A 60,948-nucleotide genomic window follows, 5' to 3' on the forward strand; every position below is an offset into this window, starting at 1 on the left:
TTATTTATTAATTAATTTTGTCTTTGTTAGCGCGATTAATAATAAATCATCGAGACTATGAGTATGCTTTTCGTGGCATGGTCACGATACATAAATCTCAACTCAAGTGCGTGTTTCACGCGACTTGACCACAATTTTAAATAATTAAAATAAACATGTTGTGAATCACGGGTACATTTCACGTGGCGTGATTTGCAATATGTATAAAAACAATGAGTGCGTGATATCACGACTTGTTCAAAATAACTCCATAAATACTAAAAAGCGGTTTAAATACATAATTAAAAGCGGTCAAATGTAAAATGCACAATAAGTTTAAAACGGGTAATAAATAAGATAATTAGGCCAAGTATTAATTGTTAAGTGACCGTGCTAAAACCACGGAACTCGGGAGTGCCTCATACCTTCTCTCGGGTTAACAAAATTTCTTACCCGGTCTTCTGTGTTCGCGGAGCATAAATAGAGTCAAATTTTCTCGGTTTGGGATTTAAAATAAACCGGTGACTTGGGACACCATAACTTATTCCAAGTAGCGACTCTGAATTAAATAAATAATATCATTTCGATTAATGTCACTTTAGTTGAAAAAACTCCCTTATCCCCTCGGAAAAAAAAAGTGTGACATTGATATGGTAAAATAAGGGAGGATTGTGTTTGTACGGTGGGATCGGGTTGCGAGTTGTAACAGATTGTGTGTGTTGTGCTCATTGTCGTATTGTGTTAATTTTCAGTATTTTCATATTAGATTCTGAGGAATGACATTTCTAGTTTCACTGATTTCAAGAATTGAGTTTGTTTCGGCTTGCATGTTGATCGGCTTCTAGAATAGGAAAAAAAAAATATGAATGTGAGGTAGGTATTGAAATCCGAAACTCCGCCGAAATTTTTCAAAAAAAAAAAGAAAGAAAATAAACCAATGTTTTCAATAGTCATGTTTCCTTTGTTCCGTCAAAACTGAACGAACTACGCGGGTCTGATTCACATTAAATGTGAGATACGTAGGCAAATCTCATCGGTTCCGGCCCACAATTTTCAAAAAAATCCAAAAAATATTTTCCTTTACTTCCTGCTTTAGAAAGTCTTTCTTTTAGACCACAATTTTTAAAAATCCAAAAATATTTTCTTTTACTTCTTTCTTTAGAAAAGTCTTTCTTTGAGACCCAATTTTTAAAAAAACAAAAATATTTTCTTTTAATTTCTTCTAAAAATCTAAAAATATTTTCATTCTTCTTCATAAGTTTTTCTTTCTAAAATTGAAAAAAAAATCAAGATTAAAAAATATTTTCTTTTTTCTTTAGAAGTCTTTCTTTCATAAATTCAAAATAAAATTCTAAAAATCCAAAAAATATTTCCTTTCTTCTTTAGAAGGTTTTCTTTCGAAATTCCCAAAAAAAAAAATATTTTCTTTCTACTGTAGAAGTCTTTCTTTTCAAAAATTCTCAACAAAAAAAGGCAAACAAATCGAAATCTAGAATATTTTATTTCTTCTTTATAAGTCTTTCTTTCGGAAATTAAAAAAAATATCAAAATCCAAAAAAAAAAGTGTGAGTTTATGTACTTTATTCATGATCTTCCCGATCTACGCAAAGATCTAATTCATTTTCCCACATGATACGTAGGCAACCCACATCAGGTTCGATCGACCATTTTAAAAAAAAATTGATAATAACAAGGACCAACTGAGTCCATTCTAAAGTGTCTCTTGTTTTGATTTGTAAAGAAAGTTTGAGGTGGTCAGTTTGTGGTAAGCTGGCAACACAAGATCCAAGGGGAAAATGCCATTGACAACTGACATCGAAGCTGTTACAAGTGCTCAAGAGACTTAGGGTGAGAGGGTTCAATGAAAGTTTACTGTGGATGAGGAAAATAGAGTATTGAAGCAGCAAATGACTGAAATGTGTCAAGCATGGGTCAATGGCCAAGAACCGCCTTTTTCTATTCATGGTTTCCCAGAGTTCACATCCATCTCGACTACTACCATTCCGGTCTCATTGTCTGATCAATCTTATCCACTTAGGTTCAGTCTTTATCCCAACTATATGACTACAACTGGAACTTCTGTTGCGTGCTCCCAAAATATTCCATTGACAACCAATCAGACAACCACTAATGTTATGCCCGTCTTCACCATCCCACAGCCGACGGAGGTGCAGAGGAAAACTCATGAGTCACAATTTGCTACCCTGCAAGAATAGTACCACTCATACCTATTTGATCTTCCTTCAAAGATTGAGAAGCTTGTCCGAAAGATGGTACAGGAAAAAATGATCCAAAGAATGAAAAGCTTAGAATAATAGTTGAAAAACATGCAAGGGTTGGCAGGTCCAAAAAGTATTGCCTTCAAGGATCTATGTATGTTCCTTGATTTTAGTTTGTCACTTGGTTTCAAGACTTCCAAATTTGAAAAGTATGATGGACATGGAGACCCCATAGCCCACCTGAAAAGGTATTGCAATCAACTAAGAGGTGCGGGAGGAAAGGAAGAATTACTGATGGCTTATTTTGGGGAAAGCCTTACGGGAGTAGCCTCCGAATGGTTTATGGATCAAGACACCTCTCACTGGCATGTTTGGGATGACATGGCCCGGGCCTTTGTCAAACAGTTCCAATACAACATCGACATCGCCCTAGACCGTAATTCCCTTTCAAACCTGAAGAAGAAATCAACTGAAAGTTTTAGGCAATATGCCATTAAATGGAGAGAGCAAGCGGCTAGAATTAAGCCACCCATGAATGACCACGAGCTAATCATTGTTTTCCTTCAGGCTCAAGAGTTAGATTATTTTCAAAACATGATGTTTGCAGTTGGCAAATCCTTCTCGGAAGCAATCAAAATTGGGAAAATGGTTGAGAATGGCCTTATGACAGGCAGAATTATAAGTCAAGCAGTTTTCAAAGTCTCAGCTCAGGCTGTCCAGATTGAATATGTTGATTTTAGTGACACGAATGAGAATGATGAAGAAACCATGATGACATCAGGTCGAGAAGAGGTCCTAGGAGAACATCTCGAAGGTATGAACAGCCTCGTCTGGTTTCCGACGATTCCCCTGAGCACTACTATCCACCTCAGAACCCACATAACTCTGTTGCTCCACCTCAGAACCCACAATACTATGTTGCTCCACCTCAGTATGTTGTTCAGCCACCAAGACACCCCAGAAGGCGAGCACCAGCACAGCAAAATCTCCACCAGCCTACACAAAATTTTCAAGTGTCCCATAACCCACATCCAAGACAGGGGTATAGAGGGGAACAAAGGTTGAAAGATAATTTTACACCAATAGAAGAGTCCTATGCAAGCTTGTTTGAGAAGTTAAGGCATTATGACATGATTGCACCTATTCCTCCAAATCATTTGGACTCGCGTGCAAGAAGCTTTGACCTTTCTAAAAGGTGTGAATACCATTCTAATGCCCAGGGGCACAATGTCGAAAGCTGTCGGGATTTGAAAAGAGATATTGAAAGCATGATCCAGGAAAAATTGATTGTGATCCAAGACAGTGACACCCAGAATATCGCGCAGAATCCTTTACATGTACATGATGATGCACACTTTATGGGGATGAAACGTGGTGACATGGAACATGAATATCCTCTCGGGAACTTGCCGATTGAAGTTAATGATAATGATATTGGAAAAGGCCCTGGTGATTCTGATGAGCACTTTTATGGCTAAATGTCAGGCTTAGTAATTGAAAAGTCATTCCCTCCTCACTAGGAAGGAATCTTGGTAGCTTGTTTTGATTTTTTTCTATTATCTGGGTTATTTCAGGGTTGTGGTCCAGATTTTATTTGTTTTATTGAGTCAAACTCTTCTATCCATTTATTTTATTTGTGTGAGTCTTGTCTGTCTGTTCTGTTGTTATTTTCATTATCCGGGTTATTTTAGGGTCGCAACTCGAATTTTAGGTTATTTGTCTTGTTGTTAAACCTTTCCATCATTTACTCAATGAAATACAGTTTGTCCTTTTGTGTCATTCTGTGCTTAATCCTTTTTCTGCTAGTTCTAGTGACATGACATGCATGCGGAGTTTTTTGCCAGATCTTAAAAAACTGATTTAGTCTTGAATTGGATAACTGAGAACAAGACACTTTTGATGATGAATAAAGAATCGAAAACACTTTGGAATTAAGCTTGAGAAAAATTCACGTGGAACTAGAATAGTCATACCCGTGGGGTTAATGATCTTTACCTTCAAATCATTATGAAGATCGGGTTTGAGGAAGAATTAATTGAAGTTTGGTGGAAAGTTTGACATTAATGGATAGAAAGTGTCTTTAGATCGTGACACACCAAGAAGATAGACATGTTCATCAATGCTGTGATCACGAAAGGATACTATGATTGGCATTCTCGAGGCTAGAAGGCCTTTTTTTTGCTATCCAAACACTTTATACCCTTCTCTACCCCTTTTGAGCTTGTGTTATTTTCTTTGACCACCCTCTTTTGGAATCAAGTTTAGAGTCAAAAGTTTAAAAATGAATTGGAAAAAATGAAAAGGAAAGTCCATGCCACAAAAGTACAAACTTGGGCAAATGTTAGAAAGTTCTAGTGAAAAAAAAAAAGAAGACAAGAATAGTCAAAGGTCCATGCCCCCATAAAATGGGCAACTTATTTTGAAAAAAAAAAAAGAAAAAGAAAAAAGAAAAACAAACGGAAAGAAAGAAAAAAAATAGCTAGGTCAGATGTTTGAACTACGTTTGACCCGATTCCTTTAAAATAGGATACGTAGGCATCCTTACATGGTTCGGTCCAACCAAATAAGAATTCAAACAAAAAAAATCCAAAAAATCCCGGTATCTGAAATTGGGGAAAAGATTTTATTTCACTTTTGAAAGAGTCGATTCCAAGAGTTGTAAGTCTACAACCCCCTCATTTTGAGTCTACTTTGAGCCTTATGTCGTCCCTTCTTTCCAACCTTATCCAAAAACTTTCCAAATAAAGACCTCTCAATCAGCCTTCAAGAATGCCAAGAGACGCATGTTATGAGCAATAGTTGTCACGAGACATAGAACACTGTCAAGTTGCTCACACAAGAAAGCAAAAGAAAAAGAAAAATGAGAGTCTTACTAGTGAAAACCTTCACGGATACTGTAAGACGACGGTAAGAAGAGATAAATAAATGAGAGAGGCTTGTTGGTGAAAATACCTCGGGGTAACACTATTCGAAAGTGAGTCATGAAGCTGATGCAAAGGATTGGCACGAGTAAGCCCGAGTTCAAAGGTCATAAGAATAGTAAAAGGAAAGATTGGATTAGTTTGATAGATCAGCCATTAAGTCTAAAATGCATGTCATAATTCATTAAGGCTAGCTACTGAAGAAAAAAAAAACTCTTCCTTATGTCCTTCTCTACAGGGGCATTTCTTGTTAATATTGTTTCTTTACACCATTGTGTCCCTTCACTCTAAGTCAGTCATTGTCAAAATAAGTAAGAAAAGATTTCAAAATCTGCTATTAGCTTTTCAGTTGCATAAGTTAAATTTGGCCAGCACACTCAGTTGTTACTGTCAACATGCCTTGAGGGTTCATGAAAATGGTTCCCCCCAAAAGATTCTTGTCAACCTACTGGGCGCAAGCAAAGATAACTGGTGATTCTCTCTGACAGATAAATTGCTCAAAAAGTAAAAAGTCATTCAAGACATTGAAAAGGTCACCTAAGCAAAGATCTCCAGTTGGGATAAGGTTGATTGAGACACAAATACAAATAGTACTGGGTGTGAAACGATCAGTGTTGATGTAGAGCAAAAGTCTCTTAAAACCGACTCAAGCTGATAGAGCAAAAGCCAAGCTGACCAGGACTAAGGCCACAAACCGACCACCACTTTTAAAACTGATAAATTTTTCTTCGTTTGATACAGGAACAAAGCAGTGCAAGGAAAGTGGTTCAAAAAAAAATGAAAAGAAGAGAAGAGTCGACAAAGGGAAGTTTCTCAAATCTTTGCCTTTATCTGTTTTGCTAGTGTGCATAAAATTTTGCCATTTCTCTTCACATTTTTCCTCCTAGGATAAAAAGTCCTAGTCTGATGAATTTTCCTCCCAATAGAAATCTTATTCTGATTAATCTTTCTCCTAAGATAGAAAACCTAGTTTGATGAATTTTCTCCTATGATAGAAATCTTAGTCTGATGAATCTTTCTCCTAAGATAACCAAAAAATAAAGAGACCTAGTCTGATAAACTTTCTCCTAGGATCGAAGTCTTAGTCTGATGAATTTTCTCCTAAGATAAGAAAACCTAGTCTGATGAATTTTTTCCTAGGATAGAAATCTTAGTGTGATGAATCTTTCTCCTAAGATAATAAAACAAAAAAAAAACTAGTCTGATGAACTTTCTCCTAGGATAAAAGTCTTAGTCTAATAAATTTTTCTCCTAAGATAAGAAAATCTAGTCTGATGAATCTTTCTCCTAGGATAAAAATCTTAGTCTGATGAATCTTTCTCCTAAGATAACAAAAAAAATCTAGTCTGATGATTTTTCTCCTAGGATAAACGTCTTAATGTGATGAATCTTTCTCCTAAGATTAAAAAAAAAAAAAAAAAAAAAACTAGTCTGGTGAATCTTTCTCTTAGGATAAACGTCTTAGTCTGATGAATCTTTCTCCTAAGATAAGAAAACCTAGTCTGATAAATTTTCTCCTAGGATAATTTTTTTTAAAAGAGAAGAAGTCTGGTTTGAAAAAAAATCGTTTGTTCATGCCCTCAAAAAATAAGCGTTGGGGCAATTTATTTTTAAAAAAATAAATGTTTTTGCTTAAAAAAAATCAAAAAAAAAAAAATCAATTGCTTGTTAGCATAGGATACATCTTTCCCTAGCTGCATTTTCCAACATAGGGTCTCCATCCCCTAGTTGAGTTTATTTTAGACATAGGATCTCTACTCCTTCGTCTCTTTTCCAACATAGGGTCTCCACTCCCTAGTCTCTTTTCCAGCATAGGGTCCACTCCCTAGTTGATTTTATTTTAGACATAAGGTCTCCACTCCCTAGTCTCTTTTTCCAACATAGGGTCTCCACTCCCTAGTTGATTTGATCTTAAATGCAGGGTACACCACTCCCTGATATCATTGCCAATATAAGGTATACCATTCCCTAGCTACATTTTCCCAACATAAGGTACACCAATCCTTAGTTGAGACATCATTTTAACAATAAAGGAATACGATGGAAAAAAAATTTATCATGATCTTCAGGGTACACCATTCCCGACCTTTTATTGCTTTCAATAAAGAAGTAGTTTAGAATTTTGTTATAATAACTCACGAAATTTTTCTAGTAAAAACTGGGGCAAACATTTTTGTTCGTTTGTTTGTTTTGGTGCCTGAGCAGGTTATACCTCGAAGCATAGGGTTCAAGACTACCAAAAGAAGAAGTCTCAATCCAGAATAAAAGGAAAAAAAAAAGTGAACCCAAAATGCAGAAGCAGATGAAAAGACGTGGACTGCTCCAGACATGACTGAAATCACGAGCATCGCATCTCCCGTATAGATCAGAAAAGTCGTGGAAGAATGAACTAGCACCTGCAGCTAGCAAGCAACAAGGTTCAAATCAAAAGTTTGCACGAAGAACCATTCAAGACTCAAGATCAAGCTTCAGAAGACTTATAGATAGGAATCTTGTAACTCATAGCTGAAAGGCTTGTTTAGTTCCTTTAGATTTTGATTTTGATGTAATAACAGAACCACGGACAGGAGCCTCGATGGAACCTCACTCGACTCCTCAACCCATCACTCCATCACTCTCCTTGAACTACACACAACTTGATTCCCTTATGACCCAGGATATGTAGGTTGTCCAAAACCAGGACTCGGTTGCACCCTTTTCTTTGTATGTTTTCCCTTTTGAATAAAGAGTTAGTCAAAAATTAGTCACACGGCTCACTTTGTCTTTGCCTGAAAACTCTTCATGTTTTCAAGTAAAGAAGGGCAGCTGTGAGCACCTAATTTTTTACTATACTTGTAATTTTTCAATACTTTTTAGTATGTAAATAATTTTAAGTTTAATCTACATATTTTAAACTTTATTTCATTTTTAATAGGTTGTATTTAAGAAAATTAAAAATCACAAAAAAATTATATGATCTTGATTTTAAAATATTTAGCCAGTATTTTTATTTTACACTTTTAAAAGAAAAAAAAATTAATTAAAACAAGAGCCAATAAGTTATTTTTATGTGTCAAGATTTTTTATTTATCTTTTGTAATAAACTCACGTGCTCTCCCTAAAAACTCTCACCTATACACACTCTTTTTTCTTGGCCACCAATTAATCTCTATACCTGCACCTATATAACTTCCAATCACACACTCACAAGAGGACGGAATTCAGAGAGCAAAGAACAGGGAGGGATCGAGAACATGCCCCAACACCCATCTTCTCCATTTGGATTTTTCATAAAAATAACACCCATCTTCTTCATTTGAATTTTTGACAAAAATTAACCAGTAGATAGTACCCAAAATAGTAGTTAAGCAAGAAAAGCTTTTGTTTCCATCACTCATAAGCAACATCCGTTTTCTACCATTAAAAGGATCTTTCTTCTTCAGCCAAAATTAACCATGAAAGAGCCTCGAAAGCTCCATGTTCTTCACCCAAAAATCAGCAATAAAACCACCCGAAACATCTCCATACTTCTCCATTAAAATCAGCAGTTTTCTAGCCATGAAACCCACCCGAAAGCGACCTTGAAAAAGTCACAAAACCAACTCTAAATTCACCAAAATGCAGGTCCAAAACCACCCAAAACAGCCTTCTTCCTCAACCAAAAATACCCCAAAATCAGCACCAAATCCCAGCTAAGCACACCCCCTGAACAACCCCGTTTCGAACGTAAACAATGGCATCAAAGTGGAGGTCGAGGTTGCCGTTGAGGTCTCGAGTCGCCGGTTCTGTTCAAGTTTTTTCCGATGTGGTTGTGGCTGTTGTTTAAGTTTGATTGCCGATTCGATTTCAAGCTTTGTACGCAGTTGGAATTTCTTTCAAGTAAATAGTATATAGTTTCAATCCTTAAGGTTAGTCTCCATTTTGTTTCGACTGTTTTTGAATAGCTTGAAATCTATGTATTTGTTATTATGTTGCCTTCATTAATTGTTAAGTCAATACCTGATTCGAGTGTTTGCCAATTTCTGATGTTGGTTAGATACTATTGTGCTTAAGAGCTTCTGTGCATATAACTTGGTTAAGAAATTTAGGAGATGATGTTGTCTTTTGATAAATTTGGACCTTTACGTCTTTACATTGGGCCATGAGTATTGATCTTGTAGAGAAAAGTTGAATAAGCTACTGATTTAGTTTAGTCCAAATTTTGTTGGGGGTTCAAAACGAGCTTTCATATCCATTTTGTTAATGTCCTTTAGTTTGGGATTCAATGGACCTTTCATTATATGATAATAAGTAAAAATGATTAGAAGAATTAGGTAAATATGGGCCAATGTTCATGGGGATTATTGGATGAGATGCTATTTTATTATGCTTCTAGTTTGTCCTATTAGCTTTATTTATTGAGATTTTTACATAGTTGCTCACTTTTTAAAAACTATTCTCTAGTAGACTTTGTTTATTCCAAAAAAGGCATATGTTTTTACTTTTTTAGCACTTTTACATTGACAACTCCATTAACTAAGGGATCCCTCTATATTAATACACTTTTTACTACATTTTCTTTTCCCTCACTCTTCCATAATTTCTTTTTTCTCTTCCATAAATAACATTTAGCAAAATATATTAAAGATTCTGAAAGAAGAATATCTCAAAAATAATTCCATATGCACAATAAGAATTTTAGTATTTGTTTACGGATAATTTATACAAATATGCACGTTATATTAGTGCAAAATATAAATGGTATATTAATAATATCTATTTAAATATAAATAAGTGTATAAATAACATATGCATATATACATGATTTTTCCTAAAAAAAACACATGATTTATAATATACCACAAACATACATTATATGTTTTTCACGAAATATATGTATTTTACTTCATTAGAATATACAGATATATAATTTTGCACAGATTAAGTTGAATAAAAAGGTCCATGTATGAAAAGGAAAAAATCTGTTATGGAATGGATCGATGATATATTATTAAATATAAAGACGTATATAAACAACATATGCATATATACATGAAATTTTCTAAAAAATACATGATTTATAATGTATATATACCACAAACATACATTATATTTTTTTCATGAAATATATATATTTTATTTTATTAGAATATAAAGATGTATAATTTTGCTATATTACATTGTATAAAAAGGTCTATGTATGGAAAGGAAAAAATCTATTATGGAATTGATTGATTTCCAACGAAAACATAAAACATGTTATGGAATGAAGAGAAGAAATAAGGAAAGATATTAAATTATAGGAGTGCCTTTTTAAGAAGCTTGATTCTTGCTTATTTGAATTGAATGAAATCTGTTATATGTATAAATATTTTACTGCCATATTTGTTAATTATTAATTAATGCTAATCTTTTGTATTATGTTTTTAATAGTCTGCTATTAATGAAAGTAGCCCTTATTTATTTATTAATTAATTTTATCTTATTAGCGCGATTAATAATAAATCATCGTGACTATGGGTATGCTTCTCGTGGCATGGTCACGATACATAAATCCCAACTCAAGTGTGTGTTTCACGTGACTTGACCACAACTTCAAATAATTAAAATAAACATGTTGTGAATCACGGGTATGTTTCATGTAGCGTGATTTGCAATATGTACAAAAACAACGAGTGTGCGATATCGCGACTTGTTCAAAATAACTCCATAAATATTAAAAAGCGGTTTAAATACATAATTAAAAACGGTCAAATATAAAATACACAATAAGTTTAAAACGGGTAATAAATAAGATAATTAGGCCAAGTATTAATTGTTAAGCGACCGTGCTAAAACCACGAAACTCGGGAGTGCCTCATACCTTCTCCCGGGTTAACATAATTCCTTATACGGTCTTTTGTATTCGTGGACCATAAATAGAGTCAAATGTCCTTGATTTGGGATTTAAAATAAACCAGTGACTTGGGACACCATAACTTATTCCAAGTAGCGACTCTGAATTAAATAAATAATCTCATTTCGATTAATGTCACTTTAGTTGGAAAAACTCTCCTATCCCCTTGGAAAAAAAGAGGTGTGCCATTGATATGGTGAAATAAGGGGGATTGTGTCTGTACGGTGGGATCGGGTTGCGAGTTACGACAAATTGTGTATGTTGTGCTCATTGTCGTATTGTGTTAACTTTCAGTATTTTCATATGAGATTTTGAGGAATGACATTTCTAGTTTTACTGATTTCAAGAATTGAGTTTGTTTTCGTCAATTAACTGCTTCATCGTTATTTCCTGTGTTATTTTCCTATTGTAATTATTATTATTATACTGCGTATAAGTTATTGTAAGTGACTCGTCTTAGCTTTGTCATTACTTCGTCGAGGTTAGGCTCGACACTTACAGAGTACATGGGGTCGAGTACATACTATACTCTACACTTCTTGTGCAGATTTGGAGTCGGTCCTAACGGCGGTCCGTAGATTGCTCAGATTGATTGCCTGACAGAGACTTGAGGTATAATTGCTTGACGTTCGCAACCCTAAAGACCCATTCTACCTTATTCTAGCTGTTTATTTCATTTCAAACAGTTATGTTTTCATTTAGACCATTATTTGTATTACTCTAGTTGCTCGTGTACTTGTGACACCAGTTCTGGAATTGCATCTAGCTATCGTTGTCATTATGGTTTACTCACTCTATTTCAGCTTTATTCAGTTTCTTGGTATCGTTTAATCAGATTTGTTAAAATGGTGAAAAACTATTCTAATGTTGGCTTGCCTAGTAAGTGAAATGTTATGTGTCATCACGGTCCTAGGGTAAAAATTTCGGGTCATGACACCGTGCCATTTTCATATCATTGATTTGACTGATTTTCGATTTTGGTGATTTACTTGGTTATTTCGTGTCTTCATACTTGTCGTATTTATTATATCTTCCCCTTTTAGCATGTCCCTTCCCAGTTAGTATTTGATCATTCTTCTTGTTATTTTGCCGCTTTATATACCCTTGTTCATGTTTAATTACGTAGGTATCTTATCATAGTCTCGTCACTATCTCGTCAAGGTTAGGCTCGACATTTACGGAGTACATTGTGTTGGTTGTACTCGTACTATTCTTCTGCACTTCTTATGCATATACTGGTATTGGTCCTACCGGTGCTTGAGGTACGTCGGCTTAGATCCCTTTCACACGGAGACTCGAGGTAGATCTACTGGCGTTCGCATACCTTGAAGTCCCCCTCTATTTCTCACTTTTACTGTTTATCTCTTTCAAACAACCATATTTATTTCAGAATATGTTTGTAGGCTTCTAGTTACTTGTGTACTCGTGACTCCGAATTTCTAGGAGTAAATATTACCACATGGTTTATATTAGTACTATGTTAGATTTGGCATATTTCTCCTTGAATATCATTTTCTTATTTTTAACCGTTAAAATTGGTTAATTAATTATTTTACGTCGGCTTGCTTAGCAAGTGGATGTTAAGTGCCATCACGACCCCGAGGTTGAGATTTCGGGTCGTAACAACAAAAAAATCTCATGCATTTTATATTAAGATCTCCTATATTTTACTATATAAGAATCTCCTGCATTTGTTACTAAGATCTCATACGTTTTACTATATAAATCTCCTGCTTATACTGTCAAATCTCTTTTCTGGGTCACCTTTTACTTCGAAATACAAATCTCCTGCATTTTATACTATTATCTCCTAAGTGTTAATATACAAAACTCCTGCTTCAGCAATCAAATCTCTTTTCTGGTTCATCTTCTTCTTTGAGTCCTCCTTCTCAAAAAAAATCATAAAACAATTTCTTTTAAAAAACAAAAGTTTGAAATAGTGTACTATTACTTACCAAAACATCTATGAACTCAATGAAACTATTGTTTCACGCAATGGAAGATTTAGGAGGCTTGGACTGATCACGGATGAAGGAAATTTGTTGGGTTCTTTTTCATCGTTTTCCTAGGTATATGATTTAATAATATTTTAATTGCAACGAGGCTCTTCAATTTGTATCAATTTTCCAACACAATCACAAATGTCGGATGGCTTATAGGTCCCACAAGGGTCCTAAACCAAAATGACAATTTGAAACAGCCTCTACCTCAGCGTAGGGGTAAGGTCTGCGTACATACTATCCTCCCCAAACCCTGCTAGTGAAATTATATTGGGTTGTTATAGAAATATCCTAAAGCAAAATGACATTTTGTAAAAGACCAAATAATGAATTGACACTTAGACGTAACAACCTCAAAGTTAGTTAATAAAGCGAGGCACAAAGGCGAACCTACGTTGTGAGTTGAGGGGTCACGTGACCCCGTTAGCCTCGGTAAAAAGTCTGTATATACATATTATATATATCTACATATTTATATGGGGCCCCTTAAATATTTTAAGTGTGCCCCAAAAATAAAGAGGTATATAAGAGAACTAGTTGCTTTGGGCACTTAAATTCCCAACTTTGCTGGTGACGCAGGTTCGAAACCCATGTTCAGCTTTTTTCTCATCCTTTCTATTTTTATTCTTTGAGTACAATGTAATTTATATTTAATAGAAAATTGCTTTATCTTTTACTTTTTCTTTTTTTTTTTTAAATTCAATTATAATTTAGTACTAATATATAATAGTCAACTTAATTAATATTTTAGTTCTTTGAATACAATGTAATTTATATTTAATAGCAAATTGATTTATTTTTTACTTTTATCTTCTTTTTTTTTTAATTTATTTATAGTTTAGTACTAATACACAATAGTCAACTTAATTAATTTTATTCCTTCTCTTCCCATAGCACCATTTTGCGAAGAAATCTCTCTTTCTCCCCCTCCCCCCTCCCTCTCTTTATGTGTGTGTGTGTGTGTGTGTGTGTTCGGTATTCTTTTTTTCTTTAGAACTTTTTTTAATAATACTTGGATGATAAGTTATCATAATCGTTAAGTTTTCAAAGAGTTGCACGCCGAATTTTATCGCTAGTGATTAGCATACAATGGTGCCCCGTCGTGCTCAAATCCTGGGTCCGCTTCTGGCGAGGCACCATCTCATTCCTTCAAACGATACTGACTTGTTTGGTCTGAAGAATAGATGAAATAATTATGATATAAAAATTTGGTATAACTTTATTCAAAGCTTGATTTGTAATTTAAATCACTTATAATTAATTCTTATATAACTTAATACACCAATTGCTATATTATTTTATGTCACCAGTAACGTGAAATAACTTATCCATATATAAAGCACCAAATGGATAAAACTACCATTGTCTTTCTCCTAGAAGCTAATAATGGTCAAGCACTGATTGCCTTTTAATTTAATTTAAGAGTTCGATCTTTAGTTTGCGTCCTAAGTCCTAATATCCTTCAAGCAAGAATAAAATAATTAAATATTTTACATGATATGTTGTATTAATTTTAGTGCGATGAACCAAATACTTAATAAAAAATAATTTTTTATTACTAATTCTTGCATTGTAATTCCCGTATAATTTATATTCGGCACAAAAAATCCTTGAGTGTAAGTTATACATACCATAAGTGTAAATTTCTTTTTACACTATCAAAATAAAAGTTTAATAAAAGAAGTTTTGCAGTTCAAGTAGGATTTAATTTAAATCAAAATCTTCATTCTAAAACATTGTCACTTGTATTTCTCTCCACTTCTTTCATAATCAAACACATAAAAACACTAAAATTTTAACTTTAAGGGATGTGTTGGTATGAAGGAAAATATTTTCCGGGTTTGGTTGGCTTAAATGTTTTGGAAAATATTTTCCTCATGAACTCATTTTTCTCAAATTGGAGGAAAATATTTTCCCTATCAAGAGAAGGGAAAATATTTTCCAAAACTCCTTCTCAACCTTCCCCACCCTCACCCACCCATCCACCCCTGTCATGACCCAAAATCCACCTAGTCGTGATGGCACCTAACTATGTTATAGATAGATTTTTTTTTTTTCATTTCAACAAATGAGTATTTTTTTTTTCATGATATAAAAAAAGTATTTTTTTATTTTAACAAAAAAATACTTTGTTTTCATGATGTAAAAAAAAGTTTTTTTTTATTTCAACAAAATAAGTATTCTCTTTTCATGATGTAAAAAAAAATATTTTCTTTTATTTCAATAAAATGAGTACTTTATTTTCATGTTGTAGAAATAGTACTTTCTTTCAACTAAAAAAAAGTATTTTTTTTTTAGTTATGGAGCACAAATTTCAACGTTATTTTTGCATAAAAAAGTAAAGCAGCACATTAGTTCCTTTGAGTTTATATGAGTTTTTAAAAGAATAATTAAATTCTTAAAGAAAATAAAGTTCTGAAAATATTGGGTATTTGGGGGAGCAAGGAAACATGGGGACTTGGAGGAGGGGTGGGGGATGGGGGAGGAGGATAGCATAAAAAAATATTTTCTACTCTCTAATCAAATACTAGAAAATATTTTTCGAAAAAAGTTTTTCACTCACCAATCAAACAAGGAAAAAAAGTGATAAAACTAAGAAAATATTTTCTAGAAAAATATTTTCCTTCGTACCAAACACCCTAAATTTGAAGGAAATTCATATACTTCATCTATACTATATTAAAAGCACGAAGGCCCTTAGAGAAATACCGTTCGCCTTTTTTATCCTTTAAAAATAGATTTTATAGTGGATAAAATTATAATTTAAGTTACTCTCCTAATATTTAGGAATTTAAAATTAATTAATATTTTACTTTCTAAAAATTCTTTATTTCCTTATTTGAAGCAAAACGGATTAAGAAAACAAAATTTTTGTTCTTTTTTCGTTTCAAGCGCTTTGCCGACTTTGCTCAAAGTCTTTAGCTAGCAAATTGTTGTTGCAACCTATTTGCCATATTTTTCTATCGAGATCAAAAAATATTTTCCCAACCGATGCAACTCAATTCTTATTACTTTATTATTTTTTGTTTTTTATTTTTTATTACTGAAAAGTTAACAATATAAAGAATTTTTTTTATTTTCCTTAGCAAGTACACTTAAACAATTTAAAATAGATGAGCTATTATAAGAATCTGAAAAAGTAAAGAATTATTCTTAAAGCGCTAAGACCAAATAGTTAAATTTTTTAATTAACTAATTAGCAAAAGAATTCAATTCAATTGAACTGTGTGATAAATCCTAATATTTAGGGGTTTATAATTATTTAAGATTAAAAGATTCATTATGATATATCCATAAATGCAATAACAACTTATTTATGTATGACTTTTAGATATATTTCAATATATGAGGTGTTTGATATTAACAATAATAAACATGAGTAGTAATATAACACTCTTTGAAGCTACAAGATACTAGGTTGATTGCGAGTTGCGATAATACAAAATATATAGAGTTAATCTCTCAAGTTTCATCTAATTTTTACAATATAATAAATATATATAGTCCATACTTTTATCTAACCTGCTATTTTTTTTAACAGAAATAGTTTTTGTCGTAAAATGGTCCTAAGTATGGGTAAAAAATATCTATCTTTCTTTTCAAAATATATACAATAAATTGAGGGTATCATGTTAGAAGATGCTTAATTATATTGGAGTTACACGAAATTGTAAAAATTGATGCAATAAAAATTAAAGATGAAAAGATAGAAGGCAAAAGCATATCAAGAAGACCAACAAAAAAAAGAAGAGGAAACAATGAAGACCCATAACTTCTAAAAAATTAAAATTGAAAAAGATTAGTAAAATACCATTTTTTAAATAGTATAACCTCTAACTATCTTTTTACCAAAATTATAATTTTGTTCAAATACAGAGCAACTTGTGCTAGCACATTATTTAATATTTAGTTCAAAATTTCTAATTGAAATTATTTTAATTCGATTAAAACACGATATTAATATTTATTTGTATGATGAAGAATATAGTTTATCAATAGTTTTTTGTTATTGACTCAACAAACACGTGCTATATTAAAAGCACGAAGACCCTTAGCGAAATGTCGTTTGCCTTTTTTGCCCCTTAAAAATAGTGTTCACATTGGACAAGATTGTAATTAATTATTTTTTTAATATTTAGGATTTTAAAATCAAATAAATTTTTTCTTATTAAATTTTTCCTTATTTGATCTATGTAAAACTCCTAATATTTAAGAGTTTGAGATTGGGTAAGATTTTACCTCAAAATTTTCTACAAATTAGGCCAAGTAATAACATCTCACTTTTAAGTTCCTTTCACGTTAAGTTATGGATTCCAACAAGTAAATAGGACCGAAATCTATAGTTATTTCTTTAAAGAAATACTTTTATAAGGTAAAATTTTAATGAACTTTAAAATTCTAAATATTATGAATTTCTACCCAATTCAAATAAGAAAAGATTTAATAATTTTTAATTTAATTTTAAAGTTACAAATATTAGAAAATATCTAATGTGAAATTAATTTATAAAGGGTAAAAAAGATGAACGATATTTTGCTAAAAATAAAAAATTTAAAATAAAATAATATTATTTAAAATATGTGTTTGCATTATAATATAAAACTTAACGAAAAATGCAAGTTCTAAAATGATAGATGTGTTCATCATGAATAATGTACAAACTCAAATATTTAGGTACTTAAATTATATCATAAAAAATATCTAACTAAATTTATTTAGGTAAACTAATATTAATTAAAACTTCAAAAGGTAAAAGGAACTTTCCACGTTATAAATGTTTGGATAAAATTATTGTTAAATTTAAATATTTAAAGCTTAGATGAGCTAATATGAATTTGAGTCAACAAAAAAATTATTTCCTTTAAGGTGGAGAGCAAATAATTAATGTCCAAATTAATTAACTAATTAGCAATTAAAAGTATCCAATTCAATTTCTTTCCAAATTAATTATATATGTAAAAATTATTTTTCAAGTTGAAAAACTACTAGGCTACATAAAATTGTTTTTATAAGAAGAGCATTGGCAGTTAACGATATAAAAAATAAAGCGAAATAGTTATTCTATAATATTAAAAGTCAAATTGGTAAAAATATAAACTTAAAGCAATAATAATAAAACAGTAGTAGATAAAATGCATTCTAAAATGAATGAATTGGTATTAATATTTTTGTTTCTTTTCACATCCATTTCAACACATGATAGCTCCCTATATTTTTTTTATATTGAATTATTTTGGTAAAATATTAATGAAACATTAGTAATTATTTTCAAATCTCTAAAATACCAAATGATTTAACTTTTTAATTTATTTTATTTGAAAAGATTTTTGCAATTTATTTGTTTTTAGTATTAGGTAAAAGAAAATAAGTTTAAAATCACAATAAGGCATCTAAGGACTTCTGTGGAGCAAACTTTTTTCTATTGAGTTAGCTAAATGAGATTAACATTCACAATTTTCAAGAACTTACCCTTTTTAAAATTTTATTTTTATATTACCTAATTTTTTAAAATTGTGTACCCTTAATATAAATACACGCGCAAAGCTCCCCAAAACTAGTAAAAATAAAATACTAGAGTAGTAGAGTACCAATTAGCAAGGAGCTGATGGTCAAAGTATTCCCGCGAAGTTGGGGATGTTTTAAAAATCGGACGATAAGCAATTAACCTCAGGACTCATTTGCAATCCAACGGCTTCGAAGCGATCCCACCGCCAAACCCTATAAATAAGAAACCCTAAACTCAAGTTTCCTCCTCTTTTCTCCTCCTGCAGCTTAACTGCCACACCATTTGCAGCAGGACCGCCATCTCCTACCTTTCCTCTCTTACTCCAAGCTTAACAAAAGCTTTTTCATGCCTGCACTTGTTGTAAGTGAAACAATGGGGTCTGAAGAGTCGCAGGAGCTGAAGAAGAAGATGAAAAAGAGCGAAAAAGGATCATCCGCCGACACCCTTAAAAAGTCGAAAAAGACCAAGATTGATTCTGGGTCTGATTCAGAAGAGCTTAAGAAGAGTAAGAAGAAAGATAAGAAGCGAAAAGTCTTAAACTTGGATGATGATGATGAGGATGGAAGTTCGGAGATAGTGGAGCCGAGTAATTTGATTGGGGATGACAAGAAGAAAAAGAAGAAAAAGGCTAAATTGGTGGAGAATGATGATGATGAGGAGAAAGAGGAAGAGAAAGAGAAAGAGAAAGAGAAAGAGGAGGATCCTAATGCTTTGTCTAATTTTAGGATTTCGGTGCCTTTAAGAGAGGCTTTGATTGCCAAGGGGATTCAAGCGCTCTTTCCTATTCAAGCTATGACTTTTGATACTGTCTTTGATGGGAATGACTTAGTTGGTCGAGCTCGCACTGGTCAGGTATATTATACTCTTCGAAATAACAATTCTTCTTTTGTGTTCAGTTAATAATTTTAAGTTGCATGCTGATATTTCAAAAATCTCGCTGTCATAGCAACTTGTCATGTAAAATTTGAAGGTCTCTTGATGTTTACTGGTTTGACTACGGGCTGTTTAGTTTGTGGCGTTTGGAAATTCTAACCCCGAATGCAATAACCTATGTCCATGCTTTCCTTGGAAATTAAGATTAGGCAAGTCATCTATAACCATCTACACATGCATTTGGCTCTTAAGGGGGAGAGATGGAACCTTAGTTCTTTATGTTATTCTCATTCCTGTGCTGTTCACTGAATACCTGACCTACTAAAAAATAGCTCGATTTTTTGGTGTTGTGGTTTCATGTCCCACATTTTGTCGCTCCATTTGTTAGAGGCTTACTGCAAGCTACACAAGTTGCTCTTTTGATGTGAATTATATATCTAAAATGAGTTTTCTGAGAACACGAGAGTTGATAAGAACTTTGTTCATTACTTGGCCATTATGATAAATGAACAATGCCCACTTTTGTTATATTATCATAAGAAAAATAATGAACCGAATTTGCCAGTATTACAAGACATATTTGTAAATATTTCGCTGCGTAAGTAGTCACTAACAAGCATTTATTACTTCAATTTGTGCTCCCACATTTGCAGGGTAAAACATTGGCCTTTGTGTTGCCCATATTGGAGTCCCTGACAAATGGTCCTACTAAAGCATCTCGGAAAACAGGGTATGGGAGAGCTCCTAGTGTTTTGGTGCTTTTACCTACTAGGGAATTGGCACTTCAGGTATTATTTTAGAGGCCCTGCCCAAGTTGACTGCTTCATTGAATGCGTAACCTATGAGTTTTGTTTTCTCACTTCATGTTAACTATAGGTGTTTGCTGACTTTGAAGTTTATGGTCGGGCTGTGGGGCTCACTTCATGTTGTTTGTATGGAAATTCTCCTATGGGACAACAACAAGTTCAGTTGAAAAGAGGAGTTGATATTGTTGTGGGTACTCCTGGAAGAGTTAAGGTAGTGTATTCACTGGTCTTATGTTAGGTGACTCTGGAATATTTGCTGTAGGTTTATGTTTTCATGCTTCAGAGAGTTTAGATTCACTCCTTACAAATTTTGCTGCAGGACCACATTGAAAGAGGAAATATTGATTTCAGGTCTCTAAAGTTCCGTGTTCTTGATGAAGTTGATGAAATGCTGAAAATTGGTTTTGTTGATGATGTGGAATTTATATTAGGTATGATACTATTCATCGGTATCTTACCCTTATTGTCTGATCTTTTCCCCTCTCCTTTATTCGGTGCTGTCACTTACGTGAGTGATATTCTCTGGGAGCTGAAATTTGCGTGTGCATTAAATGTCATTTCCAGGGATTTCCCATCTTATGGTTAATGATTTTGTTATGTTTATTCTTCTCCTTTTCTCTTTTGAATTTTGAAGGCAAGGTTGAAGATGCAAGCCAAGTTCAAACACTTCTTTTCAGTGCCACTTTGCCAAGCTGGGTGAAGCATGTTAGTTCATTATCTCTCCCTTTTTATAAGTACAAATCAGTGTTTTCTCCTCCTGGGAATATTTCTTGCCCCTTCGTTTATTTAGTTAAACAAATTGCTTTTTCCGGGGATTGGAAAATAGATGTACAACCTGTGTGTCCTAAGCTTGCCTTTTTCCCCCTCTCTTGAATAGTGATCTGTTTTCATGGCAGATATCTTCTAAGTTTCTCAAACCTGATAAGAAAACAGCTGATCTTGTTGGTGATGAGAAAATGAAGGCCAGTAAGAATGTGAGACATATTATTATACCATGCTCTAGTTCAGCCAGAACTCGGCTGATTCCTGATATTATTCGCTGCTACAGCAGGTTGGTTGTATCTCTTTTTTTAGTATCTGTCCTTTGTAATTCTTAGAATGACAATCAACGTATGAATTCATTCTCCAACATTCTTTGTTGCCATGAAATATCAGTGGTGGCCGCACTATTATTTTCACTGAAACAAGGGGTTATGCTTCGGAGCTAGCTGGCTTATTGCCGGGAGCACATGCTTTGCATGGAGAGATTCAACAGTCCCAGCGTGAGGTATAGTTTTGTTTAAAATAGCTTTATTCTGGTGTGCTCTCTTTTGCCATTCTTCTCGCTCTCCTTTTGATGACTTTCCACTTTAAGAGGATGAGAGTTTCTCCAGAAGCAATCACCATCTGTTGTTGATGTATAAGAATATAAAAACCAAACAGGACTTTGCATAAGTTGTCTGTTTGTCACTTTCCTTGACTCCTTCGACAAATTTTATATTTATGGTATGGGGTACATCCCTTCAATTCTCAACTAACAACTCTTTCCCTGATTGTTGTATGCTGTTACAGGTTACACTATCTGGATTCAGATCAGGAAAATTCCTGACATTAGTGGCCACAAATGTAGCAGCCCGTGGATTGGATATTGACGACGTTCAATTAATTATTCAGGTTTGATATGACTAAATTCATATTCGACTTTGATGCTCAAACCCTATTGGTGTTTGAATGCTGAATTTAACATGTATGGTCAGTGTGAGCCTCCACGCGATGTCGAAGCATATATTCATCGATCTGGAAGGACAGGACGGGCAGGTGACTGCTGATGTTGGAATTGCTTTCATTAGATCATTGAACTTCAGGAACATTCTTACTTATATTTGTTTGTTATGCCATTCAGGAAATACTGGTGTTGCTGTAATGCTTTATGATCCTAAGAAGTCCAACATTTCTAGGATTGAAAGAGAATCTGGTGTGAAGTTCGAGCATCTATCTGCTCCACAGCCAGCTGATGTTGCTAAAGCGGCTGGGAAAGAAGCAGCAGAAGCAGTTGCTGAAATTTCTGATAGGTAAGTTTTTTCATTTGTGCTTTTTATGGATTTTTAATGTACCATCGCTTTATCATAACATTTATTTGCAAATATATGTAGTGTAATACCTGCTTTCAAGGCTGCCGCGGAGGAACTTCTACACACCTCTGAACTATCACCAGCAGAATTGCTTGCCAAGGCACTTGCCAAGGCAGCTGTAAGTATTTCTCTTCATTACTTGTCTGGTGTTGGAACTAAAGGGCCTTATGGTTGACTAGACTGGTCTCTTGCTTTCTAGGGTTACTCTGAGATCAAGACTCGGTCGCTTCTTTCTTCCATGGAGAACTGTGTTACTCTACTTCTTGAGTGTGGGAGGCCCATATTTGCACCTTCGTGAGTATTTAAGCCAATGTTCACAAATGTTTTTCTTGCTTTCTCCGATTAACAAGTCATACCATGATGATGAAGCTCAGTGAGAGCTGCTATGGCCAGACCGAGCCTGCTCTGTTGATCTTTTCTACTTTGTCAATATGGCAGATTTGCATATAATGTTTTGCGGAGGTTCCTACCTGAGGATAAGGTTGAATCAATCAAAGGTCTTACTTTGACAGCTGATGGGAAGGGCGCTGTTTTTGATGTATCTGCTGATGACCTGGATATGTTTCTAGCAGGTATGTTTCTTCATTTCCGTTATTGAAATAGATGAGAATCATCCAGACAAAATTCTATTCTAGAGCCTTCCTTCATCATAGTTTGCTTCTTATACCCATGATCAGTGATAAACTGTTGCAGCTTGTCTAATCTCTTTCTCACTGTATCTCATTGATTTTGCTTACCCCGGTGGGGCTTTGCAGGGAAGAATACCCAAGGTGTAAACTTAGAGGTAGTAAAAGAACTGCCTCGGTTGCAAGAGAAAGACCAGGCAAGAGGTGGAAGATTTGGTGGTGGTCGTGGTGGCTTCTCTGACAGGAGAGGTGGTGGTCGCTTTTCCGGAGGCAGAGGTGGAAGAGGTCGCGGAAACTTCGGCCGTAGATGGTGAAGAAGACAAACAGTTTATCCGAACAGTTGACTGTACAGGAATATTTTTTGCCCCTGCGGGTTCAAAATTTTGCGATGATGAAAAATGTATATTGCGGCTGCTGTTTATGGAACATGATTATTATATTTTCCACATATAGGTTCATGTTATAAGAAATATCAAATTATGGTGTATGTTTGCTCTTCCTCCATGATCTTCATCTCAATTGCTTAATGACATATTCAATGACATATTTTCTATGTTTAATGACATATTCAATAACATATTTTCTTCACTTTTCATGCCTATATAAAGGCCTTGTAATAGATGGAAAAATACACACAATTGAAGAAGAAATAACAATCTCTTCTCACTTTCTCCATATATCTCTTACCTTGTTTTTCCTTGTTCCATATTGTTACTTTGAGTTATATTTTATAACACGTTATCAGCACGAGACTACGTCTCAAGAAGCTCTTTGAGAAGGCTAAGGTATAACTTTTCTCCTCTTTTAATTATGATTGATATTATGAAAAGAAAGTTCGCTGCCCTTGAAATTTCGGGCAAGAACTATATGACATGGGTGTTGGATGTTGAAATCCATTTAGATGCAATGGGTCTTGGAGACGCTATTAAAGATAAAAATAAAGCAACTACTCAAGACTGTGCTAATGCCTTGATTTTCTTGCGCCATCACCTTGATTGAAAGGTTGAAGATAGAATATCTTACGGTCAAAGATCCACTTATTTTGTGGAATGACTTAAAGGAAAGATATGACAACTTAAAGTTGGTCACTCTTCCACAAGCACGATATGATTGGGCTCATCTGAGGCTCCAAGACTTTAAGTCTGTTTCTGAATATAATTCTGCGATGTTCAGAATTACTTCTAAATTGAAACTCTGTGGAGATACTATCATTGGTTATGATATGCTTGAAAAAACGTTCACAACGTTTCATGCCTCTAATATGGTCTTGCAACAGCAGTACCGAGAGAAAGGTTTCAAGAAGTATTCTGAGTTGATTTCTCTTCTTCTTGTGGCTGAACAAAACAATGACTTGCTCATGAGAAATCACGAAAATCGACCCACTGGGTCTACACTATTGCTTGGAGTGAATGAGGTGTATTCCCATTATTCTAAGCGTGGAAAAGGTTGTGGCCCTGTTCGTGGTCGTAGTCGTGGCCGTGGCAAAGGAAGAAATTTTTCTGGTGTTAATCACCCCCAAAGAAAAATAACCACCAAAAGTGAAAAGGGCCAAGGGCAAATGGTTCAGAAATTGAATGTTATCGTTGCGGTGGAAAAGAGCATTGGGCAAATATTTGTCGCATATCAAAATATTTGGTTGAGCTTTATCAAGCATCTCTAAAGGATAAAGCTCCTGAATCTAATTTTGTTTATGACAATGAATTTGATATCACCCACTTGAATGTAACACATTTTTTTGAGCACCCTGATGGAAAAATAAACCACTCGATCGGTGATAGATCTATGGTTAAAGATGATTGAGCATTTTGATTTTTATGTTTTCTTATTCGTAGTATCTAATGAATAAACATCTTGTAATATTTATTGCACTTAATAATACTTCTTATGTAGTTTTTAAAAATATATACATTTCCTAAATTTCATAAATTTCACAAACAAGGAGTAATATCTAAGTAATTAGTGTCCTAGTCTCACTGATCTTTTAATTCCTTTTGATTTTCCTTTACGTTACTTTAATTCTCTTTAAGAAGAGGTTTACAAGCACCCTGGAACAACTTTTATTTAATTTTTTTTTCATGTACTTATAATTGTATTATTTTTGCTGCGTAATTATTTGTATAATAATTAGAATTTGCTAGAAAATGTATTAAAAGGTCACTATTGAATTATTGGTTTAACTTTATTTCTTTTCCTTTTCTCTAAATATACTAATATTTATTCATATACTTCTTTTGTATGTCAAACCATGGGAAGCAAATACGGATATCTTTCAAAGCAAACTTGGATCAAAGTTTAATTGTAAAAATATTTGTTTAATTGATTCATGTACAACACATACATTATTCAAAGAGAAGAAATATTTCTCTCATTTAAGTATGTATAAGGCAGATGTTACTACAATTTCTGGTAGTAGTAATCTAATTGAAGACTCTGGAAGAGCTAATATAACTCTGCCTAAGGGAACAATACTTATCATAAAGAATGCAATGTTCTCCTCCCAATCTAAGAGGAACTTATTGAGTTTTAAAGATATCCATCGAAATAGATTTCATATTGAGATAATAGATGAGAATAATCTCGAATATCTCACCGTTACCAAAAATATCTCTGGCCAGAAAAGAGTTATTGAGAAGTTCCCATCTTTATCTTGTGGCCTGTATTGGACAAGAATTAGTGCAATTGAGACACATTCTATCGTAAACCAAAAGGTTTCTAATTCCAATACTTTTGTACTTTGGCATGATCGATTGGGACATCCTGAATCAATTATGATGAGACGAATTATAGAGAACTCAAATGGGCATCCATTAAAGAATTTAAAGATTCTTTTAAATAATGAGTTTTCTTGCACTTCTTGTTATCAAGGCAAGTTGATTATTAAACCATCACCAACAAAGGTTGAGATTGAGTCCCCTGCGTTTTTGGAACGTATATAAGGGGATATTTGTGAACCTATTCACCTACCTAGTGGGTAGTTTAGATATTTTATGGTCTTAATATATGCATCTTCTAGATGGTCCCATGTGTGCCTATTGTCATCTCGCAACCTAATGTTTGCAAAATTAATGGCACAAATAATTTGATTACGGGCATAGTTTTCCGATAATCCAATTAAGTCTATTCGACTTGATAATGCTGCTGAGTTTTCATCCATTTAATGATTATTGCTTATCAACTGGGATAAAAGTGGAACATCCTGTAGCTCATGTTCACACTCAAAATGGCCTTGCAGAGTCTTTGATTACACGTCTGCAATTGATAGCAAGACCGTTACTCATGAAAACGAAATTACTCACTTCTATTTGGGGTCATGCCATTTTACATGCAACAATGCTAATTCGTCTCAGATCGATAAATTATTATAAATATTCCCCGTTGTAAATAGTTTTGGGTAATGAACCTAATATATCCCATCTAAGAATTTTTGGATGCGCTGTATATGTGCTTGTAGCACTGCCATATCGCACTAAGATGGGTCCCCAAAGAAGGTTAGGAATATATGTTGGGTTTGAATCGCCCTCCATTATTCGCTACCTCGAAAGATTAACGGGAGATTTGTTCACTGCTCGATTTACAGATTGTCGATTCGATGAGGCATTTCCCCCAAAATTAGGGGGAGAAATTGGTGAAATCAAACAGAAAATTTTGTGAAAAAATCCATCATTATATTATCTTGATCCACGTGCCTCTATTTGTGAAAAGGAGATGCAAAAGATTATCCATTTACATAAAATAGCAAATCAAATGCCAGATGCATTTACGGATCTGAAAAGGATAACGAAATCACATATCCCTATAGATAATATTCCAATCTGTATTGATGTCCCTGTTGGAAAATCTTCTAGTGTCATAGCTAATGAGTCAAAAGCACGCCTAAAGCGTGACAGACCATTGGGTTCTAAGGATCGAAATCCTAGAAAAAGGAAAACAAATGATTAAGATGACACTACGAAAGAGTCTCATAAAGAAACCCATGATTTAACCAATCCTGAAATTAATGAGGATATCGATGAGCCTGAGACTCAAGAAAATAAGGAACTATCAATAAATCCAATCGATATTGAGACAAATTTGAATCGATTGAATATAGTGATGGATTATGTCTTTGCATACAATGTTGCATCTAGCATTATGCAAGATAATGAAGATCTTGAACCTCAATCTGTTAGAGAATATCGACAAAGACGTGATTGGCCAAAGTGGCAAGAAACAATCCAATCTGAGTTGGATTCACTTGCGAAACGTGAAGTTTTTGGGTCTATAGTCCAAACACCTAATGGTGTTAAACCTGTTGGCTATAAATGGGTCTTTGTACGTAAAAGAAGTGAGAAAAATGAGGTACAAAGATATAAGGCACGCCTTGTTGCACAAGAATTTTCACAAAAGCCTGGTGTCGATTATGAAGAGACGTATTCTCCTGTTATGGATGCTATAACGTTCCGTTATCTCATTAGTCTTGCTGTCCATGAAAATCTTGCAGTCTACCTATACGGCTCACTTGATAATGAGATATACATGAAAATTTTCGAGGGATTTAAATGCCTGACGTACATAATTCAAAGTCCAGGGAAATATTTTCAATCAAATTGCAAAGATCTTTGTATGGTATAAAGCAATCAGGAAGAATGTGGTATAACCGCATTAGTGAATATTTATTAAAGGAAGGTTATATAAATGATTTCATTTGTCCATGTGTTTTTATAAAGAAAACAACATCGGAGTTTATTGTATTTGCCGTATATGTTGATGACATAAACCTTATTGGAACTCCTACAGAACTCCAAAAGGCAATTGATTATTTAAAGAAGGAATTCGAGATAAAAGATCTCGGAAAGACAAAATTATGTATCGGTTTGCAAATTGAACATTTGGCAAACGAGATTTTTGTTCATCAATCTGCCTACGTAGAAAAGGTATTGAAACGGTTTTACATGGATAGAGCATATCCATTAAGTACTCCGATGGTTGTTCGATCACTTGATGTGAATAAGGACCCGTTCCGACCTCAAGAAAAGAATGAAGAGCTTCTTGGTCCTGAAGTACCATATCTTAGTGCAATTGGTGCACTAATGTATCTTTCTAACACTACAAGGCCTGACATAACTTTTTCAGTTAATGTCTTAGCAAGATATAGCTCTGCTTTTACAAGGAGACATTGGAATGGAATCAAACACATATTGCGGTATCTAAAAAGGACTACCGATATGGGCTTATTTTATGGCAATGATTGCAGTCCCGATCTAGTTGGTTATGTCGATGCTGGGTATTTATCTGACCTATACAAGGCTCAATCTCAAATCGGCTATGTGTTTACATATGGAGGCACTACAATATCTTGGCGATCGACTAAGCAATCAATCGTGGCTATTTCATTTAATCATACTGAGATAATTGCTATTCATGAAGTAAGTCGAGAATGTGTATGGTTGAGGTATGTAATACACCTAATTCAAGATAAATGTGGTTTGAAGTGTGACAAACTACCCATAATTTTGTATGAAGACAATGCAGCATGCATAGCTCAATTGAAGGGAGGATTCATAAAAGGAGATAGAACAAAACACATTTCACCAAAGTTATTTTTCACATATGATCTTCAAAAGAATGGTGATATCAGTGTGCAACAGATCCGTTCAAGTGATAATATGGTTGATTTGTTCACCAAATCTCTACCGACATCAATCTTCAAGAAACTAGTGTACAAGATTGGGATGCGAAGGCTCAAGGATGTAAATTGATACTCTCATCAGGGGGAGTTAATACGCAGTGTACTCCTTTTCCCTTACAAGATTTTGTCCCAGTGGGTTTTCCTTGCAAGGTTTTTAATGAGGCAACCAAAAAGCATATTCCTAAACATGTGTACTCTTTTTCCTTCACTAGGAATTTTTTTTTTCTAATAAGGTTTTAACGAGACACATTATCTATGGACATCCAAGGGGGAGTGTTATAAGAAATATCAAATTATGGTGGATGTCTACTCTTCCTCCATGATCTTCATCTCAAATGCTTAATGACATATTCAATGACATATTTTCTATGTTTAATGACATATTCAATGACATATTTTTTTCACTTTTCATGCTTATATAAAAACCTTGTAATAAATAAAAAAATATACACAATTGAAATTTCTTCCCTCTTTTTTCATATATCTCTTAGCTTATTTTTCCTTATTCCATATTGTTACTTTGAATTATATTTTATAACAGTTCAATTGTACTCGATTCTTATTTATTTTTTGCTTGGCCTCTTCACAGGAGGCAATTTTCTTTCAGCTTCGATTTTTAACTTAACAGCTTTGCTGAATCCTAGTCAAACGATATCATAAATGTAATACTTCTTTCCATAGTACGGGAGTTTAGAGATCGCGTTTCTTGTTACTGTTATCAAGCAAAATGCAATCAATGCAAATGTAATTCATTTTTTTGACTGAAAAGAAGTGGACTGGTGATCAATGATCATGCATTTTTTTGTTTGGGTAGGTTCAAGTAGCAGAGAATGAGATTCGGTATGGCATGCAATAAGCAATACTAATCGCTCATGTCCAGAAGATAAGGTAGCAGAGATGAGTATGTTGAGATGGATGTGCGGGCACACTAGGTTAGATAGGATCAGAAATAAGGCTATTCGCGACAAGGTGGGTGTGGCCCCTATTGAGGACAAGATGCGGGAAGCACGACTTAGGTGGTTTGGTCATGTGAGGACGAGGAGCACAGATACCCCGGTGAGGAGGTGGGAAAGATTGACATTGGAGAGCCTACAAAGAGATAAAGTTAGGCCAAAGAAGAGGTGGGGAGAGGTGATTGGGCAAGACATGTCGCAACTTCAGCTAACTGAGGACATGACCTTTAATAAGAATGTATGCAGGTCGAGGATTAAGGTAGTAGAGTCGGTAGTTTAGAATGTTCATAACAGTAGTATTGGCACGCAATCTCGCTTTCTGTTGGTAATAATTTTTTATGACTAGTCGTTGTTTTTATTTTTATTCTGTTTTTATATGACGTTTTGGTACTGTCCCTTCTTGTCTATATTTTTATTAATGGGATGCTTATAATTTCTTGAGCCGAGAGTGTATTGAAAATAACTCCTTTATCCTTATAAGATATGGGTAACGTCTGCATATATACTATTCTTTTCGGATCTCACGATGTGGGATAATAATAAGTATGTTGTTGTTGTTGATATATGCAATAAGCAATACTAGCAAGTTCGTTTCGCCTTTACCATTAACTTATTTACTACTCTTTTTGTCAGAAAAAGAAAAGATGTAGCACTTCAAAATGTAAGCATTTAATTACGAGGCTTGTGCTTTTAAAGAACTGAACACTAAAGTTAGAAATGAAAAAAGAAAGAAGTGAAAATAGTATGGACCAGTCAGTTTCTGGATTGATAATTAAAATATAATTAGGGTTTATAAAGTCATTGAAAAATACTCACTATTTTGTTGAAACACGAAAAGTTCTAGCATAATATGCGGGATAATGGAGTCTCTATTTATAAACTTCCAGCATATTATGTTGAAACTCTAACATAGAGATTATGAAGCTTTTGCATGTAAACTTCCCGCATATTATATTGGAACTCTAACACATTATGAAATCCCAGCACATTATGCTGGAAGCTCATATGTAAAAAATTTGAACTTCAGCATATTATGCTAGAATATTTCCGGATTTTTAGGGTGTTTTTGTTCAGATTTTATCTTTATATGAAAAGGTGGCTAAATTTCGATTACTTTTGAAATTGTGGCTATTTTTCAATTACCAGTTGTAAATCTGTCTATTTTTTATTTTTTTCAAAAAAAAAAATGTATTTGAAGTTAAAGTTAATAAAATAAAATAGAAGTTGAAAAAGCCATCCTATTTTTAGTAGTTTTTCTTTATAATTTACTATATATTTTTGGGTGTTGGTAATTACAACAGTAGTTCCAGAGTCTAACAACTACTATAACGTCATGTTTAGATCATTGTTACCCATTGTTTTATAATATATTATATTATACAATATCGTATTGTATCGTATTATTTTTGAATATAATATTTGGATAGATTGGATCGTTTACAAATAACACTTTGTTGTTTGGTTTGATAGTATCCTATTACTAAAATGCACTCAATTAAATATTAATTCATCAAGAATTACACATAAAAATAATTTTAAGAAACCTCTTTTTACTAATTTATTGCCAATTATGTAGCTTGGAAACAAGAGTAAAAACTTGAAGAAAAAGGTTAACTATCATTAGCCAAAAAAAAAAGAAAAGAAATGAACAATGAAAAGAGACAAAGAGACGAACGGAGATTTAGATGAAAAGGCCAGCATTCTGGAAGATGGATAAAGAAAGAGTAAGTCAATAGGTTAGAGATTTGGAGTTAAAATAAAAAAGTAAAGGGTAAAATATAATTATGGAGTAATAAGTAAGGGTATAATTAAAATAAAGAAATAATTCTACAACATCAAATACGTTGTTTCATAAAATGGATCTTTTTATTATTTCAGAATAAGATATTTAATAATACAATATAACTAATATTAAATAAACAATCAAAACAAATATTATTTTAAATAATAATACAATATAATACAATACAATGGGTAACAACCATGCAAATAAACTGTAAGTAGTAGATTCATTTTTACTTCTCCACTATTGACTTTGCACACCCTTTAAGAAATAATAAATAAAATATATAATTTATCATGATACCAATATTAATTAGTTTATAGTCTGAATAAATTTGAAAAATAATTTAGAATGAGTAACTAATACAAAAGGTAAAACAGGAAAAATATCTGGATATAGAGGGTGTTTGGCTAAGTTTATAAGCTGGTCAAATTAGTTTATAAGCACTTTTCGGCTTATCTACGCGTTTGGTAAAGTTAAAAGCGCTTATAAGCCAAAAATAAGCAAAAAGCCATAAGCTGGTCACTCCTAACTTATGAATTTTTAGCTTATAAACACTTTAAGTTTGACCAAGATTTTTACTATTTTATCTCTAAAATATTCCTTTTCAAACCAAAACTCCTACATCGATATCACTGTCTCACGTATTTTTTCAACCTAAACCCCACATCTCTTCAAGTCTGCAATTCTTATTGACTATTTGAGGTAAACAAATTCTTTATTCCTTTGCATATTTGTATCTATGTGATTTTGTATTAATCTTTGAACTGTATGTAATAAACGAGGACATATCAAATTTTTGGTGTATTGGTTTCAAAGTGTTGTGGTGATGAAGACATTGTTTCTCTTCAAATATATTGCCCTATTTAGGTTTATTTTTTTACCGAGAAACTTTTGTCAATTTATTAATTATTATAACTTATGATTATATGCTTATCATAAAATAAATTATATTTATCATAAGAATTATCTTATTTAATTACAGTTGTATTTAAAATAAAATAATAAATAGAATATTTTATATTTGAATCCATCTAGAATCTAAAATTTTAAAGAAATTACGTGCTTATAAGTGTAAATAGTTCTAAGGTTATTCAAGTCATTTTAACAGAAAAAGAGCTTATCGATACTTTTTTATCAAATAATACAACTGTTTATTATCAATTTCAGTACTTGTATCCAAACACGTAACTGTTTATTTATTAAATCAATTTCAATATTTAAAAATAATTTTTAACATCTAATGCTTATCAGTTATTTTAAATCAGCTAATTCAAATGGGCTCGTGGACATATAAAATTGAAAATTTATTTTTAAAATCATTAACAAGTAAAAGTGGATGGAGGAGTACTTGATCCAGAAGAAAATAAGATAGAAGAAGAATTACTTCTAGGGTTCCACCGCTGTCCACTTCATTGCTTGCGCTTTTGCAAATTTCCAGACACGTCCAGACCCTCCTCCATTCATCTAATCACTCTGATTCCCCTTTTCTATATTTCTTCCATCCATTTTCTCTCTCTTTACCTCTTTTGGCCCTTATATTTAGGTTTAATTTCAGATTTAATTTCTGCTCCAAGAAATTGACGTCTGAATGATTTTTGTTCTTACTGCTAATCCTTCTTCTTTGATTTTGAGGTCCTCGCAGCAATCATGGGATGGTACAGAAGATCAAAATTCGGTCTTGACGCGTTTCGCCATTTCGCATCTAAGTTTTCACTCAAAAATTCCATTCAAGAAACCATTCCAAGACCCAACAAATTCAATTCTGCATCTGGGTTTTCCACCTCGTCCTCAAAGATTTTGAGAAACTCGTGTTTTCAATATGGCATCAAGCAAAATAAGTATACTACTGGCCCTTTTTTGGGTGGGGGTAGAAGATATTACTATGTTGATAGACACCAAGTTCATCACTTTCGTCCAAGAGGTCCACAGAGATGGTTTCAGAATCCAAGAACGGTTCTTACTGTTGTCTTGGTTGGTTCCGGATTAGTGATAACTGTTTACATGGGTAATTTGGAGACTATACCTTATACCAAGAGAACCCATTTTGTGCTTTTGTCTAAAGATCTTGAGAAAAGGCTGGGTGACACTCAGTTTCAACAGATGAAAGGGACATTCAAAGGGAAAATATTGCCAGCTATACATCCGGAAAGTGTTAGGGTGAGACTTATAGCTACAGATATAATTGAAGCTTTACAAAGAGGATTGAGAAAAGAACAAGTATGGACTGATCTTCACTATGCTTCAGGTGACATGGCATCTCATGGGACTACTAGTGGGCAGCATGAAACTTTAATGGCATTGAGTGATAGTAACCCCGAGGCGAAGTGGAGTAAAGAGGATGAGATTCTTGATGACAGTTGGGTTCAGAAAAGTAGGAAGAAGGGACAGGAAAAGGGGTCAGAATCCGCTACTGGGCATTTGGAGGGATTGAAGTGGGAGGTTTTGGTTGTAAATGAGCCTGTTGTTAATGCATTCTGTTTGCCTGGTGGCAAGATTGTAGTCTTCACAGGGTTGCTCGAACATTTTAGGACGGATGCTGAAATTGCAACCATAATTGGGCATGAGGTGTATTTTGTTGATCACTTGGTGCATTGTATACAGTTATATCACTGCCTTTTGTTTTAGTATGGTCTTATTCACACCTTTGCTTATCTGCTTGATAGGTTGGGCATGCAGTGGCTCGCCATGCTGCTGAGGGAATTACGAAAAACTTGTGGTTTGCGATCATTCAAATGATTCTTTATCAGTTTGTTATGCCTGATGTTGTTAACACCATGTCAGCCCTGTTCCTAAGGCTTCCATTCTCACGCAGGTATGTATATTGCCTTTTATTGTCTGGATTTTTAGTTTCTCTTGCTTGTGTGTTTTATATGATATCTTTCTCTTTTAGGATTTAGTTAACATTGTTGTGTATTATCGCACGATTCTCTCGGTTAGTCAATTACATTAAAGTTTATAAATAGTCATAGAAATGTCACGTCACATACACGTTCAATACGTTTCCAAGAAGCAGGAACTACTCTCCTGAAATGCTTGCATCATAGATTATGTCATTCTGGTATTTGTGTTAAATTACATTATATTTCGCTCAAATGGTTCCCACTGCACACATGTGGGCCCTTCTAAGCGGCTGTCCCCTCATGTGAGACACATATATAATAGTACAACAGAATAGGAGACATTTGAATCGTTGGTAGTTAGGAATTCAATGTTTTATTCAAAAGTGTAGTTGCTTCTATACAAAGTGAATAAAGCTTGTACAGCAACCAAAGAAAAAGAAAGAGACACGAGACTTGTTTCTGCCCCTTTGGACCAGCAGAACAGGGTGTATGGGAACTTGATAACCTAACTCTGGCTCGGCGTGGGAAGCATTTATAAGGTTTTTGTTTCGGAAGGTATTAGAAAAAAGTAGAGCAAGTTGGTAATGCAGACGACTTGGTTTTCAGGGCTTGTAAGGATGCTCATCTACATGCTTTCTGCATTGAATGGTAGGAGTGAAAGAGGGGATCTTCCCTTGAGTGCTTAATGTGAGGGTTTTATTGATTTAGACATCTCAAGATACTGGAAAAGACCATGTTCCCATTTTATCCATGTTAACATGATGATGGCTGGCGGGGTGCAATTGAGTGCACATTGCATTCATCTTCTGATGTTGTTCGTTCCTCCTTTCTAGAGATGCTTTTCGCTTCTTCTCTCTTTTCCCCATTTCATTCTTTTATTCAACCTGGATTCATCTCTCTTTTTCCGGATCAGTGATATAACAACAACAACAACATACCCAATGTATCCTCACAAGTGGGGTCTGGGGAGGGTAGTATATACGCAGACCTTACCCCTACCTTGTGAAGTTACAAAGACTGTTTTGTTTTAGTGATATAAGTTCGTCAATTTCATTAACGAGCGAGTTTGCCTGAAACATAGCAAGAACAAAAAAGGATATTTAATGAGCGTCAGCTATCTAGCACATGCAAGACACAAGTACGATATGAAAATCAAGATACGGGGGGCTGTATATAAATGTTTGGTTATATGCTGTTTGATAGTTTTCCTTAAGATGCTGTAAACTTAAAGAATGTTGTAAAAATCATTAGTAACAATGAAAAACAAAAGCCATAAGACATATTCCGTCAATTCCTCTGATTTTGACAGTACAAAAATGTGAATTTAAGTCAAATTGCAATATAGATATTTATTATCCGAAAGCTTCTCAATATTAACCGGAAAAAATGGGGGTACAAACTAAAGTTGATTGTTTGGAATAAAAGACAATGAAGCAGTGTTCTTAACTGCGAGGATAGATTGCAACCAGTTCTTTGCAAAGCAAATTTGGCAATTTCTGTTTTGACAAATATTCCTTTTCTTATTCATAAAAAGGCAATCCAAAGTTCCAAACTACCAGAAATCTAAAGAGTCTTCAACCAGAAGACACGAACTCCTAGCAGCCCTCCAAATTTTACCCAAGAAGTATTGGCTTAAATTGAGTCCTGGTTTTTCTTATTTGAATTAGCCCGCCCTGTTTCCTCTTCTCAGAATTGCATGGTGTCCAAAAAATTGGCCACTGAATTCCAATTGTAGGTGGATATTTGAATCTTAAAATCAGGGTGCTCTATCCAAAATTGAAACAAGAAATAGGTGACGTTGTGAGTAGCAAAAGAAACTATGTTAAAAATGATTGGATAATAGGTGACAAGCTTCTGTCTCCAAAGAGATTAGAAACCTCAACATTCAAAATGAATGGGAGCAGCAATATCTGTCGTGTAATCCACCTTTCCCTCCCACAGGTCCCACACAAAAAATTGAATAAAAACGGGGATGAAGTCACTGATTCCAGATGCTCAAATGTTTTAATTTGTGCCTGTTGTCTGGTGCATTTTATTAAATGTATTTAATGGTGGTCTTGTAAGTTTTTTCTTCTATTTATCTGTTTGTAATCACTATGCATCCATAGTTTTACTGTGATCCTGGAGTTCATATTTAATGAGATATGCTACAGTAAGTATATTTAGGTTTATTCTTGTTCTGGTTTTGTTGGTCAAAATCTGTAGTTTATTGCTCGATGAGCTTGTTCCGGTTGAAGAGGTTGGTGATATCACTAATCACTGATCATTGAGAGTTTGGAACCGAAACTCTTGGCTTCAAATCTTATTGGCATCACCTACTTGTTATACGGGTTTTTGTTAAATTCTGTTGAGGCTCACTGTTAATATCTCAAATGTTTTATCTGTGTGCGCTTCACCTTTCTTCTTAGCGAGCATGCGTATATAATGCAAGAAATAAGCTCATGGTGCTAGATAGGATGAACATTTGCCGGGTGTAATTCCTGTTGCGTAGACATCTCATGCATGCATTTTATGTGTTACCAGGATGGAGATGGAAGCAGATTACATAGGGCTGTTGTTGATGGCTTCTGCTGGATATAACCCTCGAATAGCTCCGTCAGTCTATGAGAAGCTGGGCAAGATTTCTGGTGAATCAGCCTTGAGAGATTATCTATCAACTCATCCTTCTGGAAAGAAGAGAGCACAATTGTTGGCTCAGGCTAAAGTAATGGATGAAGCCCTTTCGATATACAGGGAAGTGCAGGCGGGAAAGGGGATTGAGGGTTTCCTATAGAGGATACAAGTGCATACGCCATGTGAGTAACCGAAGGTTGATTTTTGTCTTTTACAAAAATTGTGGTTTTTGGACAACTCCAATTTCCTTTCGTGGCTGCACAAGTTGATTCTTCTCAAATGCTATTCCCAATGTGTTATTTAGTGGATAAGTGTATTTTTTGAAGAATAAAAAGATATCACATAGCTCCCAGTTACGGAGCTGTAGGTTGGTAAGCCCTTCTTTTCTATTTTGGCAAAACGATCAGTCATCGGAAGCAACTGCCAAGTCTTTAAGCCAAAGAGAAATGGCATCTTCTTTGCAAGATGAAAAAACTTACAGCTTTGTGAAGACATACACTTCAAATAAGCTTTATGAACTCGAGAACAGGGTATCTCTTTCAAGTCCTGTGCCGTCAAGTTTCTAAGAAATCCGAGGAATGCAACTTGTAATGCAACTTCCCGTCATTTCAAGTAAAGTTTGTTGTTTATCAACTACCAATCTTTTCAAGTAGTCGTCATCTGATTAGCTTTCCAATAGCAATATGTATAAGGCAATTTTCTATCTTCTCCTAGTTTTTTGATTTTTCTTCCAGAATTTGGCAGGAAATGTCAGATCACCTGGGTTTTTAGCGAACTTTAGCAATGCTTCAGTATTTTTGATTTGAATGAGCGCTTTGTTTTTACTTCTGAAAACCATAATATTCCATCACTCTACTAGTCTTTAATTTGAAAGACTAGTCGTCATTTTGTAACCGAGTAAGTGACGTTCTAATGAAAGCAGAAGTGAAACACAGTAAGCAACCCACCGTGGGCAGAAATGAAACAAGTACAATTCTCAAATCTATTTATTATTCTCCCATTGAAATTCTAAATCGTGAAGCTGCAATGTCGAAGCCTACTTATAAAACATACTCCAGCAACAAAGAATATTTCAACAGAAGCAGATTAACGTCAGAAAAGCCCAACAGTGTGTTGGCTTAAAATGAACTGTTCCCAATCTTCTTATTGCCTTCTATTTTAAACTCTGAACAAGATATTGAGATTGTCAAACGTTGGAGCTACGAAACCAATGATGGAGCTCCAACGGTTAAATTTGAAGAATAAACTGACATGCCTGCTTGAGAATTGCAAGAGCATGAGAGAGCTGAAGCAGATACATGCCCACATCACAACATCCCCTCACCTCTTTACAACCGACCGTTGCTTCCTAATCTCTCGCCTTATTTTCTTCTGCACAGTTTCTCAATCAGGGTCTCTCACCTATGCCAACACCATATTCAGATTCGTCCCTCGCAAAACTCTCTTCATTTACAACTCCATGATCAGAGTTTACGCTTCAAGAATCCATGACCCCACTTCATTTCAGCCCTTAATTTTGTACAAACGAATGCTGAATGATGGTATTACACCTGACTGTATTACATTACCCTTCGTGTTAAAACATTGCGTCAACAGAGTTAATGAATTTGTAGGAACAAGTGTTCATGCCCATGTTGTTAAGTTTGGGTTTCATAGTGATGTTTTTGTGCAGAATTCTTTGATAAGTTTGTATTCACAATGCGGGTCAGTGGGGATTGCAAGGAAGGTATTTGATGAAATGTCAAATCGGGATATTGTTTCGTGGAATTCTATGGTAATTGGGTGTCTGAGAAACGGAGAGTTGGATATGGCCTTAGAGTTGTTTAGGAGAATGAAGAAGAGGAATATTATTACTTGGAATTCAATTATCACAGGGTTTGTACAAGGAGGTAGGCCAAAAGAAGCTTTAGAATTCTTCTATGAAATGCAAATTTCAGGTGATGATATGGTTAGTCCAGATAAAATGACAATTGCTAGTGTAATCTCAGCTTGTGCTTCTCTTGGAGCAGTTGATCAAGGTAAGTGGGTGCATGATTACTTGAACAGGAGTGGAGTGGAGTGTGATATGGTAATTTCCACCGCATTAGTAGACATGTATGGCAAATGTGGGAGTGTTTCTCGAGCACTTGATGTTTTTAAGGCAATGAAAAATAAGGATGTTTTGGCATGGACAGCTATGGTTTCTGCTTTTGCACTTAATGGGAATGGTAGAGAAGCATTTGAGCTGTTCTTGGACATGGAAGCGGCTGGAGTGAGGCCTAATGCTGTGACTTTTACTGCTTTGTTGTCTGCTTGTGCACATTCTGGCCTTATAGAGATAGGCCGAAGGTGTTTTGATGTGATGAGGCGTGCTTATCACATAGAGACACAAGTTCAACACTATGCTTGCATGGTTGACATTCTTGGTCGAGCTGGTCTCTTTGATGAGGCAGAAGGGCTAATCAGAAGTATGCCAATGGAGCCAGATGTTTTCGTTTGGGGTGCACTACTTGGTGGGTGCCAAATGCACCGAAATTTTCAGTTAGGAGAAAAGGTTTCTCGGTATTTGATTGCTTTGGAGCCTCTGAACCATGCTTTTTATGTTAATCTTTGCGATATATATGCCAAAGCTGGTAGGTTTGACCATGTTAAGGAGATTAGAGCCCTTATGAAGGAGAAAGGGATTGAGAAGACAGTTCCTGGATGCAGCATGATTGAAGTTGATGGAGTTGTCCACGAATTTTCTGTAAGAGGATCTCCTCAAGTTTTGATGACAGAAATAAAGTCTGTATTAACCAGTTTGAGTGATGAGATGGGAAGGAGAGTTAATATGAGCCCTTCTCTGGAATGATGGAGAGAGAATTTTATTAATATGTGAAAATACTTACTGGTTTTTCAACAATATGTGCTCATAGCATGGTATTCCATCCGAAGACATTAACAGTCGCACTTTGGCTATCCCCCACTTATGGTCCATCCCGTTGAGGTTTGATGACCTCTGCATTGATATTGCTTCTCTGGTTTTACAGTCAACACCAGGTATCACCAGATCAGAAAACGTTTTTGGCACCAGACCGAATTGGCTAAGGATCTTACAGCCGGCTTTAACTTCTAAGTCTTTCATGCCCCAAAAAGAAAACAAAAGGTATTCTTTGTCTTGAAATGTGATTTTTATTGGTTTACATTGTGAGAACTAATCTACACCTTGTAAAAGAACTAGGATATAAAACAGAAAAACAATCTTGAGTTCGGATTGGAAAAATACAGTTCCAACTCCAAAATGTTGGAACCATTTTCACACTTCAATTTTATCCATCAAGAAAAGGGAGATTTTTAAGGGGTAGTCCTCGAAAACTTGAGGCGTAGATAATTGGTAATTGATGGTCCAATAATCTTTGAAATTAGCTAATCAATTGCATCTATTACAAGTCTGTCAGTCTGATTATGGACCAAATCGCATATTTTAATTCAGCTGTATCTCTTTGTTTGGAGTATGGTGCATGGGAAATTCATGTATATGGATGACCAAAGTGTTCAATCTTTCTGAACATTAAGTCAGATGCTAGCATATCTCTGAGTGAGTGTGTTGAAGAACCAACATGAGCCACATTTTAAGCAGAATGTGATTGACGTCTGACATGATCAACCATGGCTTAGCAGTTTTGGGAGGAATGCTCTCTATAATTTGTGTTTACTGCAATGAAACTACTTTTTTTGATTTATGGGTAATGAAGGACTACGGCGTAAAAGAATCTTGGATTAAATTATTTACCATGGCAGATGCCAGGATTCCTTCAATTATACCAATCATACCCAAGTATATGTTTGCTAATGGTGAAGTCCTATTCAGCTGTGGAAGAAGAACTGAATTTATGACATCTAAATGACCACATGGATTTAGCAATCTAATATGGTCTGGCTTACAGCCATAATCACCAGAAAGCAAAAAAGGGACTTGTGTATGGAAGTCTAATGATACCAGAATTATCCATAGTGACTGCTTTAATTCTAGGAAGGCTAACGATACCAGAATTAGCTTACTGTTGATTTCTTGAGCCTAATTTGAATGGTAGGGATGGTGATGGAAGTGTTGTTGGCCTAACACCAGGTTCTTAAGCAACCTTATGTCTACCCATAAAGGGTGTTCAGCTTCAGTGCTGCCACTTCTCCACTTTTTGTGAAACCATGAATGCAGGTCTTGTAATTTACTTACAAGTGTTTGTCTGTCGTCTAAATTTCATTTCTTGGTTCTTAATCTCCCGTTTCAATCCTTTTTTTATTCTTGTCATATTAATTTGACTTAAATATCCTACTTGTCTATTGTGCATGAGGTTGCCGTATCATATGGAGTAAAAAAGATAATCACATCCAATGCCTTGTATTTGTGCTTTGTGGAGTCGTGTTACACGCAAGTGACTGGGGATAACAATGAAAGAGATTCGATGACATCAAATAAGGTTCATAATAGAGCAAAAGAAAATACTATTAATATAACAAGAAATCCAACAATATAGTCTGTGTCAGCGTCACAAGGGGTTATGCTTCGGAGCTAGCCGGCTTATTGGCGGGAGCACGTGCTTTGCATGGAGAGATACAACATGTGCTCTCTTTCGCCATTCTTCTCGCTCTCCTTTTGATGACTTTGCACTTGAAGAGGATGAGAGTTTCTCCAGAAATCACCTTCTGTTGTTGATGTATAGGAAATATAAAAACCAAACAGGACTTTGCATAAGTTGACTGTTAGTCACTTTCCTCGACTCCTTCAACAAATTTTATATTTATGGTATGGGGTACATCCCTTCAATTGTCAACTAAAAACTCTTTCCCTGATTGTTGTATGCTGTTCCAGGTTACACTTTCTGGATTCCGATCAGGAAAATTCCTGACATTAGTGGCCACAAATGTAGCAGCCCGTGGATTGGATATTTACGACGTTCAATTAATTATTCAGGTTTGATATGACTAAATTCATATTCGACTTTGTTGCTCAGACTTTATTTGTATTTGAATGCTGAATTTAACATGTATGATCAGTGTGAGCTTCCACGCGATGTCGAAGCGTATATTCATCGATCTGGAAGGACAGGACGGGCAGGTGACTGCTGATGTTGGAATTGCTTTCATTAGATCATTGAACTTCAGGAACATTCTTACTTATATTTGTTTGTTATGCCATTCAGGAAATACTGGTGTTGCTGTAATGATTTATGATCCTAAGTAGTCCAACATTTCTAGGATTGAAAGAGAATCTGGTGTGAAGTTGGAGCATCTATCTGCTCCACAGCCAGCTGATGTTGCTAAAGCGGCTGGGAAAGAAGCAGCAGAAGCAGTTGCTGAAATTTCTGACAGGTAAGTTTTTCATTTGTGCTCTTTATGGATTTTAATGTACCATCGCTTTATCATTTCATTTATTTGCAAATACTAGATGAGAATTGCCCGTGCAAGGCACAGGCCCAACATTGTAGATTTAAACCGGCTATCATTCTCTAATGATGCTTTGGAGAATTCATTTAGAATCCAACTGGAATGGTCAAAGAAGCCGTAGGAAGTAACCAATATTTCATTACCCAATATGAAAGGACTAATCCCAATATTCATTACCCAAATATGGAATATTCAAGGTTCATTATTCTCAAATTCTGCAGAGTAGTATCCATCGCAAATACCACGACAAAACTTGCATCTTAGCTATCATCATTAGTTTTTTAACAAAATAAATGAATCCTCATTTAATTATTAAGTTGCAAAGTCGAAACAGTTGGTGCACATTGGTGAATGATGTCTAATACCTAACCTACTGACTTTCATTACTATTCTTTTCCTCCAAACCTTAGGAGCTTGACCTTTCACGTAGCCTATAGGCTGAGTCACTTAGTTTCGATTACATGAACACAAGTCCTGAATTGTCGTATAAGCTTCTTTAAAAAAGCTGGTCAAAAATCTTGATTTGGTCGATCATAAGTTTTAGGATATCATCTGAATGTGCTCGTGGATCAACCTCAACACCACTTCCAAGATGGCATTGATGTATTCCTTATAATTTCTCGAAACCTTGTACATGGACTGATTATTAACCAAAGCTAAAAAATAATTTCATAAGCAAGCAGAAGTGTAGAACATAAACATTTGTATCTATCATACATTACATTAATTAATTTTATGTGTCAAGGATATCGAAAGTAAATACTTTTAGAAGTATATATGATCTTATTCCGTAAGACATAAAACTGGCACAAAATATAGACATAAAACCCCATCAGAAGAACTGAACAATACTATGGATGTGCGCTAGTATTTCTAGGGAGGGAAAAAGGGAGGGAGGGAGGAAAAAAGATAAGTTATACCTGCACATGTGGCTACAGAACATAGGAAACAAATAAGACAAAATGGTACACTAATCCACAAACAGCAAAAATATAAGCTCTGAATATACAGAAAAATAATGATAAATCTAAAAGTAAAAGAAGGAAAGGCATTTACAAATATTCCAGATGTTATGCGTGTCAGAAAAAAAGTAAATGTAAGTAACAACAAAATATGTCTAGAGGACTCAAAATACAACTTGAAAAGATTATAACTTCAGTAATCGAGAAGGAGAACTATCAAAAGAGAGATGTTGTACTTATAAGGTAAGGTAGAGAAGATTTCAGAGGATGATAACTTCAATAATTGAGATGATATAAGGAAAACTATCAAGAGAGAAGTGGTATTCATAAGATGAGCTAGATAAGTATTTTACTCACGGAAGGTGATCCCACTAAGTTCAAGTTATAGCAGTACACATGCCAACTTTTAGTTTACTTTTAATGATTTCAAATGGATGAGAAAGAAGTATTCATACATTATTCTAAACTCAATCACTGAAATAGCAAGTGGATGTTTTTAGCCCAAAAAAAAAAAAAAGAACAGGGAGACCAATTAATGAGTTGACTCTAAGTCATATGGACTTCGTATTTAGTTCGTATTCAACAGTTGAGCGCAATAGGAAATTACCTTTTCTCTAAATGTTTGAAAATTTTGAGCTGATTGTGTTCTTCTCCGCCATATGTGGTTCCTGTAATCGAGAATAGCAAATCATTAGACATGTAGTTACAACTTGAACATCAATTAAAAAAGAAATAACAAGTAAATAGTCAATCCAATATAAACCAAAGTGCTATTGTAATCATTCGCGACATTATCTCTTCCTAGATCTTTTTGCTATATTAAAAGAATAACAATCTTAACTCCATAAGTTATTATTCTGTATTTTTAACGAAAATCATGAACTTGAATTACAACTTGTTGTAGTACCCAATGTAGCAACATGTTATTCTTTTGCATAACTGATTGTTCAATTATAACCAGTAGGACTTGAGTATATTGTCATAGACAAATGTCAATAAAAAGAAAAGAGAGAACAAGGCATAAAACTATTTATTCTACTTTTTAATATCTTATGTGAGCATTGGTTATGTCCGCTGATAAGCTAAATTATAGTTGAAATGCACATCCTGCAAGTTCAAATAGGTAGACACCGTACCGCTGAATCCATGATTTTTGTTTGGTAAGAATGAATATTCTGAGGTGTGAATTGAAAATAAGTACTCAAATTGAAATGCAGTATAGAGTTCTTAATTTAACAACAATCATGATAGGTAAGATAACTGATCCATAATGACTTATTCTTGCTATTCACATGGCAGCCACTGAAGCAAGCAAATGGCGTAAAGATAAACAACCTCCACACAGTCTCCTCAAATTTTTCTAGTTAAACTATAAAAATGATTCATCAAAAACTAACCACTGATTATTACCTTTATGATCCTAAAATCCCATACACTGCACTGACTATGCATTGACAACCCACTTCGCACATTATGGGATTCCTAAAAATATTTTAATAGTTAAAATATTAAAATAAAGGAATCAAAAGTACAAAAGCTACCATTTCTAATCATGGGATCAACCTTGAACCTCATTCAAGAGGAGGTTGGAAGAAGAATCAAAAGAGAAACAATGAAAACACACAAAAATCAGGGAGCGAAAGAACAGGACTATAAGAGCATAGATGAGGAATCAATGTGGAATGTAGTCCGACAATGCAAACAAAAATATAAAAGGAGGTTATACATCAAAATTTTAAATCAGCGATTAGTAAATTTCCCCTGTTTTAAACCTTAAAAAATTCAACTTTTCAAAGGGATTATACCTCAAAATTAGCAGAGAATCTTCCTTCCACTGACTAATTATCATAAATAAAAAAAGAAAAAAATAACATATAAACCCTTCAAAATAATAATTGAAAGGGTATACCTCAATATTTTCATTCAGCAGTTGGAAAGCTCCAAGAATACTCCATCCTAGTAGATGATTGATGCTTCAAGAGTTCATTCAGCAAAAAGCAGTAGACAAGTTTATCCCAAATTGTGAAACACAGAGTTGTGTTTAAAGTCTGATTAGAGATAATAAAAAGTAAAAATCCTTAAAGAAGATTTGAAGTATAAGAAAAGGTTAGTGAGAGAGGTCTACTACTAATGACAGACAATTACGGCTTGAACTCATAGCAAATGGTAGATGATTAACAAAGAAATAGTGAAAGAGGATTCTAGAAGGAAAAATGTGAGGAAGGACACGTATTTCATCAGAGCAATAAAAATTCAATTTAAGACCAGCTATGTGAAATTACCACTTTATCCTTGGTCGACCATTAGGGCTTTTCTATATAATAAAAAAATAAATATATATAATATATAATAGAAAAGAAATATGTAGTGTAATACCTGCTTTCAAGGCTGCCTCTGAACTATCACCAGTGGAATTGCTTGCCAAGGCAGCTGTAAGTATTTCTCTTCATTACTTGTTTGGTGTTGGAACCAAAGGGCCTTATGGTTGACTAGACTGGTCTCTTGCTTTCTAGGGTTACTCTGAGATCAAGACTAGTCGTTTCTTTCTTCCATGGAGAACCAGAGGCGGAGCTAGGGATTTAAGTGTGTAGGTTCTAAATTTTAAAATAAAACACTGTTTTCAGCGGGAATCGAACCCCTATCTTTTCCAGCGAACCCACAACCTTTACCGTTGAATCAAGACCCCTTTTGTTACTTGGTTCGGACAGTATATATTTGTTTACCCGAAAAAATGGATAGAGTTGAATTTATACGTAGTTCCGAAGATATATGGTACAACTTAATACAGAATGCTAGGATAAATAAAAGTATGAATATAGATTGGAGAAAACGTAATCTAGGCAAATCAATTATGAACAGTGAATTTTAGGATTTAGCAAAATAGAATCAATCTAAGAAACTAGAAAGATCACTCTTGCTTGTAGAGGTAATAATACAATTTGTGAACGTGTAAGTCTCAGAAAAGATGTCCCTACAAGAATGATAAACAAGCCCTTTTATAGTGAAAGGGTTTGGCTCCAAGCATAATAAAATAAACATTCAGTGGGAGACCCATGATAAATTAGCTTTTCCATAATTTCTGCCAAGATTCCCTATAGTGGGATTACAACTCGATCTTGCTTAGAATCTTAGATTTTGGTTCGAGCTTGATTTCGGCTCGAACTTGTGATCTTGGCCCTCGAATGGATTCCAGGTCGATGTAGGTTGGTTTTTGGATTATCAGCACGATAGATCTACCCGCGCCATGGTTCGATTCTTGTTCGAGTTTGACTATGATATCGATCTCAACACGGACCGGCCTCCCCGGGCTCTAGGTTAGTTCGTGCCCCCTTTCGGGATCTTACTTCGATACACCACCCTTCGAACCGTACCGGACATGCCAAGGCTGAAATCCATTTTGACTGTATACAGATAGTCCCTTCGTTTCTCAGAAAGAAATATGGCGAGAAACGATATGATTTTCAACATCTCGATCGGATTATATCTTGTCGATTCCATCAGGTTCGACCATGACGCACATGATAGTTGTCCTGTCGGTTTAGTCTTTCAAGGCATTTAATGCATGTCAGGCAGTGGTCGACCACTGCTGATAATGAACCGCCGTCGCTTTGAACCTATAAATAACTCTCACCTTTATCTTTTACCATTTTTACATCTTGTATCTTCTAAAATTTCTCAATTTCTTATTTATACTCTCCAGCTTACCAAAAAACAAAAGCTGTGATTTCTTTCCGAAAGGACCCCTCAATTCTACCAAATCTCTATCATTTTTTTCTACTCCTTATTTTTGAATTCAAAAATGGCAAAAACATCGCAAACCGTTCCTCAGAAAGAGAAAGCTTCATCTTCACAGTGTGTCGCCGATAAGACACCGGCGGAACCACGGCCAGAGGAGTATGTCCCTGGGGCGTGCGTCCTTACTTCAGATTTTAAAGTTGATAAAGGTTCATCGGTCCCTGGCCGGTGTGAGCCGGTATCGAGGTACATGTGTTCGATTACTGAGAAGCACCTCGATCTGTTAAAGAAGGACTGCAATTGGGGAAAAAAAGAAGTGATAATACCTACCCCTGACGAAGACATCACTTCTCACGTGAAAGGGGTTTTGAATGTATATACTTACCTTTTCACTTTGGGTCCCCTCGATTCCGTCGTTATCGACTTCTGTCGACAGTATCAGGTAACCTTAGGCCAGGTCCATCCTTCTTTGTGGTGAATCGTTATTCTGATCCGATATTTCGTGAGCAAAATCGAGGGGATGTCGTTCACCCTCGATCATCTTATCCGGCTGTACCGTCCCCGACTTTTTCGGGGAGGGTTAATAAAACTCCAGCGTCGGGCTACCAAGGCTTTGTTCTCGAGTATTGACGAGGACAGGGACCGGGGTTGGATGAGCAGGTTCGTTCGAGTAAGGACTTCGGACCTGATCCCGACTGAAAAGATGCCCTTTCCCGAGGAGTGGAATTTGAAACGTAAGTGTGATTTTGCTGTTGCTTCTATTTTGTTCTTTCATTTGTTCTCTTATCGACACCCCTCTTTTCGTGATGTAGCGGTTCCCTGGATGCCCGGAGCGGTTCCCGACCTCAAGAATTGGGTACGGGCTCTTGTTTCGACTTCCACATACGCCGAACGCTCATGGCGTGATTTGTCTAAGGGTCGATGGGAGGCCAAAAATCACGGTAAGCTCATTTCTCGGACTCTGGCGAGGCATTTCTCGATATATTTTTTTATAAGGTTTCCCATATGTAGGTTTGGGTAAGGACGCGGTCTTGAGACCTCTGTCTAATGAGGAGGATGTCTCGACCTTCGTTCCAAAGTCGGTGAAGGAAAATAAAAGGAAGAGAGCTTCGTTGCCCGAATTTCCAAAACCGAAGAAGAGGACGGCTCGTAAGCCAAACAAGAATGTTATTCCTTTGACTGTAGAATCCGTTTTGCGCCTAAGGGATGAAAAAGAAGAAGAAGAAGAAGAAGAAGAAGAAAAGGATAATGAGCCCACGCTGGCGGTCCGGACGAAGAGAGCCACCGATGCTTCAATGCCGGCTGGATCGATGATGCCCTATGGGGCTCCGTCTCGAACCGAAAATATACCGGAGAGAGGTTCTGGTAGAGTCACCGAACTATCGGATGTCGAAGACGCTTCTCATCGGAATCAACCGGCAGGGGTTACAATCGAAGAGCCCTTCGAACCCCTCCGAGCCGAGGGGAATGCTCCGAGCGAGTCACTTGGGGCAGCAGCGATCGAGGACTCGCCTACCTTTCCCGCTTTTTCTGCAGGGGTGATTCGGGAAGCTCAAACTCTGGGGGCCCTCGATCTAGGTAGGCCTCACGATGAAGAGGATCCGTTTCGTGACCTGTTTACTGGTATCGAGGACGTTGCCGGTGATGAATCAGATCTTTTTCACGGTTTGCGGTAGGCTTTGAACCAGGTGAGTCTTTTAAAAATCTTTTTGTTGGTATTGCCTTTATGTTCGTCTTTCGTTAACTTTGCTTCTTGTTTCTTCGTAGGCTACGGTAGTCCATCGAGAACAATGTTCTCGTTCCCAGAATGAGCTGCATCGATATGCGGCCGACCTGAAACGCGCTACCGACGAGAGGAACTCTCTTAAACTTTCCTTAGGGTAGAGAGAGGAGGAAATAAAAGATCTCCGGACCGAGCTGGACAAGCCTTATCGAGACCAGAATGGTTTGTCTGAGCAAGTAATGATGCTTTTGAAAACCTATGGGTTCGATACCGGAACGATAGCTAACATTTCGGTCTCACAGCTGCAGCAAAAAATCGAGATGATAGGGAGGCTGCGTGAGGAGGTCGATGTGATAAGGATGGAATCCTTGTGGTGGAAAGAAGGTATGGACCGCTTTGCTGCAGAAAAAGAGACTGCTCGAGCCCAGTTATCGTCGTCTGAAACCCAACTTCAGAAAATGAAGGAAAAAGGCCTGGTTCAAGCAAAGAGAATTGAGGAGCTCGAGGCTCGGTTGGCCTCAGTACTCGCCAAGGCCGAATCCGATGCTGAAACGGCAAAGACTTATGCGGATGCGCTCGTGGCCGTCTATCGGGCTGATGCTGAAGCTGCCCAAGTTCAGGCAAGAGAGGCAGCCGAATCCGCCGATGGTCGGGCGCATTGGGTCGCCGAACTTGCTAAGTACCGATCCAGGAGAGAAACCCTCGAGGAGATTCATGCTCACGACTTCGATCTCACGGAAGAGATAAAAAGGGAAAAAGAACTCGAAGCTGATGCTGAGGCTCTGGTTTTCGATGATGATGACGACGACGATGGGAGCAAAAGCGGATCCGAGAACGGGGGGGAACCTGATAAAGAAGAGACCGCTCCTGTTTAAATTTTGTAGATAGGCATATCTCTTCTTTCGCTTTTGCTCCTGTAGCCACCCATGTAGATAAATTTTGTGTATAGGCATATCTCTTCTTTCGCCGACTTGCTTTTGCTTCTGTTTCCTGGGTTGCTGTGATTTGCCTTATGAATATTTCAATAATGTATTAAACCACTTAATCAAACTTGAACCTCGTAGTCTCTGCAACCGAGCGAGCGTTTATTCAAACTTGGGGCAATGTAACCCTTTAGACTTATTAATTGTCAACGATTCGATTTTGAAGAGAATATAGCCCGTGGGCGTGACGGTCGAGCGAGTGTTTGCTTGTGCTCGAATTAATGTAGCCCGTAGGCTTGGTTGAGTGAGTGATTCGAACTCGAATTAATGCAGCCCGTAGGCTATTTGGTCGAGTGAGTGTTTTCTCGAACTCGAAATGAGAAATAGCTCGTAGGCTTGAATGATTCGAACTCGAATTAATGCAGCCCGTAGGCTATTTGGTCGAGAGAGTGTTTGCTCGAACTCGAAATGAGAAATAGCCCGTAGGCTTATTTGGTCGAGTGAGTTTTTGCTCGAACTCGAAATGAGAAATAGCCCGTAGGCTTGATCGAGTGAATGATTCAAACTCGAATTAATGCAGCCCGTAGGCTATTTGGTCAAGTGAGTGTTTGCTCGAACTCGAAATGAGAAATAGCCCATAGGCTTATTTGGTCGAGTGAGTTTTTGCTCGAACTCGAAATGAGAAATAGCCCATAGGCTTATTTGGTCGAGTGAGTTTTTGCTCGAACTCGAAATGAGAAATAGCCCGTAGGCTTATTTGGTCGAGTGAGTTTTTGCTCGAACTTGAAATGAGAAATAGCCTGTAGGCTTGATTGAGTGAATGATTCGAACTCGAATTAATGCAGCCCGTAGGCTATTTGGTCGAGTGAGTGTTTGCTCGAACTCGAAATGAGAAATAGCCCGTAGGCTTGATCGAGTGAATGATTCGAACTCGAATTAATGCAGCCCGTAGGCTTATTTGGTCGAGTGAATGATTCGAACTCGAATTAATGCAGCCCGTAGGCTATTTGGTCGAGTGAGTGTTTGCTCGAACTCGAAATGAGAAATAGCCCGTAGGCTTGATCGAGTGAATGATTCGAACTCGAATTAATGCAGCCCGTAGGCTTATTTGGTCGAGTGAGTTTTTGCTCGAACTCGAAATGAGAAAATAGCCCGTAGGCTTGATCGAGTGAATGATTCGAACCTGAATTAATGTAGCCCGTAGGCTTAATGGCCGGGTGAATGTTTGCTCGAACTCGAATTAAAAAATAGCCCGTAGGCTTAATGGTCGCATTATATCTTAATTCTTCGCATGTTATTACACGCCTGGGTTCAGACCAACTTATATGAGCATGGCTCGCTTCGACCATTTGGCTCTTTACAGTTTTCCTATCGGGACCCTGTTGCTGTGAAGTAACTCTCTTACGGGGCCTCGAATATTATTATAAATGCTGCATGACCAGTGGTTGCCTCATTAAAAACCTTGCCGAAAAACCCATTTGGGATAAAAATCGGTCTAAGGAAAAAAGAGTGCAACGCGTGCTTTCTGATGAGAGATTCGTCCCTTGTTCGGACTTCTGCAGGGGTCAGTTTCGAGATATAAACGAATATGGAAAGGTTGTACCTTAACAGTAGTACCGTTTTAGATGTGATACATTCCAGTTGCTTGATAACTGTTTGCCGTTTATAACGCCGATCCTGTACGATCCCTTTTCGATGTCCTCGAGTACATGATATGGTCCTTCCCAATTCGGTCCTAGCTTCCCTTCATTCGGATTCCCGGCATTGATGGTAATATTTCTCAACACTAAGTCCCCAGGCTTGAAATGGCGGAGCTTAGTTCTTCGATTATAATACCTTTTGATTCGCTGCTTTTGGGCGGCCATTCGGACGAGGGCAGTTTCTCGCCTTTCGTCCGATAGTTCGAGGCTTGTGTTCATAGCCTCGTTGATTCTTCCATCGAGAATCGAAATCTAGCACTGGGTTCACCAACCTCGACTGGTATCAATGCTTCGGATCCATATACTAAGGAGAACGGGGTCGCCCCCGTACTGGATTTTGATGTTGTCCGATATGCCCAAAGGACTTCGGGTAGGATTTCTCTCCATCTCCCTTTAGCATCGTTCAACTTCTTCTTTAAGTTTTGAATGACAGTTTTATTCATTGATTCGGCCTGCCCGTTCCCACTGGGGTGGTACGGCGTCGACAGTATCCTTCTTATCTTGTGGTCTTCGAGGAATCTTGTTACTTTGCCGCCAATGAATTGTTTTCCATTGTCACATACTATTTCGGCGGGTATCCCGGACTGGCATATGATATGATCCCAAATAAAGTCTATAACTTCTTTCTATCTTATTTTCTCGAACGCCTGCGCTTCAACCCATTTAGAAAAATAGTCAGTCATAAACAAAATGAATTTGGCTTTACCTGGGGTCGATGGCAGAGGGCCGACGATATCCATTCCCCATTTCATGAAAGGCCACGAGGATAGGATCGAGTGGAGTTGTTCTCCGGGCTGGTGGATCATCGGTGCGAACCTTTGACATTTATCACATTTACGAACAAATTCCTTCGTATCTTTGCCCATATCGATCCAATAATACCCTCCTCTGATTATTTTTTGGACTAATGTGTCGGCTCCAAAGTGATTCCCGCAAGTACCCTCATGCACTTCCCGTAGGACATAATCGACATCCCCCGTACCCAAGCATACCGCCAATGGTCCGTCGAACGTTCTTCGGTACAGTGTTCCATCTGAAGCCAGAGTGAATCGAGCAGCCTTGGTCCGTAGGGTTCTGGAATTTTTAGGGTCCAATGGGAGTTTTCTGTTTTTCAAACATTCGATATACTTGTTTCTCCAATTCCAGGTTAAGCTTGTAGAATTTATTTCGGTGTGTCCTTCGATTACCGATCTCGAAAGTTGAACTACATTCCCTGAGCCCGTATCATCTACCTCGACCGATGACCCCAAATTCGCCAGTGCGTCGGCCTCATTATTATGTTCCCGTGGCACATGCCGTAAAGTCCATTGTTTAAAATGGCGCAAAGTGATAAGCAGTTTATCTAAATACCTCTGCATTCTACCTTCTCGAACTTCGAAAGTTTTGTTTACTTGACTTACCACCAGCAAGGAATCGCAGTTGGCTTCAATGATTTCTGCTCCCAAATTTCTAGCTAGCTCGAGACCTGCAATCATGGCTTCGTACTCAGCATCGTTGTTAGTCAACCTGATAGTTTTAATATATTGTCTAATAATACCACCCGTGGGTGGTTTCAAAACTATACCCAGCCCGGATCCCTTTACGTTTGAAGCCCCATCCGTAAAAATGATCCATACCCCCGATGATGTACCTGATTTCAACAGTTCTTTTTCGGCTTCGGGTACGAGGGCTGGTGTGAAATCGGCCACGAAGTCTGCTAGGACTTGAGACTTGATGGCCGTGCGGGGTCGATATTCGATATTGTACCCACTGAGTTCGACGGCCCATTTGGCCAGTCGGCCTGATAACTCGGGTTTGTGCAAAATATTACGAAGCGGGTAAGTAGACAATATGCATATGGGATGGCATTGAAAGTATGGCCTTAACTTCCTTGAGGCGCTTATCAGTGCAAGCGCCAACCTTTCTAGGAGCGGATATCTAGTTTCCGCCTCTCCTAAGGTTCGACTTGTATAATAAACTGGGAATTGCGTACCTTACTCTTCTCGAACTAGGACACCGCTTACGGCGACTTCCGATACTGCCAAGTACAAACAAAGTTTCTCATCGGTTTTTGGAGTGTGAAGCAGTGGTGCGCTTGATAGATATTGTTTTAGTCCTTCTAATGCTTGTTGGCACTCTGGGGTCCAAGAAAAGTCGTTCTTCTTTTTGAGTAGAGAAAAAAATTTATGACTTCGATCGGATGATCTCGATATGAATCAGCTTAGGGCGGCGATCCGACCCGTTAGTCTTTGCACGACCTTCACGCTGTCTACGACGGTGATGTCTTCAACAACCTTGATTTTATCGGGGTTAATCTCTATTCCCCGATGTGATACCATGAAGCCGAGGAACTTGCCCGAACCGACCCCGAAGGCACATTTTTCGGGGTTGAGCTTCATTTTGTATTTCCTCAGAATCTCGAACGTTTCCTGCAAATGAATTAAATGGTCCTCTGCGCGCAGGGATTTGACTAACATGTCATCAATATAAACCTCCATTGATTTTTCTATTTGTTCTTCAAACATTTTATTCACTAGGCGTTGGTAAGTGGCCCCTGCGTTTTTTAGCCCAAAGGGCATCACATTATAACAATACGTTCCATATTTGGTGACAAATGAGGTTTTTTCCTGGTCCTCCGGGTTCATCTGTATTTGATTATACCCGGAATAGGCATCGAGAAAAGTGAGGATCTCGTGGCCGGCCGTGGCATCGATCATGCGATCGATGTTGGGCAACAGAAAAGAATCTTTGGGGCATGCTTTGTTCAAATCCTTATAGTCCACGCACATCCTAAGTTTGTCCCCCTTTTTAGGGACTACAACTACGTTGGCTAACCATTCGGGATATTTTACCTCCCGAATAGACCCTATTTTGAGAAGTTTGGTTACCTCGTCCTTTATGAAGGCGTTCTTTCTATCAGACTGGGGTCTTCTTTTTTGCTTCACCGTTCTGAACCTATGGTCCAAACTTAGCTGATGCGTTGTTATGTTTGGCGGGATCCCTGTTATATCTAAATGGGACCGGGCGAAACAATCGATGTTATTGATAAGAAATTGAACGAGTTTCTTCCTGAGTTCAGGGCTTAACCCCGTTCCCAAGTATACCTTTTGTTCGGGCCGACGCTCGATTAATATGACTTGCTCTAGCTCCTCGATCGTCGATTTTGTGGCATCGGAGTCATCGGGAATTACGAAAGATTGAGGGACCCTTTGGTCTCCATCCTCTTCGACTTTCTGGTTGTCTGGCTGGGTTGAAGTCGCTGTCTGTGATTGCTATTTGGTGTCCCGTTCTCCTTCCGGGCCCGATCCTTTTATCGGCGAAAGTGAGGACATTGGTTTGGCTTTGTCGACGGCGAACATTTCTTTTGCGGCTGGTTGCTCTCCGTATACCGTTTTGACATCTCCCGACGCCGGAAATTCGAGGACCTGGTGTAGGGTCGAAGGCACGACTCTCATGTTGTGGATCCATGGCCTTCCGAAAAGGGCGTTAGACCTCATATCGCCTTCGATCACGTGAAACTTTGTTTCCTGGACAGTTCCGACCACGTTTATTGGTAAGGCTATCTCCCCTTTGGTGGTTTCGCATGCCATATTGAACCCGTTTAGGACCAGAGTTGCAGGTACGACCCGATCCTGTAGGCCGAGCTGCTTTACTACCTTCAATCGGATGATATTGGTCGAGCTACCTGGATCGATCAACACACGCTTAATTTTAGTTTTATTTACGAGTACAGATATTACCAGTGCGTCGTTGTGAGGTTGGATGACCCCCTCTGTATCTTCATCACCAAAGGACAAAGTCCCCATAAGTGCGTAATCTTGAGTCCGAGATCGCTTTTCCCTCACCATCGATGTTTTAGTGCGCTTAAGCATCGGTCCCCGGGGGGTATCGGTGCCGCCAATGATCATGTGGATAACGTGCTGTGGTTCTTCTTGCTCGTTCTGCTTGCTGAAATCCCTACTTCTAAAATGGCTCTTTGCCCTATCACTCAGAAACTCCCGAAGATGCCCTTTGTTAAATAGGCGAGCTATTTCCTCTCTTAGTTGCTTGCAATCTTCCGTTCTGTGGCCATGGGTACCATGATATTCGCACGTTTGATTGGGATTTCTCCAGGCAGGATTGGTTTGCATTGGTCGAGGCCATTTAGTCTCTTCGATGCATCCGATGGCCGACACGAGAGCGGATGCGCCAACGCTGAAGTTATATTCTGATAATCGAGGTGCTTCTATAGGCTCGGCATATTTGTCGAAGCCGCTCTTACTCTTAAGCCCCCGAGAATTTTGTCCCCGATCAATTCTTTGATTGTTCCGAATTGCGTTGCGTGTTGAACCATTATTTACTCGATCGGTGATGTACGGTCGATATCGGTCTCTGTTTGACCTTTGCTCTCTGTCGATCTGCTTTTGATTAATAACTGTCCTTTTCTGATGAACAGGTCTGTACGGAGTCCCCGACTGATCATCCTCGACCCTAATTTTCGATTGATATCGGTTGTGCACATCTGCCCAAGTTACCGCCGGATACTCGATCAAATTTTGCTTCAGCCGATGTGATGCTGTCGAACTTAGCTCGTTCAATCCTTGGGTGAAAGCTTGTACGGCCCAGTCGTCGGTGACCGTGGGTAATTCCACGCGTTCCATTTGAAATCGGGATACGAATTCCCTCAGCATTTCTCCCTGCCTTTGCTTTACTTTGAAGAGGTCTGATTTTCTCGTTGCAACCTTTATGGCACCAGCATGCGCTTTTACGAACGAATCTGCTAACATGGCAAAATAATCGATGGAATTTGGTGGTAAATTGTGGTACCAAATCATAGCTCCTTTCGAGAGGGTCTCCCCGAACATTTTCAATAGCACGGATTCGATCTCATCATCTTCCAAATCGTTGCCTTTTATGGCACACGTGTAAGAGGTGACATGTTCGTTAGGATCGGTCGTACCGTTATATTTGGGAATTTCGGGCATACAGAACTTTTTGGGGATTGGCTTCGGTGCCGCACTTGATGGAAAAGGCTTTTGTATGAATTTTTTGAATCAAGCCCTTTTATCATTGGTGGAGCCCCCGGGATTTGATCGACCCTGGAATTATACGTTTTCACCCTCTTGTCGTTGGCTTCGACTCGTTTTGTGAGCTCCTCGAGCAATTTAGTAATTCCGGGAGTAGTCCCTGATTCCTGCTTGTTAGATTTTACTATGGCAGGCTCTGTTTTGGGGGTGACCTCTCGAAGTGGATTGGAAACCGGCCTGCTTTGTGCGCGAGTTTGGCTCTGTAGCTGAGCTATCGTTAATTGCTGGTCTTGCAACATCTCGAAGATCATGCGTAAGCTGGCCCCGATCTCCTCTGGGTTTTGGGTGTCTTGGGCTACGGATCGAGCACCGCCCTGAATGCTTCTTTCCGGTTCGGAACGCTGGTTTGCTTCCAAAGCAATTTGTGAATTGACATCTAGTGGTATTTCGGCTCGAATCTCGGATAGTGCCAAGTTGTTGGTTTCATCTTGAAGGCCAGCTTCGTAATCGGTCGGTGAAGCCATTTGGTCGGTGGCTATTCGTAGCCGAACCTGAATTGAAGGTGTTTTTGGAAATAAGTGACCACTGTTATCCTCTGCCCCACGGTGAGCGCTAAACTGTTTACCCGAAAAAATGGATAGAGTTGAATCTATACGCAGTTCCGAAGATATATGGTACAACTTAATACAGAATGCTAGGATAAATAAAAGTATGAATATAGATTGGAGAAAACGTAATCTAGGCAAATCAATTATGAACAGTGAGTTTTAGGATTTAGCAAAATAGAATCAATCTAAGAAACTAGAAAGATCACTCTTGCTTGTAGAGGTAATAATACAATTTGTGATAGTGTAAGTCTCAGAAAAGATGTCCCTACAAGAATGATAAACAAGCCCTTTTATAGTGAAGGGGTTTGGCTCTAAGCATAATAAAATAAACATTCAGTGGGAGACCCATGATAAATCGGTTTTTCCATAATTTCTGCCAAGATTCCCTCTAGTGGGATTACAACGGCTTTTGTCTGCGAGCTCGATCTTGCTTAGAATTCTAGATTTTGGTTCGAGCTTGATTTCGGCTCGAATTTGTGATTTTGGTTCGAGCCCTCGAATGGATTCCAGGTCGATGTAGGTTGGTTTTTGGATTATCAGCACGATAGATCTACCCGCGCCATGGTTCGATTCTTGTTCGAGTTTGATTATGATATCGATCTCAACACGGACCGGCCTCCCCGGGCTCTAGGTTAGCTCGTGCCCCCTTTCGGGATCTTATTTTGATACATTACCCTTCGAACCGTACCGGACATGCCAAGGCTGAAATCCATTTCGACCGTATACAATATTTAGTAAATATTTCAATACAAATACAGGGTTCCGGAAAAAGTCACTGGTTCGCCCGAACCCGCACCCACTACTGTAGCTCCGCCCCTGTGGAGAACTGTGTTACGCTACTTCTTGAGTGTGGGAGGCCCATTTTTGCACCTTCGTGAGTATTTAAGCCAATGTTCCCTAAACGGTGTTCTTACTTTCTCCAATTAACAAGTCATACCATGACATGAAGCTCAGTGAGAGAGCTGCTATGTCTATGGCCAGAGCCTGCTGTTGTTCCGTTGAAAAATTCCTCTGTTGATTTTTTCTACTTTGTTAATATGATGGCAGCTTTGCATATAATGTTTTGCGGAGGTTTCTACCCGAGGACAAGGTTGAATCAATCAAAGGACTTACTTTGACAGCTGATGGAAAGGGTGCGGTTTTTGATGTATTTGCTGATGACCTTGATATGTTTCTAGCTGGTATGTTTCTTCATTTTCGGTAACTGAGATATATGAGAATCATCCACGAACAAAATTCTATTCAAAAGCCTTCCATCATCATAGTTTGCTTCTTACACCCATACTCAAGCAACCCCACTATCTCATTAATCAGTGATAAAATGTCGCAAGAGAAAGACCAGGCAAGAGGTAGAAGATTTGGTAGTGGTTTCGCTTTTCGCGGAAACTTAATTCGGCCGTAGATGGTGAATAAGGCAAACAGTTTATCCGAACAGTTGACTGTACAGGAATGTTTTCGCCCTTATGGCTTCAAAATTTTGCGATGATGAAGAGAAGTGTGTATTGCGGCTGCTGTTTATGGAACATGATCATTTGATTTTCCCCATATAGGTTCAACTAGTGAACTTGCCTCTTTTTGGAATAATCTACTTTTAATATTCGAATATTAGAAATAGGTTATATACCTAATTGTTTACCTTATTATTCTTTTGCATCATGTCGGATTTAGCAAAAGGAAGGAGAAAGATAAAGGAGAGAAATTTCTTTTTATTTTCTTCACATAAATTATTCATAATTTACTCGTTTAGTTGCTGGCACATGCCTTCTCACTTTGTCTAATTTTGATGCGATATAAAAAATTGAAGTGAGTAGGTATTTCTCTTCTATTCATGAAGTATAGAAATCTTATTATGGCGCACATGTAAAAATTAACGAACATAACAAATCTTTGTTGGGGAAAATCACTACCACTGCATGTCTACCGTTCCGCAGCTCCCGCGGTCTTCAAATCGCCACTATTTTTTGTTTGACAGAGATTTCTCCTCATTTACATTCGAGATATTCAAGAGGAACAGAACATTAGAGGGGAGAAACTTGAACGACGGTGTTACTTTTTTGTCTTTGATGTTTCAATTACGTGAGGAACATAAGGAATATATTAGTAAGTAAAGAACCAAAATACGACTATTTTAAACTGAAGGGGATTACTCACAATTTTACGTTTTAGAGATGACAATTTTAACTGGACCACATTAATAATCTTACTAAATGGTATTTTAATAAATTTCTTTAAAATAGAAAAGATAAAAAATTTCACATGTAGTCAAACATAAATAATTTTTATAAATGATAAAATCGCAAATATAATTTTTTCAATGATATCTATGAGTGCGATTTCAGTCCTTCAAGCACCATATAATTCACAACCTATGTATGAGGGCGTGCAAATGTCCCAACTTCTAGGTACCCTATCGAATATAGTCCTAAGTACCCTGCCTTATATTAATCCTCATTGCCATTATGTAAGTCTACTCTGCCAAAGGAGATGTCGAGCCCGTTTGGATTGACTTATTTTAAGTGCTTTTAAACCAAAATAACTTTTAAGCTATTTTGTAGTATTTGGATAGAGTAAAAAGTACTTTTAAGCGCTTGTTTTTAAGCTAAATGACAAAAACAAGCCAAAAGTTATAATTCCTAACTTATGGCTTAAAAGCTATTTTGACTTAAAAGTCACTTAAAATAAGTCAATCCAAATGGGTCAGTAGTTTCATTCTTCATAGACAGCTGCATTTAGCTTTTTCGAATTTGCCAACTTTTAAGGAGAAGGGCTTGTCATGTAATTAAAGACTTGCTCCTTGATCTTGGTGTAATGATATTTGAAAGTCAATTTGCAGAGGAGAAAACTTCTTATCCGTGATAGATCAAACAAACTTGGGACTTGCAGATTATGCTTTATTAATATTTTAAAGTTTCTTATTGATGAGTCTTTTGTCTTCCTTAAAGACCTCTTTCTTATCATATTTGGATTTTAGCTTTTCTCGAAGGAAGGGCAAAGAGTTTAATATAATTATTTTTACCTTTTTAAAAGAAAAATATAGATCTCTTCCATATTTGACAGATTCATTTCTCGAAAAAAAAAAGTTGCGACCTCTATAAATTGAGGATCCCTTCTTCACACAACAATACAATAGCATCTACAATATACTCTTTAAGAGAGTTTTGTTTAGAGGGGAGAATTTTTTCTCTCGATAAGTTTTTTATTTTATTTTATACTAGTATTATAACCCGCGCGATGCGCGGTCAATATTACAGAATATTAATTATTTTAAATTATAATTTATCTTTTCAGTATATTACATCATGTTGTATTAATAGAATTTCAATTTGCATCTTACTTCTCAATACAATATTTCATTAACTAAACTATATGAAATTAAAGAAAAACAAATTATATAGTCAGCATATAACATTTTTGTCTCTTATTTTTATTATTATAGTTTTTATTATTTAGTATTATTATATTTTTAATATGATGTTTTATTAATGTATCACTTGGCTTAATATCATTGTCTACTACTCCTTTTAACATAACTAGTAGTGTACCAGTACGATGCGCGGTCAATATTAAACAATATTAATTAAATTATATTAGATCGTATTGCTTTAGTAAATTAAAATTGTCATCTTATTTATCAATACGATATATAGTCATTGAAGAACATTTTTGTTCTACATTTTTCTTTATTATATTATCCCATATTTAGTAATTTTACATTGTTAATATAAATTTTTATTAGCATATTACTTTGTTTAATATTTTTATCTGATCGCTTTCTTTTTGTAATATAAGAGAAGATATATATTTTATTAATCTTGAAATATTTTTTTATTTTTTATTTTATTCTGTTGTTCTCAATAATATCATTTGAATTTTAATGAATAAAATCTCTATTAAATTAAAGGGACTTATATAGTCATCGAATAACTTTTTTAATATGTTTTTCTTTATTATATTATCCAATATTTAGTATAATTACATTGTTAATAGAAAGTTTTATTATCATATTACTTTATTTAATATTTTTTGTCTACTACTTTCTTTTTTGTAATATAATAGAAGATATATATTTTATTACTTTGAAATATTCTTTTATTTTAAATTTTATTCTACTGTTCTCAATAATATTATTTGAATTTTAATGAATAAAATCAGTT

At 36.3% G+C, this 60,948-nt stretch overlaps 3 protein-coding genes and 1 long non-coding RNA gene across 5 annotated transcripts; 3 read left to right on the top strand and 1 right to left on the bottom strand.

Moving 5' to 3' along the window:
• The first annotated feature begins 18,712 nt into the window (after positions 1 to 18,712).
• LOC104118867 (DEAD-box ATP-dependent RNA helicase 7-like) lies at positions 18,713 to 23,382 on the top strand. The gene is made up of 14 exons (XM_009630246.4): positions 18,713 to 19,331; positions 20,006 to 20,140; positions 20,229 to 20,369; positions 20,478 to 20,589; positions 20,793 to 20,863; positions 21,055 to 21,209; positions 21,314 to 21,425; positions 21,710 to 21,811; positions 21,895 to 21,955; positions 22,041 to 22,209; positions 22,291 to 22,387; positions 22,469 to 22,563; positions 22,708 to 22,841; positions 23,025 to 23,382. The coding sequence occupies exons 1-14, from the start codon at positions 18,825 to 18,827 to the stop codon at positions 23,207 to 23,209; spliced, it is 2,076 nt and encodes a 691-aa protein (XP_009628541.1). The 5' UTR covers positions 18,713 to 18,824; the 3' UTR covers positions 23,210 to 23,382.
• A 9,259-nt stretch (positions 23,383 to 32,641) lies between these two features.
• LOC104118868 (mitochondrial metalloendopeptidase OMA1) lies at positions 32,642 to 37,579 on the top strand. The gene is made up of 3 exons (XM_009630248.4): positions 32,642 to 33,867; positions 33,966 to 34,114; positions 36,666 to 37,579. Exons 1-3 carry the CDS (start codon positions 32,950 to 32,952, stop codon positions 36,913 to 36,915), a joined length of 1,317 nt encoding a protein of 438 aa, XP_009628543.1. The 5' UTR covers positions 32,642 to 32,949; the 3' UTR covers positions 36,916 to 37,579.
• An 87-nt stretch (positions 37,580 to 37,666) lies between these two features.
• On the top strand, positions 37,667 to 57,977 carry LOC104118869 (pentatricopeptide repeat-containing protein At5g66520-like). 2 transcript variants are annotated; one of them, XM_070197152.1, is made up of 5 exons: positions 37,667 to 39,879; positions 41,584 to 41,685; positions 41,769 to 41,829; positions 41,915 to 42,083; positions 57,842 to 57,977. In XM_070197152.1, exon 1 carries the CDS (start codon positions 37,966 to 37,968, stop codon positions 39,583 to 39,585), a length of 1,620 nt encoding a protein of 539 aa, XP_070053253.1. In that variant the 5' UTR covers positions 37,667 to 37,965; the 3' UTR covers positions 39,586 to 39,879; positions 41,584 to 41,685; positions 41,769 to 41,829; positions 41,915 to 42,083; positions 57,842 to 57,977. The 2 variants fall into 2 exon arrangements, with proteins under 2 accessions (XP_070053253.1, XP_070053254.1); XM_070197153.1 differs by lacking the exon at positions 57,842 to 57,977 and adding an exon at positions 45,489 to 57,835.
• LOC104118871 (uncharacterized) lies at positions 42,436 to 45,449 on the bottom strand. The gene is made up of 3 exons (XR_011414786.1): positions 45,403 to 45,449; positions 45,030 to 45,197; positions 42,436 to 43,788 (listed from the first exon to the last, which is right to left on the bottom strand). It is a non-coding gene; the product is annotated as an uncharacterized lncRNA (long non-coding RNA).
• Positions 57,978 to 60,948: the final 2,971 nt, after the last annotated feature.

Source organism: Nicotiana tomentosiformis, chromosome 3 (assembly GCF_000390325.3).
Source record: "Nicotiana tomentosiformis chromosome 3, ASM39032v3, whole genome shotgun sequence".
Lineage (NCBI taxonomy): Eukaryota > Viridiplantae > Streptophyta > Magnoliopsida > Solanales > Solanaceae > Nicotiana > Nicotiana tomentosiformis.

Coding starts and splice junctions, on each gene's coding strand:
- LOC104118867 (XM_009630246.4), top strand. CDS start 18,825: ATGCCTGCACTTGTTGTAAGTGAAACAATGGGGTCTGAAGAGTCGCAG. Junction 19,332..20,005: donor GTCGAGCTCGCACTGGTCAG/GTATATTATACT, acceptor CCACATTTGCAG/GGTAAAACATTGGCCTTTGT. Junction 21,956..22,040: donor TGGAAGGACAGGACGGGCAG/GTGACTGCTGAT, acceptor TATGCCATTCAG/GAAATACTGGTGTTGCTGTA.
- LOC104118869 (XM_070197152.1), top strand. CDS start 37,966: ATGATGGAGCTCCAACGGTTAAATTTGAAGAATAAACTGACATGCCTG.
- LOC104118868 (XM_009630248.4), top strand. CDS start 32,950: ATGGGATGGTACAGAAGATCAAAATTCGGTCTTGACGCGTTTCGCCAT. Junction 33,868..33,965: donor CAACCATAATTGGGCATGAG/GTGTATTTTGTT, acceptor TCTGCTTGATAG/GTTGGGCATGCAGTGGCTCG. Junction 34,115..36,665: donor AGGCTTCCATTCTCACGCAG/GTATGTATATTG, acceptor ATGTGTTACCAG/GATGGAGATGGAAGCAGATT.